Source organism: Benincasa hispida, chromosome 5 (assembly GCF_027475165.1).
Source record: "Benincasa hispida cultivar pf3 chromosome 5, pf3_genome.v1.1, whole genome shotgun sequence".
Taxonomy (NCBI): Eukaryota; Viridiplantae; Streptophyta; class Magnoliopsida; order Cucurbitales; family Cucurbitaceae; genus Benincasa; species Benincasa hispida.
The window spans coordinates 10,355,440-10,427,528 of record NC_143482.1 but is presented as its reverse complement, the minus strand read 5'-3'; the positions used below and the strand labels follow the sequence as shown (position 1 = coordinate 10,427,528).

Below are 72,089 nucleotides of genomic sequence, written 5' to 3'. Positions count from 1 at the left end.
TACTCTTCACACTACAGATATATTTTTGTGTGCATTAGATATAACCAGTCAACAGATATATCCAATGAACACAAAAATATATCTGTAGTGCGAAGAGGGCAGCTGTCAGTATTTAGTAGAGTGACCAACAGCTAATAGATGTTAAGTAATTTAATTAAAGGAGTTTAATTAATTATTCAAGTACCATTGGAGCTTCAATCTACAGGTCCATAAGGTTACATCTGTAGCTCAATCGAGATTAATTGAGAATAAAGTTATTTTTGGATTAATTTGAATTGTTCAAATTAATTTAGAGAATTAATTATATGATAAATTAATTTCATTTAATTATATATGATATAGTTAATATAATATATTTGATACATATAATATAAAGTTTATTTTGAGAGGAAATAAATGTTTGAATATGATTCAAATATTAATTATAAGAATTGGATTCATATAATCAAATTTAATAAGAATTTGATTCACAATAACTTAACGAGAGAATTTTTAATCTATAAGTTATATTATATTTGATATAATATAAACTATAGGTTATTCGTTTTATTAAATATAACATATAGTATGATATATGTATATATTATATAATAAAATGGTTATTATATAATTATATATAGATCAAATTAAAATTATTTTTTAATTTAATTATATTATATTATTTGAATTTAATTGATGAAGGGGTTTCTTAACTCTCTCCCCTCATTTCTTTCTGAAATAGACGTGGGAAGTTAAGAAACTTGGAGGATCTTCTTCTTGGTTGGTTTTTTGTATTGTGAGAGTGATTTTACAGAACTTCTTCCCTATAAATATTTGTTCTCTCAGAAAAACTCTCCCTCTTCGAAATTAATTTCAGAGCCCATACACTCATGTAATTCTCAAACCCTAAGAAGAATACAGAGGTATTTCCTGTGATAGTATCCAAAGTGTTGATTCATTGGTTCTTTATTCGTGATCATCAAAGGGTTCGTGATTGTGATCATTCATGATTGTTTATGGAGAGGAGAACGTGAAGAATTATTGTCTTCAAGAGGTTAGTTGTTTCCAAACCTTAATATCTGCTCTGTTTAGCATGCTGTAAAATTTGTTTTAGAATGCATACATAGGGTTCTGTATTTTCATGATTAAGCGATATTTAAAATTAGGACCAATCTCTGCTTTCACATTGCACCTCACAATTCTTCAATCTATTATGTCAAAACCCAAATTAAAAAATAGCATTCATCACATGAAACTGTATAGAAATTCATCCACCAAAATCAAATTTTTGTTTCACTAAATCAAAAGTAAAGGAAATTCCACTAGTACCAATTGAAGGGACTGATTCCCAGTGTGGAAGCGTTTTAACACTTTTGTCTTTGAATTGGAATGGAGAAAATATAGAATTGATTTTACAGTCAAGTAAAGGCTAAGCATTCAATTAAGGGAATTTAGGAAATGTATCTTTAACGACCAATTTCTTCACGAATCTCTATGAATTTCTTATGCACGAAGTATTAAGAACTTGAGTAGAAAGATACTACCAACAGAGCTTCTCCGTTGTGTCTCTAGAAGAATCACAGATGATGGGATCCAAAATGGTAGGGAACTAAAGAAACTCTTGAGAGAAGATTTTCTCTAAGAGATTGAAAGAGAGCAGCGAGATGATAACCACACGAGAGTGACTTTTCTGTGTTACTATGTTTCTATATGTCACATAAACTAAACGTGAGTGAGAACAAGCCCCTCACACCCCACTCTTCACTCCCCTAAATAATTATAGAGGAGTTAATAATTTAGTTAATAAATATATACTAAATCATACTTAATATATAATAAGTAATTAAATAAATATTAATTAATTAATTAACTATTAGTTAATCAATATAAATATCACATATTTATTTAACCATGCATTTAAATTATATAAAAATGCATATTTCTCTCTTATCCGATAGTTTTAATATGAATTCAATTCATATTAAATTTTACTATATAGTTTTAATATGAATCTAATTCATATTAATTTAATATTCGAATCTTAATCAAATATTACTTTCTCATATATATAGTTTTAGTTATAAATCATATTTATAACTGACTATATTCTAAATGTATAATTATACATTATACTTTATATTAATCCTTATTAATATAAAATTATCTAAAATAATTCGAGCAATCCAAATTATTTCAAAATTAATTGATTCTTATTTTACCCTTAGTGAGCTAGTAAAGGGGCCTAATGGACTTCAATGATTTGGGATTAAATTAATCAAACTCTTTAATTAATACAATCAACATTCATTAACTGTGAATCATTCCTTAAAGACTCACAGTTGCACTCTTCGCATTGTAGATATATTTTTGTGTTCATGGATATAACCAGTCATCAATAAGTTGATCTTTCACGAATTGCTCGTAATTACAGTTAGGACAAAATTACCATTTTACCCCAATAATTACGTCTTTCTCCTTAAGTTCTACAGATCCTCTAATGAACAACCTACTTATGGTCCTACCATAAACAAATCCCCTGGAGTTTGCACTTAAGAGAGCAATTCATCTACTTTCTCTGAAAATAGGAAAGAGTGAATTTCATCTTTTAGAGTTTTATTCCAGCTTTCTACTTGGGCAAATCCCCAAAATGGTAGACTTATTAAGTCGGCGACTCTGGTTACTCTCACCCATACAAATCAAAGAATTGCTCTCATAGACAAGAGCCCATAACTCACTTAGGATTGAGATCGAGTTGCCTATGGTAATCCTATGAAATGTTAGTCTCTTCGAATAACGGTGTTATAAAGAGAGATTAATCGTTTCTTACTCCAGTTTTATACGAACTCTTTGTACAAGATACCCCAACTCACATATCTCCATATGAACGATTTGGATCAAATCGTCTGTAACACTTACAAAGTGAACCATATCCGCAGTGTTAGCAGGATAAGGTACCTAACCTTATCCATATACTGTAAACCTTTTAGGTTATTACTTAAACAGGTTCCACTTGTATGTCTACCACATACTGTTCAAGCTACATAAAATAATCTTGAATCTTAGTTTATTGGATTGAGTTAATGTGTTCTAATGTTGGATAAAATACTACTTATTTTATTAAATGAATAATTTATATTTACAATTTACAAACTAGAAGATCTACAAGATTTAGGACACTAAATCTAAAAATCTCGTACTTACCCTAAAGCTAGTGAGGTGTATAGTACATACAAGATAAAGTACAATACAATAAACTAAGACATACTCTATATCCCACCCACTTCACATTTTCCTTCTAATTTTGTTTCTTTTAAAAGGGTTTCCACCGTCCTTAATTTTTTTCTTTAATCATTCTCCATCTCCAAATAAGCCCAATAAGAGATGTTACACATTGGGTTAATTGAAAAAGGAAATGGGCCTTGATTTTGTTTCATAAAACCACCTCTAAATTAGTCCAATGAAATTCTTATAATAAATGCCTCCCACATCACATAATAAAAAAGGGTTGCTTGTAGATTAATTAAAAAAAGAGAAGGAATCTGCCTTGAAAAAGGTTGTTGGCTATGAATTTCACAAATAAATAAGACCAAATAAATCCAATGTGAGCCCTGCATATGTGGGGTTTTCTATTCAACTATGAATTGTTATTTTGGAATCCTCACAAACTTAACAACAACTTCAAACTACTCAGATCTAGATAGTAGAACTCTTGAATACTTACTCTCAACTTAACTCAAGTTAGAAAAAAAATGATAGAACTGTTCAAATTGAAATGAGATACTCTAAATTAAGAAACAACTTGTCATTTATAGGTTAGCAATTTAGCAACTCTCCAAAATTTGTCAAATTTAACTCTATTGGGTTATTATTTTTTATTGTTTACTGTGATAATCAAATAGTTATCTCTAGTGCTTCCAACTTGACATTTTATGAATATGCGAAGCATATCAAAATTGATTCACTCCAAAAATTTTGGGCTTTAATGTCGGTTGAAAAAAGTGAAATTGGATGTATAATGTAGGTTTTGTTTTTTTAAAAAAAGCGGATTTTTAATGTCGGTTTTAAACCGACATTGTAGGGGTACCTTTAATGTCTATTTTAAACCGACATTAAAGATCCGCTTAATTTTTTCCTCTTTACTCTCACCATATTTTTTATTTTCCCCCCATTTTTTTTTTCATTTTCCCTCTTCACTCTCCCCCTATTTCCTTTTTCCTCTCATTCTCATACTTCCCTCTTCAGATCCTCTTCTTTCTCACTTCTCTCTTCCAAACCCTTGTCATTCGTTCGTCGATCGTGTGGGTGAAGAGTCTGTCGTGGTGTAGATCTGGCTTCCGTGCAGGTCTGTTCGTCATGCAACCCGCGCCGCCGCGACCAGTCACCCGGATCTGCTGCTCGTTCTGTCGAAGTGCCACAGCCAGCCTAGATCTGATCGTGGGTGAAGCTCGTTTTGTCAAAGCACTACAGCCTGGTCTATTTCTCCCTTTTCAGTTATTTTTCTGTGTCTTATACTCACAGTTTGATAAATATGCACCCAAACTTGATACACTAATCATGTGTCTCCAGATCTGAAGTTCATATTCCCATGTGGTATGTGCTGTCGTTTGTCGTTTGATTTTCCCTCGCTGCGTGTCTCAGGATCTACCGCCGTTCGTCTTTGTCCACCGTGTTGCCGTCCAGATCAGTATGCTCTTCTTCTTTTTCCTCTCTTAAACTCACATCAATTTTTGTTCTTATATTTACGCCTCTCAATTGTTTGTGTAAATGTCTCAATGAAAACTAGTTGCGGTTTCACTCCAATATGTCTCTCTGCTCCTAGATTTGGGGCTTTTTATGTGTGTATAGCCTTTGAAATTCGATTTGATTAATGGTTTTGTTATATATGATACATTTTTTGAAGTATTGGCAAGAGGTGTTACCAAGAGTTGCTTTTTCGTTGGGTATGCGTGAGTAAGAGCAGTGAAAGTGAAATGTTGAGCGTAAGGCGCTGGATAGATGATCATGTAGCAAATGAGCAGCGCTACACGATGAGGTAAACGATCGTCTAGTAAATGAGCGGAGGTACACGATGAGGTAGGCGATCATGTAGGAAGATACTGGACAATCGGTAGCAATGCAGGGAGCTAAATGATGAGGTAGGCGATTGTGTAGGCGGGCAATGGACGATCGTGTAGCAATGCGGGAAGCTAAACGATGAGGTAGACGATTGTATAGCAGATGCGTGGAGCTAACCGATGCGCTAGACGATTGTGTAGATATGCGCACATTAAAGCGATAGACTACGATAGCGTTGAACATTAAAACGATGCGCGGGTGCTAGCAATAGACTACACGATGGTGCTACGCGATGGGTGTGAGCGCTAAACGATAGTCGTGCTGCACTAGACGATGAGCAAACACGCTACACGATAGGCGGAATGCTAAGCGATAGGCGATGATGTTAAGCGATAGGCAGATGAGTTAGACGATAAGGCATCAGCGCTAAACGGTGGAGGTAAACGATGGGCGCGGTAGCTAAACGATAGCCTATGCGCGAGATCGTTGAGAGCGAGATCGTTTACTAAACGATTGAGCTACACAATGGGCCACTGGAGCTAAGTGATAGATGCGGGAACTAAACGATTGATTGGCTTGAGAACATATGCATTGTACTAATTAAATACTCTAAAAGAATATTTGACTCATAATTTTAATAAGTTTTAGTTGATGAGTCCAACTTCATCGTTATGCTGCCGAAAATTTTGCATCGTCGTATCTCATATCTAGGTAACCAAGTTTCTCTTCTTCAAGATCTTGAGAAAGAAGATTCTCTCATTTATTCAACTATTGTGTTTTCTTGTTTTGCAGGTGCAGCAAAAGAGTAAAGATTTGGTATCGCAACCTCTTTATGCTTTTCTTGGGGAATTCTAGTAAAGAATTTTGCCTTGAATGTACCATTTATACACATTCCCAATAAACACGATTAGTTGAATATGAATTTTGATCATATTTTCGCTTTCAATCATTTGTCTTAAACCTTTTTTGTTTGTGATCCTTTGAACAACAGTGGTAAGAGAAAGACGCCTATAACCAGACACTGCTGAAGCTGGGAGGGTCTATTTAAGCAGAATTATGAAGGGTACCAAGTGGAGAGGGATAGTAAACTCATAATGTTTATAAAATCATAATGTTTGTATTACTTGTAATTTGTGTTTTCAAGGGCTGAACTATTGTACGACCTTTTAATTATAATTTTATAGAAGAATTTGTGGATTAAATGTAATAGATTTGCAATATATAAATTTCGAATAGGTCACAAAAGATGATTTTGATAATAATTTAACTCCAAAGCCAAGATAAAATATATTTTTCATCCAAAACAACTCCATATGGTTAAAATGATTAAAAATAAGCTAAAAAAAAATGAGCAATGTTCAATGATGCCTTCCCAAGTTTTTTATCCGTCAATTTTTAGAACCTAGGGACTATTCTCCCACCCATAAAGTAGAGAAAAAAAACGGAAGATAATATTACCATTAATGAAGATCGTTTAGTTCAATTTCTTGGCCTAAGAAATTTGGACTAAACAATTATTAAAACACCACAAGGTTTGAGAATCAACAAATTAGTTAAGAATGAGTAATAAACAAATTACCAAAACTCATAAGGGCTACATAGCAAAATTAAAAATTTGTTAGATACAAATAACTTTTATTGGTGTAAAAAAAAGAGTAAGAACTTACTTTTAAGAAACTTTGTTGCGTTGGAGAGTGTTTTCAACCGTTGAATAAGAGAGTCAAAAGTTAAAGAAACTCATAAACACTTATGAAAAGAAATAAACTCAAAAAAATAATGAAACTTATAAACACTTCACTTGAAAAGAAATAAACTCAACAAGGTAATGAAACTCATAAACACTTCACTTTCAAGAGAAAAACTAATAGCTGCTCAATTCATTTAGCAAAATGAATAAATCTAAACAATAAAAATAAAAAATTATAAACACAAACAAGCCAATGAAAAACCATAAACAACCTAATTCATTTGACCAAAATATAAGAGAAAAGATTGCAATAAAACAAGAGAATTAAAGCAATAAGTATCCATGATATAACTAATAAGGAAAAAGAAAAGTAATTTAGCCAAAAGAGACAACTGAAAGACAACTGGAAACCAATTTGAACCTAAACATAACATGATTATATCAGTAGAGTTACATCAAGGCATTTCAACATGTCATACATAATTAAAATCAATAGAATAAGAGCATCCAGGTATGTCTAGCCATATCAGAACATATCATTAGTTTTTAATAACATGATTTATAGTTATGCATAATAGTAATAATTCAAGGATCATGCTAACACGCAAGAAAATAGACCCCAATAAGTAGAATTCAACTTATCTAAATGTTTTAAAAGTGCTTCTTAAAAAATTAAGAGCTCCTGAAATACTAACATTCAAGTTCCAAGGTTAGAACTTAGTTCGAAACCTTATTTGAAACTCCAATAGTGTTCAAAATGAATAATCTTACCTACAACGATCTTGATCCCCAATCCAAACACTTTATAACAAGTCTAAACTACCAATAGAGAAAACCTACGAGTTTTAAACTAAATCACAGCACCTCAATTGAAGTCGAAAGAGTCTAAATATAGCCATAACGCTTAAACTCACTAAAACAGACTTGGGTCCTTGGAGTGTTCAAATGGTTTCGTAACTATCCTGAATTTACAAATATAGGATTTCAAGCGATCAAGACAAGTCCAACAATCTTAAATTAGTTCGAAACAAAGTTTAGAGCATTCTCACTCACTAAAGCTTAACAAATTGAATACAATCCTCATTGGTGGTTGTCCAAATATACTAAATCTTACATATATAAAGCCGTCAAGAAGATAAAATTATTATAGAGACATTTTACTTAAAACTATATGTAAGTTAAGTACATGAGAACAAAATAACAAAACTCATGAAAATAAACTCATTAAAAAACAAACTTATGTATCATAGAAACTAAACTTATCAAAGTGAAGTGAAAATTAGTAATTGTAACCAAATAGAAAAGACAATAGTAATCAAATAACTAAGAGAAAACACAATAGTAGTCGAACATATTGAGCAAAGTATATAAACGTAAACAATATAGCTTATAGGTTTACAAACATAAACAACTAAACAAATCTATCAAATCTAGCAACTCAACTCAACAATGTAAAGAAACTCAATGACAAAAACAAATTCAATAAAAGTCATAAATAAATAACTTATTGACCCAAACAGTTAAAGTTATCAAATCAATGAGAAAAGATTGATAGCAACCAAATATATTGTTATTTCACTAATCAAAGCAACTAATGCATTCAAAGTAGGTAGATAGAAAAATAAGTGACCAAACTCTAACTTTTAACTTTCAAAATCATAGAGATTAAACTTATCATTCTCCCATCTATAGAGACCAAATTTATAATTTAACCAATAAAAATTTACCATAATAGAAACTTTAGGTTGCACATTTAATTTTCTAGTTTATATTAAAAGAAACATACACAAGCAAATATTGAAGAACAAAACCACTACAAAATATATTTCCCAATAAACAAAAAGAACTAAGTTAAAAAAAGCTCAAGATAGCTTGTGATCAAGATGCAATAAAAAATATCAATAAACTATAAATAGAAAAATAAGTGTTCCTAATTCAAAGCCAAGAAACTAAAATTAACTACTTTATCACAATCTTTGTTCGTATTCATCCAATTGGTTGCTTAGTACATGGGAAGAACAAAACAAAAGAAGTAAAAAAAAATATATGTTCAAATTTCTTAACAAGTAAAAAGAAACGCTAGAAAATAGAAATCAGCGAAATTCCTAGATAAATATGAATTGATAGTTGAATGGTTGCCATAGAAACGCTTGAAACTAAAACAAAAGATTGGAAACTATATCACAAAAACCACAACATGGGAAACAAGAACAAAATTAAATTTATCTAACAACCAAATGCAATCGAGAAAGAGATAGAGAAGATACATGTAACGATTGGGTAGGAGGAGACTAGAAACCCTATTGAAAAAGAGTCGTTGAGTAGCAGCTTCAAGGATTCGGAACCCGATGTAGAATCGAGGGATCACCTTTGTGTCAATTAATTCTTTTTTGGAAAGTAACATAAAAACAGAGAAATAAATAGAACAAGGGTAAACATAAGTCCAAGCATGTTGTCTAAAACGTATAGAAAGAAAAGGAAAGATGAGAAACTTACCCTTGATGAAAAAACACTTCTTCACGTTCTCCTCTCCCGAAGATGGCAAACTCTTCTCCTCTTTACAAAAACAACATACAGGATTTCTCTTGGATACCACCACCAAAGTCTTCCTTGGCTATTCTCTAGGTAAGAATCAAGACGGAGTTGTAGCCTCGTCTATTGAATGTTGGTGAGGGAATTGGAAGGAAGTTTTCTTGAGAGAGATCTATGAGAGGAAGAAGAATTGCAGAGATTTCACACCACTGCAAATTTCCCTTCTGTACTCAATTCTTCTTCTGTGTTATGGTTATCTCAGAGAATGAGGGGAGTTATTCTCAAAACTTCCTTAGGAAGTTATTCTACATTTAATTATATTAAAATTAATATAATTAAATCAAACTTTATATTATATCTCATATAATATAACCTATAGTTTATATTATATCATATATAATATAATTTAACTTTATATCCTCTCACATGACCTATAATTTTAATATGAATTATATTCATATTAATTTTATCCTATAGTTTCATATGAATCTCATTTATATAATTAATATTTGAATCATATTTGAATATTTGTCTCTCTCATTGAACTTTATATTATAATGTATCCATATACATTATATTAAGGGACAATTGCAACTTTAAAAAAAAAAAAATTGAAATTTGAGTATTTGTCCCTAGGTTTTACTTTTTTGCAAACATGTCAAAAAACTTCTGCCTGAAAATTTGATTGCTACCTGATTTCTATGTGATTGTTATGTGATTGTCACACCTACAGTTACAAAAAGTTGAAGTCATGCCTTTGGTTTTTAAAAATTTATTTTCCATACAAAGCAATTTCTCTTATATTAATTGCATCTCATACAATTATTTTCTTTAATTAATTTGAATAATTTAAATTAATCTAAAATTAATTGGTTCTTATTTAATTCTTATTGAGCTAGCAAGGGGACCTTATAGACCTACATATTAGAAGCTTCAATGATACGAGATTACTTAATTAAACTCTTTAATTAAATTAATCAACATTCATTAACTAGCGGTCACTCCACTAAAGACCAATAGTTGCATTATTCACACTGCAGATATGTTTTTGTGTCCATGGATATAATCAATCAATAGTAAATTGACCCTTCACAAATTGTTCGTAATTACAATTGGGTCAAATTCGTTAACCCCTATAGTTACATCTAACTTCTTTAATACCATTGACCCCCTAATAAACAATTAGTTATAGTCCAACTATAAACTAGACCCCTCTTTGGCCAGTGAAAGGGTGAAGTGCTTTATTGTTCAAGACTTGGAATCAGCCTGTTAGAAATTAATTCATCTACTTACCCTAACAATGGGAATGAATGAATTTCATCTTGTGTAGCTGTGTTCCCAGCCCTCTACTTAGACGAATCCCCAAAATGGTAGGTATTTTGAGTTGAATCTGACCACTCTCACCCATACAGATCAAAGGACCGTTCTCATAGGTAGGACTTCACAACTCACTCAGGATTAAGGTCAAGTTACATATGGTCATCCTAATGTAAGTCTCTGCAAGTGATGATGTTATAAAGAGAGACTAATCATTTCATGGTTCGGTCTTATACAATCTCTTTGTATAAGATATCTCTACTCACATATCTCCACATGAATGATCAGGATTGGATCATTTGTAACACTTTACAACAATTGTAACAATGAAAAAGTGGGTCATATCCGTAATTTCATCGGGATAAGGTACTCAACCTTATCCATTGATAACTTATAGAAATACAAGTTATTATAGTCTTTACTAAGAATAAGGAGGGTAGATAAGAAGAATATGCGTCAATCTTTCTAAGAATTCATGATAAATATTAAACTTGCACTAAAGTACCTCAAAAGATCGCATATCATGAGTTATGTTGCACCAAAGTGTCTATTTTGCAGTTAACCATAGGAATTACCGCATGTGTTGATTCCAATAAGCAAATAGTTGATCGCGTGTTTAGGGATCTCTAAGTCGATACCAACGATCTTTTGGCAACCATCCAGAATGTTGATTATGATTGATGTGCTGACATCTACACCTACCGTGTCAGATGATAACAATTTATAAAGCGGGAATTTCAATAATTCCAGCGTGTAGCTCTATAAATAAAGCTTCTAACAATTCCAGCGCACGACACTATAAATAAAGCCTTGACATCGAAGAGAGAGATCAAGAGATCCAAATATCAAAACAAACATACATACACACACAGAGAGACTCTCTGAGATCTGAGAAAGAGAATGTCCATCCTCCAAACTTCATCCGGATTCATCAAAGCTTCGTTGAAGTAGAGTCTGAGAAGGCCTCTCCATTCACACAACCACTCTATCCCAAGTAGCTTTGGCATCCAACTCTTGGAAGTAAGAAATTGCTGACAACTGTTCCCTCTGACTTCTCTACTACTTTTGTTGTTATATTACATTATGTTTAAGAGATTATTAACTTTGTAGACAATGACTCTATTTTTATCTAAATATCATCATGGTTGTCTTCATCATCTTCTCTAACTCTACTTTCATTTTCTCTTTTAACATGAGTAACTAATTTTCATGGGGTAAGGAGGGAGGTTAATGTCATGAACTAAGCTTATTCTGTAGAAGTTATTCTATTTTCTTAATATATGATTATTTAAATGCTTGTCTATGATCACTCACTGAGTCAACTAGCTATAACTAACTACCCGAGATGGTAAGTGGTTGGGGATCTCATTAAGAAAAGCAAGAAGTATTTCTAGTGATAGAACGTTACGCTCAAGGCAACAAAATGCACGCATCATAGAAATATGATCAGTGTGGCTAGCCACTGAGATGTGTGCGATCAACAGAAGTGCGAGCCAGGATTAACTTTTAAGTTGAAGCTTAGGGATGTAGCCTTGATCTCCCCAAACCCTTCTCCATATAATTGTCACACATTAAGGCTGTTATGTTACTTAAGCTTTCTCTAAATCAATCTCAAAGTAATCTCTACTAGTTTAGCTATTTACATCGCATAGCTTAGTAATTGCATGATCTCAAGATCACTCTAGTAACATTATTTTGGCCGCATTTGGACATTTATCTTGCATTCATAGTTCAAATCTTCGTGTTCGACTTTGGGTCAACCCAAGAAACTTGTTATCTTGTTATACTTGACAAGAGAATAAGAAAACTTGTGGCTAGTGCATGAATGACTACAGCTGATCGCATAACCTAACAACGCTTAATCCTAGTGTAGTGCCTGTTATGTGGAGGGTTTGGTATGTTGTTAGAAGATGAGAAAAGAAAATAAACAAGTGTTAAGTGTCGCCACCCACCACCGTGAAAAAAAAAGTGTAGTGCATGATTGACGCATAGAAAAAATTTTCAACATCCATCTACTATAGACCATTCAGGTTATTACTTAAACATAATTCACTTGTATGTCACCACATACATGTTTACGCTATATTAAATAACCTAAGATCTTAGTTTATTAGATTCGAGTTAATGAAAACTAAATGTCAAATAAAATAACACTTTATTTTATTAAATAAATAATTCATGTATACAAATTTTACAAACTATGAACCCACGAGATTTAGGACATCAACCCCAACACAGCTAACATTGATGAATGAATTCAGTAATACAAATCACCGCATAGTCTTATAAATCTTGTATTTAGATTTTAGAGGCTTCTACAAATGATTTGTGACCCTTCCGTTTAAAGTCCTAATATAAATCAACAACTGATCCTATTTAAACTTTTTCTAATATCCCACCCTGGCATCAAACCAAAACAGAAAATATTTGATGCAACAACTGTAAATGAAGTATAGAAGCAAGGAAAGAACCTTAATCCCCAAAATCATGAATGTTGGATGACATTTTCACAAGAAAACCAATATGTTTAACTTTATTCTACATGAGTGGCAAAATATAATCCAAAATATACCACAGAGATTATAAGATGCCTAATCATATTTTCACAAGAATACCAACTTTTTTAATGTTGATTCTACATGAGTGGCTAAATATAATACAAAATATACCAAAGAGATTGTAAGAATACTGATAGCTCTCTAAAAGAGCTATTTTTTCCAACTTAATTCGTGCTTGTTCCTTGGTTTTATCGTTTAAATTGTTGTTTTTGTAGGTCGTGAGCAAATAGAAGGTAGATCGGGCCATCAGATTCAAAAAGAGGCTTAAATGCATCCAACTAAGCTCCGAAAGCATCAACCGATCAACGAGGCAAAGAACTGAAGTTAGAGCCCATCGAACGTTGCTACACTGCCTCGGTGCTGTCCTCGATGTTCAAATGCAGAAACAAGGTTAAATGGTATGTAGCTGCACCCGCTCCACGCTCTTGCGCTACATTTGAAGACAGTAACTGTCCATTTAGAAGCACCATTGCGCTACCCTAAAGTGTCGCGGCACTCCGAACTTTGACAGAACAACACCCTTTGCGTGTGTGCACTGCGCTTTGGCTAGGCACTCTAATTGAGCGTTACGCTATGGCTATGGCGCCGCGATACTCTCCCTAGTGCCAGACACTCTCCCAACTTTTATATATATTGCTCAAATTTTTAGGTGAAGGGAGAGTTCGGTTTCACCATATTTTCCAACCACCCTAAGCTCTGCCTTTATTCTTCAAGAATTTCTCCTCCTCTCTTAGTTATTTTTATTTCTTGCTTATCTTCAGATTGTAATCAGGAATTCCACATGTCAATGCGCGACTAAGGTAACCCTTTGACCTAAGAATAGGATTTGTTTACTTTCTTTGAGGTTTTGAATGTATTGTTGAACAATTATTTGTGGATTCAACTGAATTTTGCATTATTTTACATCGATTAATGATGAACGAGTTAACGTCTCTTATATTGTTAATCTTGTTTGCTATAGTTCATATGCCTTGTATAGAATGAGCTTAGTGGCACCTTTGGCTAGAGATTTTCCACTTGAGCCTAGACTTGTAGTTTGAGTATCTCAAATCATTGAAATTCATTAGATAATCGAATGCGTAAACTTAGCTATCTAGTTTTCTGTTTGTCTCGATAAAATTTCCTATATTCTTAATGCGAATCGTAGTAGTTTCTAAAGGGTCTAATTTCCAAAGTAACTAATGCGGTTTAGTTGGATTAATGAAATTCATCAACCATGGCTAGATGCATCTAGGGTTAACAGGAATTTTATTGAGTATCCACAAGTAATGGTTTAAATGCTTAGTACCAATGATAAAAAAGTAATTAATTCTCAAATATCCTTAAGTTGAATTTTCCATATTAAATTTCAAAAGTCTACTTGCCCTCTTTTAAATTCTCGCACCTTTACATTTTTTCTTTTAGGATTTGCAAAATTAATCACAACCCCTCCCCGTTACCAAAATTTACAAATTGGCTAGGTTCATCCTTAATTCCCCGAGGGGAAAACCTGCTCTCGCTATATGCAAGCTCGTAAGAGTGGTTAATTTTATTTTCTTTAGGTCTCGGTAAGCTTACGAACAAATTGGCATCGTTGACAGGAAATCTCACAACTAGCTTTAGTCAATTTTTTGAATTCAATTAGTGTGTATGAGTTTGTGTTGTTTTATGACTCGCTCCTCTGGGAGCTATGCATTTGATTTTATTGCAGATATTGACCAGAAAGAGTGTAGAATTCGAAAAGGGAAAAGATTAGAAGCCGAAACCGTTGAGGAAGAGGAGATTCTCGATCCTCAAGAATATCATAAAAGCAAAAGAGGATCCATAAGCCGATATGGGTGAAGCAAAGAACTGGCTGAGCCTGATTTGATACAACATCCGTTGTATATCATCATTCTTAAGATGACCATTCCATTTGAGTTGAAGCATGGATTGGTCCATCTGTTGCCACAATTTAGGGATACTTTTAGAGACGACTCCCCACAAGCACATTAAGGATTTTCACTTGGTGATAGGAGTACCATAGATGTTGTCGCAAGTAGAGCCTTAGCTGACAAGACTCCTACAGAGGCTCGTGAACTAATCTTCACCATGGCAGAAAATTCTCAAAACTTTGGCACCATAGCAACCGATGTGGATTCCTCAAGCTCTAGGGAAATTAATGGATTAAGATTTCAAATTTCTGATTTAACTTTTCTTCCAAAGCAGGTTACTACTAGAGGCACTCAAAAAGTAAAAGCTTGTGGAGCTTGCAGTGTGTCAGAGCATTCATCTAAAGTATGCCCAGAGGCTCACCAGGTGGTTAACACCATGAGAGGATACCAAAGGAAGTACGACCCCAATAGTAACATGTATAATCTGGGGTGGAAGGATCACCCCAATTCTAAATGGGGCTATCAATGAAGCAATCAACAACCATCTTCATCTTCAAGTATGTCATTTGAAAGTATAGTTAAATCCCTTGCTGATAATTCTCTTAAATTCCAACAAAAGATCCATCAGCTGCAGAAGGATTCTATTTAGTTTCAGCATGAAACTAGGATGAGGTTGAGTAACCTTGGCACTCAAATCACCCAGTTTACGACTACAGTCAATAGGTTAGAAAGCAATGTTGGGGTTGATGCTCTAAAGTCTCGTGTTCTGTAGTTTGTAAACAGTTTGTACGAATACTTGTGTTGTATAATATATGATATTTACTTCACATCGTGATTTTACTCAGTTGTATGTTTTATTTGCTTTACCACAAACTAATAAACATAAAATCCTTGGTTATCACTAAAGCATGTATGTGGTGACATACAAGTGGATCATGTCTTTAGTGATAAACAAAATGGTCTGTAGTATATGGATATAGGAGGGAAATCTTATCCTAGTAACGCTATGGATGTGGCCCGCATTTGTGGAATGGTGAAAAGTGTTGTGACTTGTAATAGATGGTCTGATCCTGATCATTCGTGTAGGGGACATGCGCGTGGGGGCGTCCTATACAAAGAGTTTGTATAAGACCTGAGCATGAAGTGTTAACGTCTCGTTATATAACACCGTTCATGACAGAGACTTCATTTCACTAGGATGACCATAGGTAACATGACCTCAATCCTGAGTGAGTTGGGAACTCTTGCCATTTAGGGCGGTCCTGTGATTTATATGGGTGCTAGTGGCCAGGTCACCGATTCAAACCTACCATTTTAGGGATTCGTCTGATTTGGGAGCTGGGAACTCAGCTACACAAGATAAAATTCACTTCTTCCCCGAGACAGGGGCAAGTAGATAGATAGCTCCCTTAAGGGTTGATTCCAAGGCTTGAATGATGTGGCGCCACACACCTCTCTTGGCCCGAGAGGTGTTCACACATAGTTGAACTATGTTGTATTATTTATTAGAAGAATCAGTGGTACTTAAGGAGTGAGATGTAACTATAGGGGCAAAACGGTAAATTGGCCCAGCTGTACTTACGAGTATCTATGAAGGGTCATCGTACTCATGATTGGTTATATCCCATGGATACAGAAATATATCTGTGGTAAGAAGAGTTCAGCTAGTGGAATGTCTAGTTATTAATGGATGGTGGATCTCGTGACTAAAGAGTTTAGTCAGCTATTCACTTACCATTGGAGCTTCGAGCCACGGGTCCATAAAGTCCCCTAGGTAGCTTGAATAAAGTCGAGAATCAGTGTTTGGGTCATTTTGAAATGTTCAAATTGACAAGAGAGAATTCGATTATATATGATATAATTGAACTAATTAATTATATATGATATAATTGTCTAAATGTATGAGATACATTATTTTTGGAAGAAATTAGATATAAATATGATTTATATCAAGTGGAGGAGAAATTACTATAGTAGATATGTGATATCAAACTATAGGGTAAGAATATAATATGATTATATTCATTTATTATTAAATTGGTTAATTATGAGATAATTGGCCGAAATATTCTCCTCAATCGTGCGTTAGTGGGAGAAGTCGTACTCGGTTATGGTAACCGAAGAATAAAATGAAAATTTGCTTCATTTGGCAGTGTAAAAAAGTATCAATCGCTTAGCTGAAAGCCTATACGATAGAGTCTCATTGTCTAAACATCGCACACCTTGAGTCTAAACGATCGCACACCTTTCTCTAAACGATCATTTAGCTTTTCTAAATGATCACCTAGCGTGCCGCATTTTCTAAACGATCGTTTACCTATTACTAAACGATCATTTACCTATTACTAGATGATTGCTTAGTAAAACCTACACGGTCGTGTAGCTTTGTCTAAAAGATAAGCACCTCAGCTATACGATAGCTTTCTCTCCCACTTGCTTATCGTCTACACGATCAACCTTTCCTCCAACCTCTACCAAATTCACCAAAGACCACACTTTGGATTCTCACTTCGAGAATACTAAGGGCTCCAACTGGTGGTGTCATCCCTGTTTCTTACTTGTTCGTGCTTGTTCTTATTGTTGTCGTTTATGTAGACGATCGTGTTGTCGTAGCCGACTGATTTGCTCGGTGATAGAGTTCGTAGAGGTTCTTCCGCTGCGTTGAGTTTGAGTTTGAAGAGAGTCTTCAATTGGTATGTGAACTCAATCCTTTGTATTTTATTTATCAAAGCATGTCGTTAATTAGTGTAATTTACATAACTATCTGTTAGAATGTATGTGTTGTATTTCGGTCACTATGATATCGAAAAGATCTAACTGCGCTCATGGATGCTGTTCATTAAGAGTTCCTTCAATTGGTATCACAGCCAGGTTATGATATTCCAATTTCATTATTGCAACGAATTGCATATACATTCTTGGTGGGTACATATCTACTCTATTTAATTGTTAAATTGTTGTGGATGTACGGATTAATGGATTTTTTTGGGATGTTGCCTCGGGTTGATTTAATTCTTTTACATTTTTTGGTTGATTGTAAAGGCCCCTGCATTTTTGGGCATTATTAATAGTTATCGAGTCTGTAATCCAAAGTCAGTTTGAGTCTTGAGTCATTCTGAAGAAGATCGAAGCAAGAGTTGTAGTTCTTCGAGGAAGGAGACGATCAAGGGTTGATCGGGTCGTGTAGATGATTAGGTAAGCGATCGTTGAGTATCGGGTCGTGTAGACGGTGGGATGCTCGTGTATTGTTTAACATGCATGCGCACTAAACGATCGTTTAGCTCAGCAAGCTTCATCGTTTAGTAACTGACTAAACAATCGCTTAACAACGCACGGTAAATCATTTACCTTTCGTCGTGTTAAGCGATCGCCTAGACAATCAGGCTTTGCAAAGTTGTTGTCGTCTAAGTAATCGTTTAGCTTTTGTGCCTATTGTCTAGTGTGCACTGAGCGATCGTTTACCTTCGGCGTTTACTAAACGATGCACTTCTCCGCGGTTCAAGACCCTATTCGCCTGTGAACCCATTTTCTCGATAGAAAATGTAATAGATAGGGTTATTTAGGTTATGCATTGGTCATGCATCATCTCTTTATTGTAAATGTTATAATTTAGAAAAGCATGATTTAATTATGTAAGAGCATACTCATGCATCATATAATATAAGAGTTATATTTATGCATGCATAAAAAGCATTGACATACATCATCTTTATATTATAATTGTTATAGTATAAGGGTGAATGGAAAGCATGTTTTTCTTGATTATTACACATATATATAAAGTTATATATAGTAATGATTGGACATTGCATGAAGCATGACACATAGGTTTCTTTATAACCGTTATAAACACCTAGTTGTGCGCAATGGTTTTTTAGTTGTTTCTTTATAAAGGTTAAAGAGAAATTAGAACTAAAAGCAATAAGAAAGATATGCATGTTCACTTAGGTTTAATTCATGGTTTTAAAATGTTTAAAACTTGGATCACATAAACCTAAGATCATGGTTCTAATATGATTAGCAACCCTAAGGCTTTAATTTTTTTTAATCAATTTATTAGGATTAAATTGACTAATAAAAGGTTAAAATGTAACAAATCTATCTATAAGAAACCTTTTGTTTAAGGCGGGTTCTGTCTACGCTGGGGTATATAAGTTTACGGAAACGTAACACCCTTACCTGGGAACTTACCTGGAAAGGTGAATTAGATAGATTTGATGCGTGCATGCAAGTTAAGAATAGTCAATTAAAGTGTTTAAATGTGACTATTTGAACTAGTTCATAATTCATAGACAAAAGTTGTTTATGAGCATAAACTAAAAAGACGACTTAGACTAAAATCAGTAACCAGATTGTCTAGGTTAATGAACCCCTAGGTAGAACATTCAGTGGGAGGTACTTGGGGCATGAGATGCTTCACTTAACGTTTCTCCTAAAGAGTCCACACCATGAGATCTACCCTCGGCCTTGAGGCACCTTTGGCGTGTCCCCCTAATGAATGGTGTTTTGGTAGGTCAATATCAAGGTGGATGGAGAGAGTGTTCCTAGTAAGTGGGAGCGGGAAGTGCGACAACATATCCCTCGGTCTCCCTCGTTGGATTGAATAAAGTTACTACGCATCGTCTCGAGGCACCCTGAGAGTGTCCCCCTAAAGGATGGCAGTATTGCGCATTTCTTTATTTGATCTCCTGTAAGGGGATAAGGTAACTTAGTCTCTTGTCCTAATCTGCTTTTTTCCTACATGGGCTCATTAGGGCAGGACTCTGGCACCGAAAGCGAGGGGTTACACTTACGCGAAATTGTTAAAGGTTAACAGTTCTAGGCCGAATGAATGGTGGCTGTTAGGTTCAGTTCCAAGAGTTGGTTCTGCCTAATAGTTGAGAATGTCTCATCCCAGCAAAGAGGCATCTAATCACCCCACCGGTGGCGTTTGTCCTGCCTCATTAAGGCATCATTGCAAAATAGAAGTCTTTTACTTAGGGTACTTGAAACTGTTTTGCAATACTAATTGGTTGAAATGTGGTTTAGCAAAGTCTAATAAAGTTTTGTTCATTTTTCAGCAACAAGTTTTCAAAATGGCAACAGCCACGATAGCTTTGCTTAGCGCCGAAAAATTAACTGGTGACAATTTTTCGATATGGAAACACATAATCACGATGATTCTGATCATCAAAGATCTCATATTCGCTCTTACGGAGGTCTGTTTTATTCTTTGACATCTTCGTTTAAGGCAGATCAATCTCAATAGGATTGGGAGATTGGTGAATAATGGACTTCTAAGTCAGTTAGAAGAAAATTCTTTACTGGTGTGCGAGTCTTACCTTGAGGTAAGATGACTAATCGACCTTTTATTGGAAAAGGTTATAGAGCCAAAGAGCCTTGAGTTAGTACATTCTGACCTTTGTGGTCCTATGAATGTGCAAGCTCGAGGTGGCTATGAGTATTTTTTTCAGTTTTACTGATGATTACTCTAGGTATGGGTATGTTTATCTTATGCAACGGAAGTCTGAATCCTTTGAAAAGTTCAAAGAGTTCAAGGTTGAAGTTGAAAACGCATTAGATGGATGGATTAAAACACTTCGATCGGTTCGAGGTGGAAAGTTTTTGGACTTGGGATTTCAAGACTATTTGATAGACCATGGAATCGTTTCCCAACTCTCAGCACTGATTACACCTCAGCAAAATAGTGCAGCAAAGAGGAGAAATAAAACCTTGTTGGACATGGTTCGTTCGATGATGAGTTACGCTTCCTTATCGGACTCATTTTAGGGTTTCGCAATGGAGATAGTGATATACATATTCAGCTGTGTTCCCTCCAAGAGTGTTGCGAGAACACCTCTAGAGTTGTGGAACGAGCATAAAGCTAGTTTTACGTCACTTTCGCATTTGGGGTTGCCCTGTACATGTGTTTGAGGAAAATCCTAAGAAGCTGGAACCACGGTCGAGGTTATGCCTTTTTGTAGGCTACCTCAAAGGTACACGAAGGGTTTGTTTTTATAATCCATCGAAAAATAGGTTGTTTATTTCCATGAATGCTACCTTCCTAGAGGAGGATCATATAAGGGAGCACAGTCCATGAAGTAAAGTCGTGTTGCGTGAACTTTCCAATGAAACTACTGAAACTTCAACAAGAGTTATTGAAGAGCCTGCTACATCGACAAGAGTTGTTGATGGGAGTTCATCTAGTAGGTAGGTTCCACCTCAAGAGTTGAGGAAACCTCGACCTAGTGGGAGGGTTGCGAACCCGCTCGTTTGCTATCTAGGTTTCCCGAAAATCCTTGTTATGGTAGCAGATGGCGACGTTAAAGATCTGTTGTCTTATCAGAAGGCAATGGAGGATGTTGATCGGGATGAATAGGTCAAGGCCATGGATCTCGAGATGGAGTCGATGTATTTCAACTCAGTATGGGATCTTGTTGATCAGCCTGATGGGGTAAGACCTATGGGTTGTAAATAGATCTACAAGCGCAAACGGGGTGCTAATGGAAAGGTACAGACCTTCATGGCTCGACTTATGGCAAAGGGTTATACCCAGGTAAAGGGAGTCGACTATGAGGAGACTTTCTCACCTGTTGCCATGTTCAAGTCGATCCGCATCGTCCTATCCATTGCAGCTTATTATAAAAATGAGATCTGGCAAATAGACGTCAAGACGGCCTTTCTGAATGGGGAGACCATTTACATGGTGCAACCCGAGGGATTCATAGCCCAAGGTCAAGAGCAAAGGGTTTGCAAGTTGAATCGGTCCATTTATGGGCTGAAACAGACATCTCGGTCTTGGAACATATGATTTGATACTGCGATCAAGTCGTATGGCTTTGACCAAAACGTTGATGAACTTTGTGTCTACAAGAAGATCATCAACGTCTAGTAGTCTTCTTAGTGTTGTATGTAGATGATATACTACTCATTGAGAATGATGTAGGTCTACTTACTGCAGTTAAGAACTAGTTAGCGACCCAATTCCAAATGAAAGATCTGGGAGAGGCTCAGTTTGTTCTAGGTATACAGATCTTTTAAGATCATAAGAACAAAGTGTTAGCACTGTCTTAGGCATCGTACATTGACAAGATATTGCTCAAGTACTCGATGCAGGACTCTAAGAGAGGCCTACTACTGTTCAGGCATGAAGTCACTTTGTCTAAGGACATGTGTCCTAAGACGCCTCAAGAGGTTGAGGAGATGCGACGGGTCCCATATGCGTCCATCGTTGGCAGTTTGATGTACGCAATGTTCTATACTCGTCCAGACATCTGCTACACTGTGAGAATAATTAGTAGGTATCAGTCTAACCTAGGCTAAGGTCACTGAACCGTAGTGAAAAACATCCTCAAATATCTTCAGAGAACGAGGGATTACATGCTCGTATATGGATCTAGGGATATGATCCTTACTAGATACATGGATTCTGACTTTCAGACTGATAAGGACTCTAAAAAGTCCACGTCAGGGTCACTCTTTACTCTTAACAGAGGAGCTGTAGTGTGGCGAAGCACTAAACAAGGGTGCATCACCAACTCCACTATGGAGGAAAAGTACGTAGCGGCTTGCGTAGCTACTAACGAAGCCATCTAGTTCATGAAGTTCTTGAAAAAATTGGAAGTCGTTCCAGATATGTCTAGGCCCATTACCCTCTATTGTGATAATAGTGGGGCAGTGACGAACTCCAAGGTGTCGAGGAGTCACAGGCGCCGCAAACACATAGAGCAGAAGTATCATCTGAATCGTGAGATAGTGCATCGAGGGGACGTGATCGTCACGAAGATCACTTCGGAGCACAATGTTGCTAAACCATTTACAAAGGCTCTCACGGCAACAGTGTTTGAGAGTCACCTACGAAGCATGGGTCTATAGGATTGCTCGCGACTAGACTAGGGCAAGTGGGAGATTTTTTTTGTACTGCGCTTTTATGCCCAAGTTTATTGTTTTGTACTAGTTTTATGTACACTCCACTTCGCTTTAGGATAAGTGGGAGATTGTTGGGGTTGATGTCCTAAAGTCTCGTGTCCTTTAGTTCATAAACAGTTTGTACGAAAGCTTGTGTTGTATAATATATGATATTTACTTCACATCTTAATTTTGCTCAGTTGTATGTTTTATTTGCTTTACCACAAACTAATAAACATAAAATCCCTGGTTATCTGTTTGTAACTTAAGCATGTATGTGGTGACATACAAGTGGATCATGTCTTGAGTGATAACCAAAATGGTCTGTAGTATATGGATATAGAAGGGAAACCTTATCCTAGTAATGCTACGGATACGGCCCGCTTTGTGGAACAGTCACAAGTGTTGTGACTTGTCACAGATGGTCTAATCTTGATCATTTATGTAGAGGACATGCGAGCAGGCACGTCCTATACAAAGAGTTTGTATAAGACCTGAGCACGAAGTGTTAACATCTCGTTATATAACACCGTTTATGACAAAGACTTCACTTCACTAGGATGACCATAAGTAAGATGACCTCAATCCTGAGTGAGTTGGGAACTGTTGCCATTTAGGGCAGTCCTTTGATTTGTATGGGTGCGAGTGGCCAGGTCGCCGATTCAAACCTACCATTTTGGGGATTCGTCTGATTTGGGAGCTGGAAACTCAGCTACAGAAGATGGAATTCACTCCTTCCCCAAAGTAGGGGCAAGTAGATAGATAGCTCCCTTAAGGGCTAATTCCAAGGCTTGAACGATGTGGCGCCACACACCTCTCTTGGCCCGAGAGGTGTTCACACATAGCTGGACTATGTTGTATTGTTCATTAGAGAAATCAGTGGTACTTAAGGAGTGAGATGTAACTACATGGGCAAAACGGTAAATGTGCCCAACTGTACTTACGAGCATCTGTGAAGGGCCATCGTACTCATGATTGGTTATATCCGATGGATATATAAATATATATATGTGGTAAGAAGAGTTCAGTTATTGGTCTTTAGTTGAATGCCTGGCAGTTAACAGATGGTGGATCTCGTGACTAAAGAGTTTAATCAGTTATTCATGTACAGTTGGAGCTTTGAGCCATGGGTCCATAAGGTCCTCTAAATAGCTTGGATAAAGTCGATAATCAGTGTTTGGATCAGTTTGAAATTTTCAAATTGACAAGAGGGAATTCGATTATATATGATATAATTGAACTGGTTAATTATATATAATATAATTGGCTAAATGTATGAGATACATTATTTTTGGAAGAAATTAGATATAAATATGATTTATATCAACTGGAGGAGAAATTACTATAGTAGATATGTGATATCAAACTATAGAGTAAGAACATAATATGATTATTTTTATTTATTATTAAATTTATGAGATAATTGGCCGAAATATTCTCCTCAATCGTGCGTTAGTGGGAGAAGCCGTATTCAGTTATGGTAACCGAAGAATAAAATGAAAATTTGTTTCATTTGGCAAAGGTTCAAAAAAATCGCAATCGGTGTGAAAAAGTATTGGTCGCCTAGCTGAGAGCCTATATGATAGAGTCTCATCGTCTAAACGATCGCACGCCTTTCCCTAAACGATCGCTTAGCTTTTCTAAATGATCGTCTAGCATTCCGCGTTTTCTAAATGATTGTTTACCTATTACTAGATGATCACTTAGTAAAACCTACACGATCGTGTAGCTTTGTCGAAACGATAAGCATCCCAGCTATATGATAGCTTTCTTCCCACTTTCTTGTCGTCTACACGATCAGCCTTTCCTTCGACCTCTAGCAAATTCACCAAAGACCACACTTTGGATTTTCACTTCGAGAATACCAAAGACTCCAACTGGTGGCATCGTTCCCACTTCTTACTTATTCGTGCTCGTTCGTGTTGCTGCCATTCGTATAGACGATCGTGCTGCCGTAGCCGACTGATTTGCTGGGCGATAGAGTTTGTAGAGTTTCTTTCGCTGCGTTGAGTTTAAGTTTGAAGAGAGTCTTCAACTGGTATGTGAACTCAATCCTTTGTATTTTATTTATCAAAGCATGTCGTTATTAGTGTAATTTGCATAACTATCTATTAGAATGTATGTGTTGTATTTTGGCCACTATGAAATCAGAAAGATCTAAACATGCTCATGGATGCTCTTAGTTAAGAGTTCCTTCAAACAATTCCTTAGGTAAGCTTCTAGGTCAACCTGACCATCGCAACATCAGTTCCATTACTTTGAGAACTGGTATAAAGCTTCCATCTGTAGCTCCATCACCAACTGCTCCTCTTGTTACTCCTCCTGTGGATACCCATGATGAGGTAGAGAAAGTAAAGAAAACCAGAAGGAAGCACTTAAGCCTCCAAACACTCAGGTAAGTACTGGTTCTCCATCTTCCTCTAATCCAATTGTGCCTAAAGCTCATTTTCCATACAGGCTAGCTAAGCCTAAGAAGCGTGTAATGGATGATGAAATTCTCAAGACCTTCAAAAGAGTGCAAGTGAACATCCCACTCCTTGTCGTGGTGAGGCAAATTCCAGGTACGCAAAATTCCTTAAAGAATTGTGTACCAAAAAGAAAAGAAAAAGAATAGGATTGGGTTGTGTCTTGGTCATCAAAGAAATAAAATGTTGTCGCGAGATCAAGTACTGAATCTGTGTATAGAGCGCTTGCCCATGTCTCAGCTAAACTGATCTGGATTAATAAGCTATTATAAAATTGATTTTGTGCCAATTACCCCCCTGTGTTATGGTGTGACAATGTTAGTGCCAATGCCCTTGCTGTTAACCTTGTGTTCCATGCCCGAACCAAGCATATTGAGATAGATATACACTTTGTGTGCGATCAAGTTCTGGCCGGCAAGCTAGATATTCAATATGTACCATCCACAGATCAGATTGATGACTGTAAGTAAACCACTTACTCACATGCAATTCTTTGTTATGAGGTCCAAACTCGGGGTAGTCGACCTACCCTCTCGTTTGATGGGGGATATTAGGAGAGAAGCCGAAGTCCAATGAAATACCAAGACAATAAAAGAAAAAGAGAAAAGAAAAGATCAGCCATGTTATACCCAATCCAGAAAGGAATAATTTCTGGTACCTATTGGTTGTATAAAATCTTCTATAGCCCAATACCTTATTGACATCTGTAAATCCAGCTATTCTTTATTATTCCATTTTTTTCCCTGCTCTAGGGTTTTGTCGTATATAAATTGCTAAGGTCATATGAGCCATGATATAAGGAAAATACAATACAGAAAATTCCCTCAGCTCACTGTCCGATTGCCTCCCTGTTTCTCTTTTCTTATTTTGAAGTTATATGAGTTCTTAAAGCATACTAAACAATGAGTTAGCCATTCATGAGTTTTATACTTCAATATCTCTAAAGTATATTTATGTATATTTCTTAGTTGAGCAAGAAGCTCCTATGTTTCCAAATCCATTTAAATGCATGAATAACGTTAAAGGAAAGTTTATGAACCATGAGTTATGCAATGTGTAAATATGATTTGAAAGGCATAAACATTCATAATGATAATGAGTTTTATGTTGATAACCATTTGAAATGCTATGTTTTATGATGAATATTATTTCAGAGTTCTTATGAGAAATATGTTTTAGTACCTTAGCTATGAAATCTGATACTTCAGGTTGTGAAGGTATTAGGGTTCCCATTACTGAAGGAGACGAAGATAGGGTTGATTCCACCCTCATGCTGAAGGAGATGAAGGTAACTTGGGGAAATCTCTATATACAAGTAAGATTATTATCGAGGCTGCTGGTGATGTAGAATTCCACCCCAGCTAAGGTTTTCAACGTTGGGATGTTGAGCAAAAGAAGCTCCACCCAACTAAGGTTTAGAAGGGTATAAAGATTTTATATGATAGTTTCATAAAATACTTTCAAGGTTTTTAGAGTTGTAATTACTATAAGTTGATATTTTATTATTTTATGAGCTTAATTAAAAGCCTGTTTTAAACTCTAAGACTATGAGGATGTTTTCAATTGATATTTGAATTACGAATCTTCCAATTTAGCATATTATGTTCTAAGTATGGAGGCCTATGATTTAAAAGAACTATGGTTTTCACTAAATAAGTTGAGAGTATGATGTTTTATTTTCTATACGTTTCAAGAGAGTTTTCTAAGTTAAAATTGGAAGAACATGCTAATGATTTAGAGAATTGTTTGGAAAAATGGATTTCCATAGTAAAAGCTTATGTTTTTAATTATGCCACTCATTGGGCTCCGCAACTCATGTTTTCCAATGTTTTTTTTTTCTCCCTGAGTAACAGAAGAGTTCCAAGATTCTAGGATTGCAAGTTTCTTGAAAAGGAAGGTCTAGTCTACCACCGTTGTGAAGAGTTTATTATTCATATGTTAATCCAGAAGTTGTCGGTAATTAAGTAGTTTCTACAGAGTTAGAGTTGGGGTTTGGTCTGTAATAAGATGTCTTCTGAATGATGATGTTGTAATTAGAGTATCATTTTGATGAGTTAAGTTGTATTCTGTGACTAAATTACTAATGAACAGGTTCACAGAGTTAAGGCTTCAATAATACAAGCTCATAAGATGCGATGTTTTACAGGTTCAGTTGGTAGAAGATGTCATAAGAGGGTTGGCATCTACTATCCCACATCTCCTCTTAGGTTAAAAAGGTAATCTGAAAGGGGATGTGACATTTGGTGTGGTCGAATTGTGCAACATTTATTGTTTTGATTGTATCTTTGCTCATTATAATCCCCTATGCAAAATTTTTATTGAAGAGTACAAGATCAAAAAGATAACTTATGTCTTAGGGGGAGCCTAAAGCATTATTTCTGAGAAGGGATTCTCAGTCTTAGAGAAAGTTTAAGACTTCATTACTTGAGAATGAGTTCTCCATCTTAGGGTGTACCTAAGCTACATCATTGAAGGGAATTCATTGAGAAAAGGGAAGATAATATCTTTGGAGAGGGAGTCTTGTAGATTGTCGGAAGTTGAAGTGTTCAACATTAATATTAGCATACTTAGGGGGAGCCCAAGTGTCCTCGAGAGGGAGTCTCCATCTAGGGGGAGCCTAGGTGATCAGTGAGTTAGGCTCTTTGTGTGTCAATAAATGATGTTAGTTTACAAATAAATACTATGTCGTAATCGCTTAACTCTTTAATATTAATAAATTATCTTTCTTGGGCTTTCTGCCTCCAAGGTGGTTATTGCCGAACTGAAGTTACCATTCTCTTTGTGTAATCTTTTACTTCTCTGTTCAATATTATTTTGTTGTTACAGAATGAGCCAAATCACTCAGTTTAACATCTATTGTTTCAGTGGCGAGTCATCTTATTTTGTTCTTCTTCTTCCTATAAAAAGAATAGAAAGTCAAGAGATAATGTATAAGAAGAAAAACATAATCTATCTAGCCATGGAAGATCATTTACCGATTATTTCAACTTTTGTAATGGATAAAGATACATTTCTGCTTTTGAAGTTTAATTCTCGTGAGCTCGACATATAAAATAAATTAGTGACTTTAAGTTTATTGATTTAAAGTTGTTTAATTCTTTTTGGACAATATTTTAGAATGGTGTATATGTAGCTACTCCATCCAAAAGCTTAGGCTAGGCTCGCAAGAAACATGATATATTTGAATTTTGGGTCTTAGACAGCCTAACCCAAATCATCTCATTGAAGGCCCAAAGGGATATCAAAGTTGTAGGAAGTTTCATGTTTGTGTGGGAAAGAACAATAATAATAAAATAAATAAATAAATAGCTTTCTGTGACAACCGTTCATTTTTCAAAATTAAGTTTATAAAAACTATTTTCACATTTTGATTCATTTGTTTTATTATCTAGCTACTTGTCAGAAGTGTTTTTAAAGTTTTGAAATCTAAAAAAATAGTCTTAAAAAATTGTTTTTGTTTTTGTTTTTGAAATTTTACTAAGAATTCAAATGTTTAACTATGAAAGATAAAATTACAATAATACAAGCACCATTACAAAAGAATAAGTAGTTATCAAGGAAGTCTTCATCACTATTCATTTATTTATAGCATGTATTTTGATTAGTTATAATATGATAAACCAATGGCTTAATCTAGCTATCTTTAGTAACTTAGTTTATTAATAATCAATTGAGTAAAATTTCTAATTCTAGCTTCTTCTTCTTTTTTTCTTTTTCTTTTTTTTTTTTCTTTTTTTTTGTTAATTCTATGATGTGATAAATTAAATAGTATTAATTACTATCTAATCATTGTATACCATAAATTCACAAATTTATTGCTAATAAAGCAAGTATATTCAACTAATATGTATATAGTATGTGTTAACGATTAAAATATTTTATTTTTTCAAATTATTCTTTTCCCATTTACTAAAAGAAGGTTTTTTTTTTTAATTTAATCATATGTGTTGAGTAGAGGATTCGAGTATTTTAACCTCTTAATCAATGATACATTATATTTTAAAATGATATTCATATATTATATTGAAAATTTAAAATTCCACTTTAATATATTATTGAACCTCATCATAATTTCTTATAATTCATCACTTTTGGAAGGAAAAAAAAAAAAGCAATTATTAAAAAAAAAATTCAAGAGAGATATAATGGTGAGACAATATTGCAAGTTGTCAGTACTAAACATGTTGGAAATATCTTGCAAAGTTCATAGCATAAAAGATCCATCAAATATCAATAATCAACTTTTAGAAAAGCCAAATAAATGAAACATTAACTTCATTCACCCTAAGCTGCAAAAGTTGATGTAACCAAGATAAAACTAACATTTAAACCATGTTTATTTCAGGGCTTCACAATTAATTTTTATGAAAAATATAAAAATATTTAGATCCATTCATAAAAGAAGACAATCTAACGTATCCACTATATTTTTAAATATGTCCTGTTTAAAAATCTAAAGATGGATTGAAGTAATAATGTGATTTCCGCCGTCTGAGTCTTAATCAATTTTAATCCACATACTATAGACTAAAAAAAGCAAACTAATATTAGATCTAATTAAAATATAACGTCCAACATCAAACTAAAATTGAATAATGAATTCAAGGTACATCAAACATCAAATTAATAGTAATTTGAATATTATATTTATTATTTAGCCCACATCAAACTAATAGTAATAATTCATTTAAAGATTTATTGAAATTATAAAAAATTAAAATGAGACATTTCAAAATACATAAACTAAAATTGAATAATTGAATAATGAATTCAAAGATACAATTGATGAAAGTTATATGTTAATCTTAAAGATTTAAACTTTTTTGAAGTATATACTTTTTAATGGGGTGGTTATTAAAAGAAAGCAAACCAAAATAATTGACAAAAAAAGTCGAACGAAAATTCAATTTTTACGAAAGCAATGATTCAGTTCGGTTTAATATTATAAGAAAATTGAAATTTTTGATTGGATTTGATTTCGGGTTTGAAAGTCATATAATATAATATTATAAATATTATTTCTACTCATAAATTTTATCTATTATTTCTATCCCTAAATTTCAATGTTTTGTTATTTACTTTTTACCCATGTCAACTACAAGAAAATACACCTTTTCCGACGGCAAAAATCAATGAGAAAACTTTTTAAAAAAAAAACATTGGGAAAGGCTATCACGATGCTAAACTGAACTTTGGCAATGTCATCGAGAAAAATCCATCAGTAGAGGACTATCCTTATGCAAAAAAAGATTATTGTCGAGAAAAAAATCACGACGGATGGATTTTAAAGATCCTTTGCCAATGCCTCCCCCAGCGTCAACAAAGGGTATTCAAATGATTTTTTTAACATTGGCGACACATTCTTTTTTTGGGTGAAACTGTTGAGAGAAGTAACCTCTCTCGATGTCAAGTTAGTATGGCATCAGGAAAGGGTACTTATTTTGCCCAATGTCATATAATCTGGCATTGATTGAGCGCTTTTTTCCCTAAATAATTATAAATCATTTTTTTTTTTTTTTTGCCCAAACTTGATACCTGATTAAAACTTAATAAAATTTAGTCAAACAAACAAAAATCAACAACTAATATATTTATTTAATTAATTTTCTTATATAATTATAGTAATGTAAACAAAAAAATATAGGCAACAACTTAAACATCAACAACTTTATACACTTAATTTAAAATTACATAGTATTCATATATAACAAAACAAAATACAATCGACCATGTTTTCAAGAACCAAACTTAAATTTAAAAGTTGAAAAAAGTAATCTTAAAAAGATTATTTTTAAATTATGATTATGAATTCAAGTATTCATTTAATACCAGTGAAAATTATAATTAAAAATTTAGGACGTAAATAAAAAAATAAAATCTTTATCAAATACTTAATTTAAATTTTGATAGTTTCATGGTGTAAAAATAGTTTATGTGAGCTGCATGAATCTTGAAAAATAATCCAATATGTTATCCAAATAAAACTAACCAAAAATATCGATTATGGATGGCAATCTAAATTTAATTTGCTAATAAAAATGAAACAAAGAATTTTAGCTATATTATATACATAAATACATTCATTCTTTACAAAAAAAAAAAAAAAAAAAAAAAAAAAAAAAAAAAAAAAAACGTACCATTTAAAATATTATAATATATAAAGTCAAAAAGCGTGTTTTAATATTAATGCAACTCTGTATTTCAACATGTTTGACTAACTCAAAAGTCAGACATGATACATGATATTTTTTCTTTAAAATAATATATAATTTAAAGAGTCTTTATATTTTAATAAAAATATTATCTTCTGGGCATTTCTGGAAGTTTCAAACTTTTTTTTATTAAAATAATTTTTACTTTTTTTAATGGTTTAATTTTAGTTTTTAATTTATTTTTGATATATTTTCAATAAATCTTAAATTTAACTTTATTTTTAAATTAAATTTAGTTAAATAATAATAATAATAATGTTCTTACAATAAAAGACACCATGCTTTCCACAATTTATAAAAGAAATGGTAATAGATTTTTTTTTTTTTTGGGGAAAACTAAACAATAAATCAACCAAACTTTACTAAAAATTTAAAGTACAAACACTCAAATTAGACATTTGATTGGAAATACATACTAAAATTTTTTATGCTAAATTATGGAGACAAAAATTATAGTTTAACCAAAATTTTAATGTTCACAGACTAAATTAAGGGAACAATCAAAGTTTACGTATTAAATTTAGTTTTTTTTCTCCTTAAATGCATTATGGTGTGGGGTGAGCTAAGCTCACCTTGACATAGAATTTTTTTAATGTTAAATAAGTATAAATACCATTCTTATTAATTATTAGTCGTAGGTACCTTATTTTAAAAATGATGTGAGGTTGAATAACATTACTATCTTATATATGCATATATATGCATAAAAGGAAAATAAAAAAAATCTTTTTATCCTTAGGTTTCAAAATATTATACATTTAGTCATTACTTGAGTTGGTTTCAATTTACTCAAAGGTTTCAAAATATTATAATTTTACCTTTAAAATTTGATTTTTGTTTTAAATTGGTTCTTAAGTTTCAAGATTTACACTTTTATCCTCGATTTTTTTTAATACCCACTTTAGTTTCTGACATAATTATAAATTGAAATTTTAAAATTGATTAAGATAGTGATTAAAAATAGTGAAACTTAATTAAAATTCTTATAATTTTTTAAAATTAATTTATGGACATTAACACCAAAGATTGAAAGCCGGTGTTTAAAAAAAAAAGGTTAAAAGAGTAAATCTTGAAACCTAAATACTAAATTGAAACAAAACTCAAATTTTAAGGGTAAAAATACAATATTTTGAAACATAGGGTTAAGCGTGCATTTTAGATTGTTTTTGGGAGAGATAGAAGTGATTATAAAATAAATCTTAACCTCTTTTTTTTTTTTTTTTTTCGTTTCCTAAAACAGATTTGAATTATATATATATTAAAATTACTTTTAAAAACACAATAATTTCGAGCCTATTTTAAAATAAGCATCCTATTAGCTTTTAGATTCTCCTAAAATCAGATAGAGATTTTAATGAATACTTAATTTTCAATCTTATATTTTAAAAACAAGATTTATTTTATATATCTATATATTTCTTACCTATACAAATCTATTTTCTAATTTTTTTAGAGTTGAATGCAATAATATACTATATTTGATTTTTTTTAATAAAACTATTTTTTCTTAATATTTAAAAATTAATCTATAATAAGTATATAATAATAAAAATGATAAAAGAAAAGTAATTAGATTAAATTAAACGGTGGAAAAAGTCTAATATTGAAAAAGAAAGGGAAGGCTAAGTGGGTGCAATAAATAAGCACAATTTATAGGTGACAATCTATGGTCTATTAAAAGCCAATCCAACCACCCTTAAATTAAATTCCTCAACTCTCAACTGTTTCTTTTTTCATATTTATTTTTGTGTTCATCTACTTCTACACATTTTTATTTTTAGACCAAATATATTTTTAAGCTTTTCAACCCTTTATTATCCATACGTATGCATACACGTGGATGAGTACTTTATTTTACTTTCAAATATTTTTTTTATAAAATATATATAGGATCTAGTTTCCTTTTAGTTTGTAAGTTTTAAAATATTACACGTTTAGTCTTTCAGTTTTGAATTTGGTCTCTAGATTTCATAGTGTGTGTTACAATTTTACAATTGAGGTTTGAGTTTTAATTCAATTTGACCCATAAGTTTTCCCTTTTTAACTTTGATTTTGTTTTAATTTGAAAGAAGTATAGTTAATTAAGTTTCACTATTGTTAACATTATTAAATTTAAATTTAAAATTTCACTTCATAGTTATTTTAAATTAATTACTAGACATTAACGTTAAAGATTAAAAATGAGTATTTATTGAAAAATTGAGGTTACAAGTGTAAATCTTGAGATTTAAGGACTAAATTGAAACAAAACTCAAATTTCATTAGTAAAATGTTACCGTTGGACTAAATTAATATCAAACTCAAAACTTAAATATTAAAATCTCGTTTGGTAACCATTTTGTTTTTGTTTTTAAAAATTAAGCATATGAATATTACTTTCACCTCCAAATTTCTTTATTTATTATCTACTTTTCACCAATGGTTTACAAAACCAAGAAAAGCAGCTTTCAAAAAGTTGTTTTTGTTTTTGGAATTTGGTTAATAATTCAAAAATTATATTTAAAAATACAAATCATGGTAAGAAATTTGGATGAAATAGGCTTAATTTTAAAAAACAAAATGACTACCAAACAAGGCATAAATATGTAATATTGAAATATAGGGACCAAATGGAAATTAAGTTTAGTCTATGAACTTTAAATTTCTGTATGTTTAGAAATTTAAAAAGATGTCCAGTAATACATTTTAGACGTAAATTAAATTAAATGTCAAATATAATATTTAATATTTAACATTCTCGAATGTGTAAAGATCTATTAGATGCAAAATTTGCCTTTAAGATTCTACTTAATATAAAAATTAAGAGTTCAATAACCTATTGTGCATTTTTTAAAGTTATAAATCTACTTGTCAACACAAATCTAGAAGTTGATGAGTTAAACTCATAACCTTATATAAATTTGTGAGATTAGCACTGGTTTTTAAACTTTTAATTTTTAGTGTTGAATAGGTATATGATGTTTCAAATTCATGTTTAGTAGGTCATTTTGACCTAATTCAATATTTTTTAAAATTTTATAGACTTATCATACACGGATTTGAAAGTTTAGGGTCTTATAACACATAAAACTTAATTTTTAATCTTATAAAACTTAGCAATTTTTTAATTTTCTTTCGAATATATCAACAAATTTTATTAGACACAAAATTTAATGTTTAAAGATTTATTAGATTTTTTAAAGTTTGGTGGCCACTAGATACAGACTAAAAGTTTGAGGCCTATTAAATATTTAATTGAAGAACTAAATTTGTGATTTATTTTTTTTGTTTGAAATTCTTTTTAGTTCAGACAATAGTAAAACTTCAAATTATAGGTAACAGATTTTTTTTTAGTTCAACAAACGTGAGGGGAAAGAAGTTTGCACAATTGACATCAAGAAAGGTTAATAAATGTTTAATCTACTGCTGGATAAATAATTATGCTTTAATCTTTTTCTTTTTAAGTACTGTGCTTTAATGTTACGTAGGGCAATTGTTTGGTTAAGGTTGAATATATGGATAGAAAAATAGAAAAATTTGGTAAATTATTTTCATAAAATAGTAAAAATTTAATGTTATTTGATAGAGGTTGATAAAAGTCCATCGATGTCTATTAGTAATAGAAACAGATAGAAATCTAAACCACTACGTTTTTTTTTTTTCTTTTTCTTTCTTTCTATCAATTGTTTGATATTTTTTTTATCTCTGAATTTTGTTCAAATCTTTATAATACCTATTTTAAATTTATTGATATTTTTACTTTTCTTTACACATGTCATGCAAAATCCTCTTATTATATATCATGGTATTGATTTTTTTTTATGTAAGATTCTATAGATTCTAAATATATTTATATATTATAATTGTAAGATTCTTTAAATTAATGAAAAGAAATGGAATGAAAATTATGATGAGATTATAACCATAAATTTTATTTTTTAGTTTGTCAATATATAGGTGAAAATTCTAACCTCTAATCTTTTGATCTCGAGAGTTCGAATTTTATACCAGTTGAACTATGGTCATGTTCGTTTCATTTACTAACGGGAAATTTAAACTAGAATTACAGAGAAAAAGAATGATGACAACACTTTGCTTTATAAATTATAACTTCAAAAGTATTAAATTTTTACTCATTAATTAAAGAACGATACAAACAATTTAGAGTATTGTATTTTCTATATTACAATTTAAATAGTATGAAAAGAAAATTCAACTTTAATGTACATGATTATGACATAGATATTTTGGCAACATTTTCATAAACTTTGAAAGCATAGTCTCATCATATTTTAAAAAAGAAAAGAAAGCAAAAGAGCTTAATTTCATGGAAATATAACATGACACTAAGAAAATTGTTTTAAATGTCAAAACTGTTAAAAATATTTTTAAATATAGTAAAATGTTATCGTTAATCAATGACAAATAATGATAGACAGTCTATCAATATTATTAGTGTTTATCATTAATAGACAGAGATATTTTACTATATTCGTAAATATGTTGATTCATTTTACTATATTTGGAAGTACTTTTCTTTTTTAAACAATGGTGAAAAAGTAATAGTAATACAAAGAAATTTATCGATAGAAGTAGTATTTATAAGTTTTTTTTTTTTTTTAAGAAAAGAACAAATAGTTATAAAAAAAACCTACAAAATTTCTTGAAGTATATTTTGATTTTTTTTTGGAATATTCTCTTCCATCTTAAAATTGGACCTATGCTATTTAATTATTTATAAAGAAATTAATTTTAGATGAGTGATTTGATATATTAGCCATAAACTTCTAATTAAAATGAGTTGTGAAGTTGAAAAGACGGTACATTTAATATTGAGGTTTGTTTTTGACAAAAAGATCAGTCACCTATGGGATGACATTCTTCTTATAACAAGCCAAAGATATATTAAATCAAGTCTTAATTTGTAATTATGATGTATCTACCATCACTATTAACTGGATAGCTTTTCTTTAATTCTTGAGTCTAGTCTTATCTTTTGTACGTATTGACTATTTTTTATTGAATGCATTTGTTATTGACGTCGGGATATGATAAGGATGCTAAGGAGGTATCGACCTAGCTAAGATATCCCAATGCACCTACTTCATCTCTTTTTTCATTAGTATCTTGTTAAAAAAGAAAGCTGCCTATTTCAAATTTTAAAAACAATCAAGGATGACTCTCATTCATTTATCAAAATGCATTTAGAGTAAATGAATCAAATTAGTATTAAACCTATAAAGTAAAGAGATAATTGCACACTCATCTAACTTTTTAAGGATAATATTTGATGAAATTGAAAGTATAATGTGGAAATTCACGTATGTTATCAAGTTTAGAGATAAATTATAATATATATATTTTTTATATTTATAAAAATCAAACTAAATAATATATAAATTGCATACAAAGTTGACCCATTGACTCAAATAGAACAAGAAAGTCAAGTGGACGAGTAAAGGCATTAAAATCTCAATCTCTAAAATCAGAAAGGAGAGTATAAAAAGTGGGTTCTATTCTAATAAGTCAAAAGGAGAACCCTGTTTTTTTTTTTTTTTTTTTTCTTTTATTATTATTATTATTACATACAGCAAATTATTATTGTCCCTCCATACTTCTTTAATTAATTTTCACTTTCTGTTTCATAATTTTCCCTTTTTGTTTTCATCAATTATGATTTTGGATGGTATATATATATATATATATATATCCCAACCACACACAATTCTTTAATGGATAGTTTAAAAAATATCGTGGAAATGTCAATTTATATCTTTGAATTTTGGGTTCTATCAACTTAAACTTTAAACTTTGAAGATTATATCAATTTAAATCATGAACTTTGGGAGATGTATTAATTTAAATTTCAAACTAATAATTGTATCAATTTAAACTTTAAACCTTCATAAGCATATCATTTTAAACCCCGAGCCTTCATAAATATATCAACTTAAATCTTGAATTTTCATTAGTGTATCCAAATAAAATATTATGGAGAATTGAAATTGATTCAATTATGAAAGTTCAAGGTTTAAATTCATACACTTATAAAAGTTTAGTGTTTAAATTGATATAATTGTTAGTTTGGTGTTTAAATTGATACAGTCTTCAAAGTTTAGGGTTTAAATTGATATTATTATTAGTTTAGGATTTAAATTGATATAATTCTCAAAGTTTAAGGGTATAAATTGATATTTGTAAAAAAAAATATATTAGTAACTACATACTTTCAATAAAGGTAGTTGTTAAAAAATAATGTTTTAAAAATAAATAATTGTATAAAATATAATTTTTTGAAAGTAATTGCAAATATTTAGGTATGTTTGGTAATAATTTAGAGGGTAGATTTTAGTTTTTGAAAATTAAGTCTATAAATGTACATTCCACCTCTAAAACTTGATTTATCTACTTTTTATCAATGTTTTAAAAAATTCAGCCAAATTTTGAAAATTAAAAAATATATATAGTTTTTAAAAAGTTGTTTTTGTTTTTGGAATTTGATTAAGAATTCAACTCTCTTGAGAAAGATACAAACCACTATAAGAAATTGAGAGGAAGTATGTTTAACTTTTAGAAATACAAAATAAAAAACTAAGTCTCGTATGGTAACTATTTCATTTTTTTGTTTTTGTTCTTGAAAATTAAGTTTATTTCCTTCCTATTTCTTACAATGATTTGCATACATCTTAAATACAATAGTTAAATTCTTATTCAAATTTCGAAACCAAAAATAAATTTTTAAAAACTACTTTTTTTAGTTTTCAAAATTTGTCTTGGTTTTTTAAACTACTAGTAAAAAATAGATAATAAAATAAGAAATTTGGAGGTAGAAGTAGTGTCTCTAGGCTTAATTTTTAAAAAATAAAAAAATAAAAAACCAAATAGCTACTGAACCGGATCTAAAATAATTACCAACCAGAGCCTTATTGATCTAAAGTTTATTAACAATGTATTGAATAGTTGTAAGTGTGGCAATCATGTATTAAATTACTTATTAATTTAGATGTTAATCAATTATAAATATAGTAATCAATGAATCTGCTATCTAACTAAATAGTAATCGGTATGATCTCCATTATTTGAAATCAAAGATTTGAACCCATCTGTACGCCTTTTTTTTTAATATTATAATTATAATAGTTAATGAATTTATTTTTTTGTTAACTGACATTTTGATAGTACTTTTCTCTAGTATGTTATTTTTTCTTTTTTGGTAATAGGATGTTATGTTTAAAATCATACCCAAAGAAAGGTTTAAAAATTAAAAAAGGAAGTGTATGTGGAACCCTAATTTAACCAATTAACATGGGGCTATGCATGGCCATTATTTTAAATTATCAGCCCTAAATGTAATAAATTAAGAAAAATCTAGAAACAATAATATTAATAGTAATAAATAAAGCATTAAAAAAATCAATCCACATCTAGGTTTGAATTATTTAATCTCTATAAAGAGAACACTAATGAATGATTTCTAGCACAATTTGATAAATATTTTATTTTGAAAATTAACCTTATAAATATTGCTTCATCTAATTGATTTTTGTCATTTATTTATCTATTTTTATTAAATATTTTCTAAATTTGAATCAGATATTGAAAACTAAAAAGAAAAAAAAGTTTTTTAGAACTAAATAGCTAAACAAAGCCTATAAAAGTTTGACACAATAATATAGTAAAGGAAAACGCAAAACTTTTTAGTCCCTGATTAAGTTTGGAGTACGATTTCTATTTGATTTCTAGATTTTAAAATTGTTAAATTTTTATCAGCCTTAATTTCGAGTTTGTTTACATTTGGTGATTCAATTTAAAAATGTTACATTTTTACTCTTGAATTTTGAGTTTATTTTGTATTTGACTCTTAAATTTATAGAATTTACACTTTTACTCTAAGTAACATAGGATCGTTTTTGGTCCTTGGTGTGTTAACTTTCAGTTATGTAATATAAAATAATTATATGATGTTAGATTTTCAATTAATTTTAATAATTATTTAATTAATTTGAAATGTGGAATAAAAAATTTACACTAAAGGACTAAAAGTGCATATTAGTAAAAACTAAGTGTAAAAGTGTAAAATATCGAAATATATGAACCAAAGATAGGGAATCAATGGTAAAATTTAAGAGTGAAAATATAATCATGTTTTTTAGCGGTTTACGATTGAATGAATTCATTCGACTTAAACACAATGTTATTTTTTCTTTTAGATTCAAATTCTATTGTAGTCTCTGAACTTTGAATCTTGTTCTATTTTGGTAACTAAACTTTTAAAATTTTAGCCCCTAAACTTTTAAAAAGTATTTATTTTTCTCTAGGCTATTAAGATTTATTGACTCTATAAAGATAAAATTGCATCTAGCATGAGTTGAGAAAGATGAGAGTGAAATAAAATGTCAACAACCAACGTGCCAAAATAGCGAATGAAAATCTTGAACTCAAAATAACTTTTGAGACTTCCTATATAGGATCGCTTTACCACCTAAATCAAAATTGAAACCCTAGATTTTTTAACGTCACTAACTTATATGAAAACCTAGTCATCTAAAAGTACAAGCAATCTTACCATTATGTTTAAGATTTAATAGAATCTTAATAACAGGGACCCAAAAAACTTTTTAAAAGTCCAAAGATTAGAATCTACGTTTTTTAAAATTTAGAAACCAAAATAGAATTTAAACAAGTTTTTATAAAACGGTTGGGTCTTTTCATCTTAGCAGCTAACATTTATAACAAGAACCTGCCCATCACAAGACATTGATGCTTTTTCTCACACACAACATTATTATTAAAAAAAGAAAAAAGAAAGTTTTTTTTTTTTTTTATTTGGTTGCATTTAACATAACCATCTAACTCCCCTCTCCCTATCCACCTCCAACCTCTTATAATACAAATCTTTTATTTAATCAAACTCTTCCTCTTCACTTTCCATTTCCTTCTTTTTCTTTCAAATTTACAAATTTCATAAGGAAAAAAGATGAGAAACCATGGGTCTACAGTTTCATATGATTATGAAGAAGAAAATGAAGATGAACAAAGTATGAAGAAAAGGAAGGATGATGAAGAAGAAGATCAAGAAGAAGATCATGGGAAGAAGAAGAAGAAGAAGAAGAAGAAGAAGAAATTAGAACAAAAAAACAAAGTTGCTTTTTATAAACTCTTTGCTTTTGCTGATTTTTATGATTACATTTTAATGAGTGTTGGTTCTATTGGAGCTTGTATCCATGGTGCTTCTGTTCCTGTCTTCTTCATTTTCTTTGGAAAACTCATTAATATCATTGGCATGGCTTATCTTTTCCCTGAAGCTGCTGCTCCCAAAGTTGCTAAGGTACTTTTCTTCTTTTAGGGTTTCGTTTTGTTCTCAAATTTATGTTTCGTTTCTCACCCTAAACGTATAAATTCTAAGTTAATTTGTTAAAGTTTCGTTTGATAACTATTTACTTTTTGGTTGTTAAAAATTAAGTCTATAAACACTTATTCTATCTCTAAATTTATTGCATTGTTATCTATTTTTAACAATGTTTTGAAAAACCTAGCAAAATTTTCAATATTTTATTTTTAAAAAATAGCTTTTAAAAACTTATTTTGTTTTTTAAATTTAGTTAAGAATTCAACGCTTTTACTTAAAGATGCAAATCATCGTAAAAAATTGAGAAAAAATAAGTTTATTTTTATTTTTTAAAAAAATCAAACATTAAAAATCAAATGATTATCAAATGAGAACTAAGAAAAAAAATCTATAAACTAGGTTCTATTTGGTAGGTTTTTATAAATTAAACTTATAAAAATTACTTCCACCCATACGTTTATTTATTTTATTATCTACTTTCACTAATATTTTTAAAAAACTGAGATGAATTTTGAAAACTAAAAGAAAAAAAAATGTAATTTCCAAAAAACTTATCTGTTGTTTTAGAATTATAAAAGTAAGAACATAGTATGAAATTCATTTAAAAATAGGAAATTTAAAACAAAATTGTTCTATTATTTTTCTATTAGTTTTTAAATTTGGATTGAATTATTTTTAACAAACTACTACTAGATGTTGGGATCATTAGGCCCACCCAGAAATCTCAATTAGATTAACACATTTTTACCGTTCTCATCATGCTCCGAAACCAAAAATCACTTCGAAAAGTAAAAAAAAAAAAAAAAATTAAATGACAACCAAACATAACTCGGGATAATTAGTTTAACACGTGGTACCATTGAAGTTCAAATTCTCCATCCTACATGATATCAAAAGGATAATTGAAGATCTATTAAAAAAATTGATTTTATTATTATTATTTTTTCTGGCAGTACTCTTTGGATTTTTTATATCTGAGTGTGGCTATACTATTTTCATCATGGGCAGGTATGTTAATTTTTAAAAATTTAATATTTGTGGTTATAATTGAGATTATTGTGTATATTGAGGAATTAATTAATAAATGGGAATTAAATGCAGAGGTGGCTTGTTGGATGCATAGTGGAGAGCGGCAAGCAGCAAAAATGAGAATGGCTTATTTAAGATCAATGTTAAATCAAGACATTAGCCTTTTTGACACTGAAGCTTCAACTGGTGAAGTTATTGCTGCTATTACTAGTGACATTGTTGTTGTTCAAGATGCCATTTCTGAAAAAGTATGATTCTTTTTCCATCTTCAAAACCCTAATTTTCATATTTATTGAACTATTTTGGTTTGGAAAATATCGCACTCAATCGATTTCACGTCATTCTTGAATGATGCTGATGCAACCAACAATCAACGAGAATAGTTAACTTTGTTTTTTTCACTTTTTTTTTGTATTTTTTGTCGCTAATTAAATGGGGTTAAGTTATCAAATAATAATACCATCTAACTTTTTCGTTTGTTTAAAAATACCCATCTTCTTTTTAAAGTTGCAATTTTGATAATTTGTCTTTGACCTTTTATGAATGTTTCAAAACTATTATTGGAGTTGGATGATAATTTTGACCGAAAATGGTGTGATAATGACCTAGAATAGGTGACGATCAAATTTTTTGTTTCAGGTCCTCATCACACTGTTTTAAATATTGATTTCATATGATATTCTAAAGTATTTATAATATTTTAATGGTAATTTTGAAATATTTATTAAAAGTCAAACTATAATATTGTAACTTATCTAAAGTTTAAATATATAATTATAACCAAATAGTTGGGGAAAAGATAATTACACATTCTATTTAATTTTCATGTTTATATTTCGACAAGCTTAGTTTCTTTGAAGTTATAATGATGAAATCCTACACCAACCATTGCTATTTTGAATTTTCCTCACCAGATTTTTTTCTATATTTTGGACCAAATAATAATAACTCCTATTAAAATAAAGAATATAAAAGCAATAAGAAATATATAATTATTGCATGGCATTATTATTATTAAAATAATTTTGGAGAGGGATAAACATTTATACAAATTTAATGCAATTACAGATGGATGGAAAGTGTATTTATATTTGACATAAAAAAGAAAATAGAGTTTTGAATGAATCTGACATTTCCTTTTTATCATGCTTTGATAAAAGACTATGGAGTAAATGCAATGGTTGAGAACATTAAATAAGTCGCCGCTGAGTTTGGTAAGGCTGTTTTAAGTTTTTTATCTCATTCTTTTTTTTTAATATAATAATTGCGAGTATAGAAGAACGAACGAAAATTACATGTTTCAAAATTATCTTTCACGAAGAAATCTTTGAAAATTTTGAATAAAATCCTAGACTAAAATGTGTGGCGTTGACTAGAATGTCCTGGTTATCGAAAATTTTATATTAAGATACCATTGTATCATTTTATATCTTAGTTCTCTAATAGTAAATTCAAAATATTTACGAACGTTAGGTGATATTGCAATTTTAAAAAGAATAGGAGCGTTTAATACTTTTATTTTAAAAATAATCTAAACCTTTTTGTAAAGGATTGTTTTTTATTCCTATTTGACCAAAAAAGTTCAATTTTTTTTTTCCTTTGCCCATTTGCAGATTTAACTTTCTCCCATAAATGAATGATGGGTTTTAACCCTAGTTTTAGTTGTTCATGCATTCAATTTTCTACAATTATTGTTATAATATAACTCACCCATTAATAATGGGCCTTGAGTATTTATTATGTGCTTCCTCCCCAACCCAACCGTCTATTTCTCACAGAGCTAATTTAAATTTTGAGATGCAAAGAAATGAAACTGCTGATTCTTGGACTTGTAAATTACATGATATCATGAGATTACAAAACCAAAACTTATGTATAATGTGTTATTAGAAGCATTATTCTTATATCTTTAGATTTGTAAGGTTTTGTTTTAATTTCTTTACGGTTTTGTTTTAATTTCTTTACTCTCTTCTATCTTGAATTAATGAGTTGCAGTTAAGGTGTTTGATGAAATGCCTGAGAAGTTTGTGGGTTCTGCAGGTAGGGAACTTTTTGCATTATATAAGCAGGTTTATATCAGGGTTTATCATTGGATTTGTGAGGGTATGGCAAATCAGTCTTGTCACATTATCTATTGTTCCTTTGATTGCACTTGCTGGTGGTCTCTATGCTTTTGTCACCATTGGTCTTATTGCGAAAGTAAGAAAATCCTATGTCAAGGCTGGTGAGATTGCTGAAGAGGTTAGCACTTTCTCTGATTTACTCATGTAGACATTGTTTTGGTTAAATATATCTTAACTCATTAACTTAAACTTTTGAATCATCGAAGTTGTTGAAATGTTGCTCAAGTTCATTATGTATAATTTCATTCCTATTTTGTATAATAGTCTAGCGTGGATCTTGGATTGTCGTGTTAATATTTGTCGATACATGATGAGAGTATCTAGAGATTTTTTATAACATTATGGAAATGTTTTATATCTTCTTGGTGCATAATGTGTCAACAACAATCTGAGTCCCTTGCTCAATTGTTTATGCAATGTTCCTTCCCAACTCGTTTTTGGCATATTATTTGGGATGTTTTTAGATGGTCTCCCCTATGACCTAACAACATCTTTGATATTCTTGCCTCCCTCCTGGTGGGTCATCCATTTGGTGGTACTAAAAAGATGGTTTGGTTGGTTATTACACGTGCTTTCTTTTGAAATCTTTGAGGCGAGCGAAATGGTTGTCTTTTTCAAGATTCTTTTTCTTCTTACAAAGCACCTGTTTGCCCATTTTAGCTTATTTTATTTTGTATCCACTTGAAATTCTTTGTTATAATCACCTATTGGTGTGGGGTTTCTCCTATTTCATTTATCAATGAAATATTTCTTATCAGGAAAGCAAATACATTATAGTTGTCTTCAATAAAATAAATGAAACTTAGTTGGGTAAATTGTGACCAACTCTTTTATTTGCTTAAGAGCTCTATATAGTGGTTTACTCTGTTTTTCTCCATCCCTTCCCTTTTGTTTTGCCCTTCAGATTCTAGGAAATGTAAGAACAGTTCAAGCATTTGCTGGGGAAGAAAGAGCAGTAAATTTATACAAAGGAGCTCTCAAGAATACCTACAAGTATGGTAGAAAAGCAGGGCTGGCTAAGGGACTGGGCCTGGGATCAATGCATTGTGTTCTTTTCTTGTCATGGGCTCTGCTAGTTTGGTTTACCAGCATTGTTGTTCACAAGGGCATTGCCAATGGTGGAGACTCCTTCACCACAATGCTTAATGTTGTCATTTCTGGCCTGTAAGTTCAGCTTATCTTAACATTGAATCGTCTGTGACTACGTTTCATTTCCAATTTTGTGCAACACATTATAAAAATAGAACATCCCCACACTTGCATAATTGGGTTGCTTGCTTTAGCTTGAACATTGAAAACCAGTTTTCAAAGTATCCAGGGTCTTTATTTCTTCTGTGCAAAGTCAAAAACTGCCCACTTTGGATTATGTAAATGTGATGGAATTAGGCAAATAAGTAGAAGATAAAGTACAATATATCAAGCTTTTCCACTATATGATCTTCATTTAGCTGATAGTGTTCATCAAGCTGCTAATTAAGGATTGTTAATGGTTGCACTTGTTCAGGTCATTTCATTCTAATACCTTAGTAATTTGAAGATTCGTCATTAATGGTTACATTGCCTCAGGTCACTTGGGCAGGCTGCACCAGATATTTCCGCCTTTGTTCGAGCAAAGGCAGCAGCATATCCTATTTTTCAGATGATAGAGAGGAACACAGTAAGCAAAAGCAGCTCCAAAACTGGCCGGAAACTGAACAAGCTTGAGGGTCATATTCAATTCAAGGATGTTAATTTCAGCTACCCATCTCGTTTGGATGTAATTATATTTAATAAGTTATCTCTTGATATTCCTGCGGGCAAGATTGTAGCTCTTGTGGGAGGAAGTGGATCAGGAAAGAGCACGGTGATATCTTTGATCGAACGATTCTATGAACCCCTTTCTGGAGAGATTCTATTAGATGGTAATAACATCAAGGAACTGGATCTCAAGTGGCTTAGGCAGCAAATTGGTTTGGTCAATCAAGAGCCTGCTCTCTTTGCTACAAGCATTAGGGAGAACATTCTATATGGAAAAGATGATGCTACCCTCGAGGACATAACACGTGCAGCGAAACTTTCTGAGGCTTTATCATTTATAAACAATCTCCCTGAAAGATTTGAAACTCAGGTATGAATATGATTATCTATCTCTGAGAAATAACCATGAGAAATTGAGTTGACAAGGGTTAAAAGCTTTAAAAGAGACATTGATTCCATTAGAAAATAAATTGTCAAGTGTTAAACTCAAAAGAACTGTCTTCTAATAATTACTTAAATAGTTGCTATTAGTTCATCTGATATCTATGGCAACTGCTGAATCATTAGAGCGTCTTCGATAGGATTATAAGCATAGTAGAAAATAATGACTCTAGGGGTAAAGGGAAATATTCTTACCAATGTTGATATTAAATATTTTGTTCTAGGTTGGTGAGAGAGGGGTCCAATTATCAGGGGGACAAAAACAAAGGATTGCAATATCTCGTGCAGTCGTTAAAAATCCATCAATCTTGTTGTTGGACGAGGCAACAAGTGCACTAGATGCAGAATCTGAAAAGAGTGTTCAAGAGGCACTCGATCGAGTCATGGTTGGTCGAACGACTGTAGTGGTGGCTCATCGTCTATCTACCATAAGGAATGCAGATGTGATTGCTGTCGTTCAAGAGGGGAAGATAGTCGAAACCGGAAGCCATGATGAGCTCATTTCAAAGCCGGACAGTGTCTATGCATCTCTTGTCCAATTCCAAGAAACAGCATCTCTACAACGCCATCCCTCGATTGGACAGTTGGGTCGACACCCTAGGTATTTCATTCACTTTAGCTTACATGAACCAATGAGTTTCTCAAATGTAGACACTCTAAAATATGCTTACTAGAACAATGATACGTTGATATGCACAAATTACAGTTTCTTTTTTTGCTGATAGAATTAGCCAATAATAATAATATGCATCAAAGCACTCTTAGACGCTACATTATGTAAGCAACATTTTGTTTAAACAACCAATTTACTTCTTGTTTAACTGTTTTCCAATTTGGCCAACTTGTAGTATAAAGTACTCTCGAGAATTATCTCGCACTACAACGAGCTTTGGTGCAAGTTTTCGCTCTGAGAAAGAATCTCTTGGACGGATTGGAGTTGATGGAATGGAAATGGAGAAACCAAGGCATGTTTCAGCAAGAAGACTTTACTCCATGGTTGGACCGGATTGGATGTATGGAATTGTCGGCGTCATTGGAGCATTTGTTACTGGATCCCAGATGCCCCTTTTTGCTCTTGGAGTCTCTCAGGCTCTTGTTGCTTTTTACATGGACTGGAATACAACTCAACATGAGATCAAGAAAATTTCTCTGCTTTTCTGTGGCGGTGCAGTTTTAACTGTCATTTTTCATGCACTTGAGCATCTTTGTTTTGGAATCATGGGAGAGCGACTTACTCTTCGAGTTCGAGAAATGATGTTCCATGGTATCTTGAGATCTAGACACCTACACACCTTTTGTTTTTTCAAGTCATTCATTTTATCTGAGCAACTTCTATTTGATTGCAGCTATTTTGAGAAATGAGATAGGATGGTTCGATGATATGAACAACACAAGTGCTATGCTTTCATCACGTCTAGAAACTGATGCAACTTTGTTACGAACTATCGTTGTCGACCGCTCTACAATTCTTCTGCAGAATCTAGCTTTGGTCGTTGCGTCTTTCATCATTTCTTTCATATTGAATTGGAGAATCACTCTAGTTGTCTTGGCCACTTATCCATTGATCATTAGCGGTCACATTAGCGAGGTATCCTATCAGAACTTCTCTAAATTACTTATTTCTTTCACCAAATTTCGAATATTTCCTCATTAAATTGCTATTTTCCATTGTGTTTTAGAAACTTTTTATGCAAGGCTACGGTGGAAATTTGAGCAAAGCATACTTGAAAGCCAATACACTGGCTGGTGAGGCAGTTGGCAACATTAGAACTGTTGCTGCATTTTGTTCTGAGCAGAAGGTCCTTGATCTATATGCTAGGGAGCTTGTTGAGCCCTCGAGACGTTCACTTAAACGTGGACAGATTGCTGGAATATTCTATGGTGTCTCCCAGTTCTTCATCTTTTCATCTTATGGTCTGGCCTTATGGTATGTGGTTTAAGAACCTATTTTAGACTACTTGTCATATATATTAGAAGAGCACGTAGAATCAACCCGAATTGAGTTTACGGATGCTTTGACTATCTTAAGCATGTGCTATTATGCAGGTATGGTTCGGTCTTGATGGGACAGGGGCTTGCTAGCTTCAAATCTGTTATGAAAGCATTCATGGTTTTGATAGTAACTGCCTTGGCAATGGGTGAAACTTTGGCACTGGCCCCTGACCTTTTAAAGGGAAACCAGATGGTGGCATCAGTGTTTGAGGTGATGGACCGACAGACGGAGGTGTCGAGTGATGTCGGTGAAGAGCTAAATGTGGTGGAGGGTACCATTGAGCTGAGAAGTGTTGAGTTCAGCTATCCATCAAGACCAGATGTTTTGATCTTCAAAGATTTCAACCTTAAAGTGAGAGCAGGCAAGAGTATAGCCTTAGTTGGGCAAAGCGGTTCAGGGAAAAGCTCGGTTCTAGCTCTTATACTGCGATTTTATGATCCAATTGCTGGAAAGGTGATGATTGATGGTAAGTTTTCTCAATGAACTGCTTGCTTCTGAGAGCCTTCGATTTCAGTTTTAGTAACTGCAGTACCATGTTCAACACTTGTACATGTAAAATTTTAGATCATCTTTTCAAGTTTTGATCAATAGAGCTTTTATATCTTGCAGGAAAAGATATTAAAAAACTGAAGATCAAATCTCTCAGAAAGCACATTGGCCTTGTCCAACAAGAACCGGCTCTTTTTGCCACGTCAATTTATGAGAACATTCTTTACGGGAAAGAAGGAGCTTCAGAAGCCGAAGTATTTGAAGCAGCGAAACTCGCCAATGCTCATAACTTCATCAGTGCTCTTCCTGAAGGCTACTCAACAAAAGTTGGTGAAAGAGGGATCCAACTTTCGGGTGGCCAACGACAAAGGATAGCCATTGCAAGAGCAGTCCTCAAGAACCCGGAAATACTACTACTCGATGAAGCCACGAGCGCTCTTGATGTTGAATCGGAACGTGTGGTTCAGCAAGCCTTAGACAGATTGATGATGAACAGAACAACTGTGGTGGTTGCACATAGGCTTTCCACCATTAAAAATTGTGACCAAATCTCAGTGATCCAAGATGGTAAGATAGTGGAACAAGGGACTCATTCAAGCCTTTCTGAGAACAAAAATGGAGCTTATTACAAGTTAATCAACATCCAACAACAGCAACAAAGACAGTGATCATATGTTACATAGGACAACCAAATCATATGTTACATAGGACAACCAACTCTTGTTAAAACATTTTCTATTGGGTGCTTAATATTCACTTTTATTTTACACCCTCATATTTATTTATTTATTGAACATTTATGTCCACTTTATGTACATTGAAGTGCTTGTTAATCTCTGATAATAAAGGATAATACATAATAGAGAATGGCTTCAAACACCTTATACATATTATTGCCAATCACTTTTTGTTTTACCTTCTATAATCAAATTGGGCAGTTGCTTTTTACATCTATTACTCCATATTAGGGAAATGCAGACTTAAAATATAATTTAACAGCCTACATTTTTATTTGTTAGCTAGGCTGGAATTTTGAACATCCGACATCAAGAATATGATTAGATGTCATAAGAACTAAGCTATGTTCCTAATTTCATGTTGACATTATGTTTGATTAAGGTTATACTACTTTTCGAAGATAATTGGGTTCATGACTTTCTTTCTTTAACAAATCGATACGCTCGATACTCCCTCTCAAGTACGCGTATGAGTGTCAAGAATACCTAACTTACTCATGGCAGAGTGCAACAGATAGGAAAAGGCAAGGCCTTGGTGGAAAAATTAGTAAGTTGGGATTGTGATTGCACGAGCAACAACTTAAGATATCCATTGTGAATTTTACTACAAACAAAGTGACTATGACTATCAATTTCGATATGCTTTCGTATGTTCATGAAATGTCAGGGTGGAAGCACTAGAAATATTTGCTTGATTATCACAGTAAACAATTACCGGAAGTAACACTTTTATGTTAAAATCACTGAGTACGAACTGCCTATGTTAGCCCATTTTTAATAGTTGCTAAGGCTCAGATCGAGACTGTAAGTCTTTTCTTTGATTTATTAGAAACAAGGGAATCACCCAAAAATACACAAAAGTCCATGATTGATCTTCTAGTGTCAAGACATGCATCCCAATCAACAGTCTCATAAATTAATACTTTTATTAAAGAGATGAGATGATGGTCTTTGGTACAAAACTCAGATATCCAATGTATCAGCCGTAGATCGTTGCAAAAACTAGTAGAGAGAAGAAAAGATTTCAACCTATGCTTGGGGAACTTTTTTGAGCCCAAAGAGTGCTTCATGAAGTTTGCATACCTTAGGAGCCGAGCTTGAGTTAGAGAAGCCCAAAGAGTTCCATGAAGAAAAGCATTACTAATATCAAGTACATGAATAACCCGGTTATGAGCCAAAGCCAAGGTAAGAAGTAATCAGATCGTAGTAGGTTTAATTATTGGACTAGATGTTTCAAAATAATCCATTCCAACACTTTGATGAAACCCTTTAATTATTGTTTTTTCTTGATTTCGAATCTAATAATCTTTCATTTTCGATAGCTATATTAATAATATACTATAATTTCAAGAATGAATGGATAAAAAATAGTAAAAAACAATTCGTTTTGAACAATAGATGTCTTTCACATCCAACTATAGCAATGAATCAATTATAATCTTTTAATGTCAGTTCCAAAAAAGTGCACTTCTCTATCGAAAAAATGGATTCAGAAAAATATTTGGAAAAGCAAAGCTCGTCAGGCAACATTGAAAACTTTTTAACTAGCAAAGTCTCTTTCAATGGGGAATTCACAAAGTCTTTTGGGGACAAATCAAATGAATAATTAAAGATTGGAATAATCTGGATCAATTTGACTAAAAAAACAATCTAGTAGAAGTTCGTTTATAATTTTTTATAATATAATTTAAATAATATTTTTTTATCAAAGAAATTAGTGGAATTTCCTAATGTTTTGAGCGGATGAATATGAAATTGCTTTTTCTTTTTTAGGATATGTAAAAAAAATATATTTTGTTTACTCAATTAAAAAATAGAAAATGGTACTTTTTTGTTCAAAGAATAAAAATAAATATACAGGTTGATCTTTCGCTTTCATATCTTTGTTTTATGATTTTTGGGATGGGGAAAATAGGAATCCCCATCCCCCACTATACCAAAAAAAAATTTGTTGATTTTTTTATTTTATTATATATATTATATATAAATATAAAAGATCAAAAAATAAACTGAAACTCTTTATTAAAAATTTAATGAGAAATTGAAATGATGACATTAGTTGGTTAGGTTAAAACCTTCTTTTTTAATTCTATGAACCCTTAATTTCTTTTCTCGAAATCATTATTACTATTATAGAATATATCCCGCCAAATACATAATTAAATTGGTTTGAAAAATCTTATAAAATAAAACTATTGTTAAATCAAGAAAATTTATACCTTAAATTCTTATTGAAATAAATGAAATCAGATAAATTTTTCATTGAAAATGCTCAAATCCCCTATTGTTTTCTTTAATTAAATTTAGAAATTGAAAGATAAAGAGTTTTTTATCCACGATAAATATTTTGTGAAAAATATTACATTGAATTGAAAATTGATTCTATTTTTTCAATCTCGATAATTGAATAATAATAGGTCATTATGATTTTGAGAAAGTTGCTATGGTGAAATTGGTAGACACGCTCCTCTTAGGAAGTAGTGATAGAGCATCTCGATTCGAGTCCAAATGGTGGCATACCATTTTTTATTATAAAAAAAGTTCTATAATATAATTAATCCAAGTCCAAGATATTAATTCAAATAATTGAATTGAGGAATATTTAATTTTTTTTAATGATATTTTCAACTTTAGAGCATATATTGACTCATATATCTTTTTCTATCATTTCAATTGTCGTTACAATTCAGTTAATAACCTTATTAATCGATGAAACCATAGGACTCTATGTTTCATTAGAAAAGGGCATGATAGCTACTTTTTTCTGTAGAACTGGATGATTAGTTAATCGTTGGATTTATTTGAGGCATTTACCTTTAAGTGATTTATAACAATCATTACTATTTCTTTCAAGGGTTTCTCCATTATTCATCTATTTATGTATTTTAAAAAATATAAAAACCATTTAAATGTAAGCACAATAACCGCACCAAGTACTATTTTTATCCAAGGTTTTGCTACTTCGGGTTTTTTAACTGAAATGCATAAATCCTCACTATTAGTTCCCGCTTTCCAATCTCATTGGTTAATGATGCACGTAAGCATGATGGTATTGAGTTATGCAGCTCTTTTATGTGGATCATTATTTTCAGTAGCTCTTATAGTGATTACATTTCAAAAAGCTAAAATTTTTTTGATAAAAACAATCATTTCTTAAATGCATTATTTTCCTTTTATGAGGTTCAATACATAAATAAAGGGAAAAATTTTGTAAGAAACACTTCTTTTTTTTTTTTTTTTTTTTATTCGAAGAAGTATTATAAGTCTCAACTGATTCAACAATTAGATCATTGGAGTTATCGTATTATTAGTCTAGGGTTTATCTTTTTAAACATAGGTATTCTTTTAGGGGTATGGGCTAATGAAACATGGGGGTCGTATTGAAATTGGGACCCAAAGGAAACTTGCGCATTTATTACTTGGACCATATTTGCAATTTATTCACATACGCGAACAAATAAAAATTTTGAAGGTGTAAATTCTGCAATTGTTGCCTTTATGGGTTATAATATGGATATGCTATTTTGGGGTCAATCTATTAGGGATAGGGCTACATAGTTGTGGTTCATTTACATTAAAAGCTAATTGAATGAGTTCAAGAAAGGGCCTGATGAACACAAATATGGAAGAGTATAGATAAGAAAACGAACCACTTCATTACTTGATTCAAATGGTTCTCACAAAAGCCAAATATATGGAGAAGTCCAATTCATTTTTTTTATTTAACTTAAGAAAAAACACTTTTTTTTTTTTTTTTTGTGCAACGAACTATTTAAAAAATAATATTTATTATTATAGTATTGTTGTTTCATTCTTTTTAATGAAAACTATCTAAAAAATAATTAGATAAAATAGCTTCGACCTAGTCATTTGATAGTGAGAAAATAAAATATGGATAAATACCAATACCTATAAGGATAGATATCGTAACAAACAACTCTCATGGGCCCGAATAAAAAAAATAAGAATTTTGAGCATTAAAAAACTTGTGTCCATAGAACATCTGGCATAACATAGATAATAAATAAATGAGAGTTAATATCATTCCAATTGCCATTATCAAAGTAATTAGTATTTTTGTCAATAAAAGTTATTTTTGGTTGGTAATTATTCCAAAGAAGACTATTAATTCTGCAACAAAACCTTTCATACCGGGCAATGCAAGGGAGGCCATCGACAAAATACTGAAATTCATAAAGATTTTTGGAACTGGGATAGCTAGTCCTTCCATTTCATCGAGATAAACCAGACGTATTCTATCATAACTTATTCCCGTCAAGAAAAAAAAGCGTAGTGCTACATGAGAGATTATTTGTAAAATAGCCTCATTCAATCCCATATCGCTTATAGATTCGATGCCTATAATTATGAAACCTATATAAGAGATGGAGGGTTTTTTTTTTTTTTTTTTTTTTTTTTAAATTGTGTTCACTCGAAAATATTGAAGCTACATAGATTATTTGAATTATGCCTACTATGATCAACCAAGGTGAAAAGATACAATAGGCATGGGGTAATAATTCCATATTAATCTGAATCAATCCATTTCTCCCATTTTTAATAAGATTCTAACTAGAAGCATACAAGTATTATAATGTGCCTCTCCGTGGGTATCTGGTAACCATGTACTTAAAGATATAATTGGTGATTTGACAACAAAAGCAATAAGAAATTCGATGTAGAATAGTATTTCCAGTGCTATAAGAACAATTGATTAACTGATGTTTCAAAATTTAAAGTTGTTTCATTAGAACTATATAAACAAATACCCAGAAGTCCCATTAACAAAAAAATGGAACTTCCCATAGTATAAAAAATAAACTTTGTAGCTGAATACAATCGTTTCTTTCCACCCCACATTGATAGAAGTAAATAAACGGGAATTAATTCTAACTCCCACATGATATAAAATAGTAAGAGGTCTCAAACAGAAAATGATCCTATTTGACCGCCATACATTGCTAACATTAGAAATTGGAATAATTGGGAATCTCGAGTAATTTAGTAGCTAAAGTGGTGATAAACCCCGTCAGTAAAATGGGTCCTATGGAAAGTCTATCGATTCCCAATCTCCAGTAAAAATCCAAAAAAGGGATCCATTTATAGTCCTCCATCAGTTGGATTAATTGATCATCTAATGCGAAATGATAATAAAATGCATAGGTTGTTAGAAGCAATTCGAGTACATAGACACATATAGTATACCATCTCATTACTTTATTTCCTCTATGAGTGAAAAAGAAAAGTAATAAACCTGCAAATATTGGAAAAATTACAACTCTTATTAACCAGTACTTGACCAAACTTTTCTTCTCCTCTTCTCTTCTAGTCCAACATATACTCCACTCCTAATTCAACCACATGCTCTCAACACTTAGAAATTTTTCTAAGTACTACTACTTCCTCCAAAGCATTGTTCAGACACTTAGCCAAAATTTTACCCTCCAAATTTTCAACATGTGTTCCAACTAAGTATTCTTAACTCCAACGATTATTTAGTGATCTTTAAACCTAAGTGGAGGGAAAAGAAATCAAGGGCTTACAAATCACTTCCTCCTTAAAAGAATTTCATCCCTGAAATTCCTCCAGACCCACAATTGGACTTTAAGTTCTATAATTCCCTCCTCTCTCCTATTGATTCAAGCTTCGATGATAGCTGGATCTGTAATTTCTTTGGAGGTAGTAGCACCTAGAGCTTCCAACTACTCTACTTGTACCTTTTTTCGAGTCCAATGATGCTTCTCCTAGCCTTTTGGCTAGTCATTGAACCAAATTATCAACGAATTATTTTTCTATCCCAGCCTCTAATTGAGAATAACTTAACTCGTTCTTACCTTCCTCGGAGGATCTGCCGATAGCATTGTGAGTTCCAGCTTTGGGTTGCCTACTAGGTCTACCACTTCTGCTGTTTCTCTAGTCTAACTTTGAATAATTCCCAAGTTTTACTCAAACCCATGGACTCTAATTTTACTGTACAACCCTCAGGTTTCTCTAAACCCAAACCTTTAGGTTTCCTGAACCTATATTAATTCTATCATCAAGTTCCGCAGAACCTTATCTCTAACACTAACTTGTCACACTTTTTCCTAAGCTTACCTCTTTCTCTCGGAAGAAGGCGTAAGGACGACATATACCACCCTTTTGTGATACCTATTGCCTACTTGAACTTGTTTTGCTTACTAATCTCAAAGTCAGGTAAATACAACAATGAAAGTCAGGTAAATACAACAACGACTTTTTCGCTTAATTATTTTATTACAAACTAGTTTAATGTTTATACAACTCCGTATCTAACTTAGAAACTTTAACTCCTAAGCTACAAAATTCACAACAACAAACTTAAGTCCAAAAGTGTAGTTATAGTGTGGCAGATCTTGACCTTAGCAACATCCTAAAACTCCCCTCTTTCACTACGTAGGAAGAAAAACATAAAAGAAAAGAATGAGCTAAAAGCCCAGTGGGTAGTTAGCAACTATAGGGTCTCTTTCAACCCTTAAGAGCAAATGGCTTAATAACAGCATATCAATAGAACGAGGTTACTATTCCAAACCTTAGACTTGGACGTACCCGTTTTCTGCTATCCCTACACACACGGTAGAAAATTAAACATACATATTTCCTATGTGCACATAGCTTTACCTCGTGTGGGCTCAGAAACTAGACCCGTTGGTCATTTGACCATCCTACGTGAGGGTCTTCCCATAGACTCAGGAACTAGGCTATACGACCCTCTGACCATTCCATGAGTTTTCGCCACAAACTCAAGAATTAGGCCTTTATGACCCCCTAACCATCCCATGCGATTTTGCCACAGGCTCAAGAACTAGGCCTTATGACCCCCTGACCATCCCGTGCGGTGTATTCTTTATCACCATACAAATTACACATATATATGTATGGAAATTCACACTTACATTTTATCAGGAAGACCATAGGTGACTTGACCTTAATCCTGAGTGAGTTGTGAACTCCTGCTTATGAGGGCGGTTCTTTGATCTGCATGGGTGAGAGTGGCTAGATTCGCCGACTCAATATGCCTACCATTTTTGGGATTCATCTTATTAGGGAGCTGGAAACACAGCTACACAAGAAGGAATTCACTCATTCCATTTTTTAGGGTAAATAGATAAATTACTCCCTTAAGGGTTGATTCTAGGTCTTGAGCAATGTGGCGCCACACTCTCTCTTGGCTCAAGAGAGGTTTAGTTATAGTTAGACTATGACTAATTATTCATTAGAGGGATCAGTAGTACTTAAAGAGCTAGATGTAACTACAAGTGTAAAGCGATAATTATGACCTAGCTGTACTTAAGAACAAATTGTAAAGGGTCAATGCACTATTGATTGATTATATCCAATGGACACAGAAATATATCTATAGTGCGAAGAGTGCAACTGTCGGTTTTTAGTGGAATGGTCGGCAGTCAATGAAGATTGATTAATTTAATTAAAAAGTTTAATTAATTAATCAAGTATCATTAGAGCTTCAATCGATAGGTCCATAAGATCCACTTGTTAACTCAATAAGGATTAATTAGAATCAAATTAATTATGGATTAATTTGAATTGTTCAAATTAATTAAAGGGAATGAATAGCATAAGATACAATTAATATAATGTATATGATACATTATAATATAAAAAAATTTAATGAGAGAAATAAATATTTAAATATTATTCAAATATTAATTATATTAATATGATTCATATAAAAACTATAGGTTAAAATTAATATGAATATGATTCATATTAATACTATAGGTTATATAAGAGAATAAGAAACTATAGGTTGTATTATATGTAACATAATATAAACTATAGATTATATGTTATATGTGATATAACATATGGTCTAATATGATACATATGAAATTAGTTAATATATATTATTATTAAAAATTCAATTTTTAATTTTGAAAATTAAAGAAAAGGGTTTGAAATGCGGAAGGGTTTCAAGTATATATGAAAATTAAAAATTCAAGCAAAATGTGGAAACAAACAGAATCATTAAGCACTCTAATTACACTTAATTTGAGTTCAAAGTATGCAAAAACAGTTTTTCAAGTAAAAAGGGTTTCTAGCATGTACACCTTTGTAGATTCCCTCTCTTGATCCTTATTGTACCCCACGAATTTGAACTTCAAATCCTTAGTAGACCACCAGGAAAGTATTCTCTACTATTCTAAGCCTTGGAATTTCATGGTGGAACTCTTAATTGAGATGGATTTTGAGCGGGAAGGAGAGGGTTTGAGAGAGTATCAAGAACTTTAGAATTTTCAGAAATTCAGCATGCAAGCCCCCTTCAATTTTGAAAATTGAAGTATATCTTCAGCTCTAACATGCAAGTACTTTCTTAATATTGCTGGTTGACACCTCAAAGAGCAATATCAATGTGGCTAGGTGTTGAATTAGGGTAAAACCCATTAACAAGATCAATATCTTGAAAATTTCCACTGATAATTTAAAACTATTTTAAATTCTCAATTTTCAAAACTTAATTTAATTTAATCGTAACTTAAATTAAATTAAACTAAAATTCAATTTCCAAAATTTAATTTTTCTTAATTTTGAAATAACTTAACTTAAATAATTAATTAAACAAATTTAATTAATCAATTAATTAATAATTTAATAGAAAATATTAAATTAATAAAATACCTAGTTCAAAATATGAATCCCTATTCATGTAATCAATATTTAAATATTTTGAATTCTCCAATTACGTTTAATTTCAACAAAATTAAACGTTAATTATATCGAATATAATTGTACAAACCCTAAATTGAAATGGAGCACTTTAATATTCAAACCCTAAATTGAAATTTACACACTTCAAATTGAAATCCTAAATTGAGTTTGAACACTTCAAATTCACTCAATATTCTAATCCAATGTGTAATGTTTTACGAGCTAGTAGAGGGACCTTATGAACTTACAGATCATGAGCTCCAACGATCTAAGATTAATCGATTATACTCTTTAATCCAAATTAATCAATATTCATTAACTACTGAGACACACCACTATAGCTCGATAGTTGCACTCTCCTCACTGTAGATATATTTCTGTCCACTTGATTTAACCATAATCAATAAGTCTGACCCTTCACAAGTTGTTGTAATAACGGCTGAGTTTAAAGTTGGTTTACCCTTGAAATTACATCTTCCCCCTGAAGGAACTCTTATACAAGAGTACCTATGAGCGGAAACGGATCTTTCCAATTCATTGTGACAGAATTTCCACATATACAATTCACGCATACAAATATGTATTAACAACACTAAATTACTGGCATGTTTAAAGGATAAATGACAAGAGAATGAGTAAACATACCAGTTGAAGACTTTCTTCTCGGCAAGACTCGCTCTCTCTACGAACAAACTTCTTTCGCTCTCGCTAGACCAGCAAGCAATCGTTCAGCACCGCTCCGGTCGTCTACCATGAACGGCTTCGCACGAACAACAGGAAATAGGGATGACACCACCACTCGGAGTCATTCAGTATTCTCGAAGTGAGAATCCAAAGTGTGGGCTTTGTTTGGATTTGGTAGAGGTGAGGAGGAAAGGCTATCGTGTACAAAGATCAAGCAAGTGGGAGAAGGGAACTACTATCATATAGTCAAGGTGATTGATCATTTAGGTGAGGTACACGATCGTGTAGGAAAACCTAAGCGATCGTCTATACGATCATCTAGAAAGGCTCGGGTGCTAAGTAATCGTTTAGTAAATGGTAAGCGATCGTTTAGAGAAGCGCATACGGGGGTGAGCATCATTTAACAAACATAAGTTTATTGTATATGCTCTCAATTACTAAGCGATGGAATGCCAATCACACCATGAGCAATTATGCGTATCTCTTTCAAAATGAAAACCATTTTCATTTTATTCTTCAGTTACAAAAACCGAATTGAACTTCCCACTATCTTTTGGTCACGGAGAAAACATCGGGCAATTATCCCATAGCTGTCCAATTAATAAATTAATAAATATAATCATATTGTATTCATAATCTATAGTTTCATATCATATATCAACCATACTGTTTTCTCCTCTACTTGATATAAATCATATTTATATCCAATTTCCTCCAAATTAATGTATCTCATACATTTAGTCAATCATATCATATGTAATTAGCCAGTTCAATTATATCATATATAATCGAACTCCCTCTTGTCAATTTGAACATTTCAAACTGACCCAAAAACCTATTCTCAACTTGTATCCAAGCTACCAAGGAGACCTTATGGACCTATGGCTTGAAGCTCCAACGGTACGTGAATAGCTGACTGAACTCTTTAGCCACGAGATCCACCATCTGTTAACTGCCAGGCATTCCATTAAAGATCCACAGCTGAACTCTTCTTACCACAGATATATTTATGTATCCATCGGATATAACCAATCATTAGTACGATAACCCTTCACAGATGGTCTTCAGTACAGCTGGACCAATTACCGTTTTGCCCCTGTAGTTACATCTTACTCCTTAAGTACCACTGATTCCTCTAATGAACAATACAACATAGTTCTATTGTGTGTGAACACATCTCGAGCCATGAGAAGGTACGTGGCGCCACATCGTTCAAGCCTTGGGATCAACCCTTAGCTATCTATCTACTTTTCTCTACTTCGGGGAAGGAGTGAATTTCATCTTGTGTAGCTGAGTTTCCAGCTCCCAAATCAGACGAATCCCAAAAGTGTAGGTTTGAGTTCGGCGACCTGGCCACTTGTACCCATGCAAATCAAAGAACCGCCATCAATAGCAGAAGTTCCCAACTCACTCGGTATTGAGGTCATGTTACCCATGGTCATCCTAGTGAAGTGAAGTCTCTGTCATGAATGGTATTATATAACGAGACGTTAACACCTCGTGGTCAGGTCTTATATAAACTCTTTGTATAAGACACCCCCGCTTGCATGTCCCCTACACGAATGATCAGAATCAGATCATCTGTGACAAGTCACAACACTTGTAACCATTCCACAAAGTGGGCCACATCCGTAACATTACTAGGATAAGTAAGGGTGTTCAAAAAATCTGTAACCCGACCAATCCGGACTACCCAACCCAAATCGCAAGGGTTGGATTGGGTTAGATTTTATTTTGGGTTGGGTTGGGTTAAAAATGTTAAAAAATATTAAATTAGGGTTGGGTCTGGGGTTACCCCATTTCAGGGTCGGGTCAACCCAATCCAATCCGAATATATATATATAAATAAATAATAGTTAAAAAAAAGTCAAATTAAAAAAAAAAACAGAACTGGTGACCCAACCCGGCCCAACTCGAAAATTTTAGGTTTGGTCGGGTTGGGTTGACCCTCCAAAAAAGAACTAATAGGGTTCATTATTAGCCAACCCGAATTTTTGGGTTGGTCCACAAAAATCTTTCAACCTGACCCAACCCGGACTATGTACACCGCTAAGGATAAGGTTTCCCTCCTATATCCATATACTACAGACCATTTTGGTTATCATTTAAGACATGATCCACTTGTATGTCACCACATACATGCTTAAGTTACATAAAGACAACCAGAGATTTTAATTTATTGGTTTGTAGTAAAGTAAATAAAACATCCAATGTGTGCAAAGTTAAGAAGTGAAGTAAATATCATATATTATACATTACAAGTATTCGTACAAACTGTTTACAAACTACAAGACACCAGACTTTAGGGCATCATCCCTAAAAATCTCCCACTTGTCCTAAAGTGAGTGGGGTGTACAAAAACTAATATAACACAATAAACTAGGGCACTAAGGCCAAGTACAATAAAATATCCCACTTGCCCTAGTCCAGCCGCGGGCGGTGATAACGGGCAGAAATGCACGTTATCATAGTACTAAGTTCTTAAACAATGTTGGATTGCTTGATGAAATATGTTAAATTGCGTCCATTAAGCATAAACTCTATAATATTGCAGTCGCATGCGTCTAATGCATTCGAGCAGTTGATCTTTACATTTTTGTGCAAAATATGCGTTAACGCAATGCAGAGAGTGCGATCATAAGAATACATTGGTTGAGCGCAACTTCACCGCAAGACTTTGCGTTGATTGTGCTTGCAAACATTCGCCTAAGAAGAATCACCGCAACTTGGTCAATGCAACATGGTGGGCGCATCTGGGTGAAAGGATAATTAAGAGCGATGGGACAAAAAGCTGATGACAGTCGGATCCAAATTAAGTTGACAGTCGATAACGATCACGAAGTACATTCAGCTTTATCGGTGATAATTATTCGGCGAGTCAATCAGGAATTATTGTTGTCTTATCTGTACAACCAGGAGAGAAAAGCCGTCTTTCACCATTTATGCCCTATAAATACCAACTGCATTCTTCAGAAAAGGGGTTGATAAGTTAACAAGTTCACCAGTTGCTTCTGTTCATAGTTTTCTTTTCCATTTTATGGCGGAGCAAGAGAAAAGTGGTGGTGCTAGAGATCGCCCAGGGCATCTCGAGAGAGAACCTTGGGGCATAAGAGCAGAAAGCGGGCCTACTCTCGCGAGAGCGAGAATATCTTTAGAGCATGAGTAGAAATAGTGTAAACGCCTGGTAGCAAGAAATTACTATCAGGCTCTTTACTATACTTGCATTGTTATTTTGTATTTCATCTCATATCTATTCAATGGAAGTTCTATTTCTACATCTGCTCACTCTCTTAATACGCATGAGTAGCTAAACTAGTTGAATGGGTTGAGCAAAACTAAGCTAACATGACCTAGGAAGTTCATTGTTTGCGATTGTCTTGTTTTATGCTGTGTAAAGTAACGTTTAGAGTTACTGAGAGAGAATCTAAAGAAGGAACCTAATGTCTCGAGAGAGCTAGGTTAGAATATGGACTCGAAAGAGCAAGATTAGGCTTGCATAAACAAGAGATAGGGACTTAGAGATAAGCTCTATTTTTCAACTTGCATCGCATGCATCCTAGGAATGGGAATGATATTATGTGGTCGCATATTTGTGTAAATGTCATGTTGTCATCGCATAAATAGAGATAGAGGTTTATGTGTAAACCTTGTACACTTATCGCATTTATCGCATGCGTTCTCGCCTTAGAAGCCGTAGCATTCACGTCGAGAGTTGGTTTACTATTGTATTCATGTTGCATGATTGCAAAGAATGAACGCATTCTAGGGAGTGTTAACCGAAACTTTTCTCAACCTGTTCACTGCATATTCATCGTATTTCTCGTTTACCAACTCTTTTCAAACTCTGCGCATTCATTATTTATTTTCATCAACGCAAACAACAAACCCAATGATTTATTTATTTAACTGGTTACTGCAAGTCTTCATAAAAATCATCAACGCAACTATTTTTACAAGTCCCTGTGTTCGACCCTGAACTTACCAAGAAACTTAGAGGAATTTACATTTGAATTCCGCTGGGGAAACTTGAGTGCATAATGCAATTCCATTAACACATATCATCCATATTTCCACTTAATAAAATTAACGCATCAAGTTTTTGGCGCCGTTGTTGGGGACTTCGGTAAAATAGTTGTTAACGCTAATTTTTGTGATTTCTTTGCAGAACTCTCAATCTCTGGCGAACTACGACCCGGAGATTGAGAGAACATTTCGAAGGAGAGTACGAGACCACCAACAGCAACCACAATCCGATAAAGAAGAGATGACGGAGCAACCTGGAGATGGAGCATCAAATGATAATAATGGTCTGCTTGACAAAACTTACGAGGAGGCGAAGAATATTCTAGACCGCATCTTTAAGAACCATGAAAACTAGAGGGAGAGTGACCAGAGATTGGGACTCAAAGATTCCGATGGAAATAACAGTGCCATTATTTCATTACAAAACCAAATAACTGCAATGATGAATTTGATTCAAGGAATGGCGATCATCAGCCCAACACCGCAAGGTGGGCAAATTAACGCAATAAGTCAAAACACCGCAAGGTATGTGACTTGCAGTGATGGGCATGCGAGATTGCCCGCAAAATCCACAGTCTGTATATTTTGTAAAGAATAATCCCTTTTCAAACACTTACAACCCCGGGTGGAGAAACCACCCCAATTTCGTTTGGAAGAATCAACAACAAAATCTTCAATCTGTGGCACAAAAAGAAGGGCCACTAGGATTTTTCTAATGCAACAACGGTCAGCAGAGCAACCAAGCAAGCACCTCACAACAACCAACACAATCTTCTTCTCTAGAGAGCCTACTAAAGCAATATATAGAGAAAAATGAGAAAGTGCTTCAAAGTCAGGCTACGTTCATCCGCAACCTTGAATTGCAAATGGGCCAGATTATGAATGAGCTGAAAAGTAAACCGTAAGGGGCGTTGCCAAGTTCTACCGAGCTTCCACACAACCCAGGGGGATCAGGTAAGGAGCAATCTTAGGTTGTGATATTGCGCAGTGGAAAGACTGTAGAGGGAGAAAAGAAGGATCAAAGTAGAACAATTTATATCGCACCCGAGCCTGAAATTACAGTAACGCAAGAAGAAGAAAAAGAAAATAAAGCAGTAGAACCTGAGGTTGCGTCAACCTCAAAGTCAAATGAAACAGGAACCGTGAAAGTTCAATTATCACCTTTCCCTCAGAGGCTAAGAAAGAAGAAAAACGAAGAGGTACAGTACCAACGCTTCTTATCTATGTTAAAGCAATTACATGTTAACATTCCTTTCAATGAAGCGATTGAGGAAATGTCTGCCTATGCCAAGTTTCTGAAGGACATTATAACTAAGAAAAGAGGCACTGGAAAATTTGCCACAATGTCATTAACGTAAAGTTCCAAATCTATTATTCCATCGAAGATGAGCGATCCTGGGAGCTTGGGGGCCAACATAAATTTGATGCTGCTATCAATTTTTAAACAATTAAATGTGGGGCAACTCGTGCCCACATCAATGACTCTTCAATTGGCTAACAGATCTCTAGTTCATCCAAAAGGTAAGGTGAAGGATGTGCTGATCATGATTGATAAATTTATTTTGCCAGCTGACTTCATCTTCTAGACTATGAGGCCGACAAAGATGTGCCCATCATTTTAGGACGACCTTTCCTATCAATGTGTCGTGCTCAAATTGATGTGCACAAGGGAGAAATCACTTTGAGCATTAATGGACAGAAGCTCAAATTTAATATAATTCGTGCCATGAAATTTCCAGATGAGAAAGACCTATAAGATTCTGACGATGAACTGAATTTGATTGAAGAAGAAAATTCTGATGAAGAGTGTAAAGAAGAGGATGCCAACGAATCCGTAGCTGCCTGCAATGCGATCTTAGCAAAAACAAACAAAGAAGAAGAAATGATCGCAACGCAAAAAGATGAGCCAAAAGAAGAAAGAAAAACAACACAACCTTCCCTCGTGAAACCATCAACACTTGAACTGAAGACCTTACCAACACATTTGAAGTACGCATTTCTGGGGCAGAATGAGAAGCTGGTAGTGATAATTTCCTCTGCGCTGAACGAAGATCAAGAGATTGCGTTGATGAGCATTCTCAAGAAACATGTGCGAGCAATTGGCTGGACGCTTGCTAACATCAAAGGAATTAGCTCCGCGTATTGCATGCACCACATTTGTCTTGAGGACGACCACAAAGAAATTATTGAACATCAACGCAGACTCAACCCTGCAATGAAGGAGGTCGTTAAGAAGGAGATTATCAAATGGCTGGATGCGGGCATTATCTATCCCATTGCAGATAGCACGTGGGTCAGCCCCGTGCAATGTGTGCCGAAGAAGGGCAGAATGATGATAGTCCCAAATGAGAACAATGAATTAATACCACAAAGAACCATCACTGGATAGCGCATATGTATGGACTACCGCAAATTGAATGCAGCCACAAAGATCACTTCCCTCTGCCATTCATTGATCAAATGCTAGACAGACTAGTAGGGAATGGTTTTTACTGCTTCTTGGATGGATATGCCGAGTACAATCAAATCATGATAGCTCTTGAAGACCAAGACAAGACCATATTCACCTGCCCATATGAGACATTCACTTTTCGCCACATGCCGTTTGGCCCCTGCAATGCGTCGAGCACATTCTAGAGGTGCATGATGGCGATCTTTTCAGATTTTCTCGAGAACTGAGTGGAAATATTTATGGATGACTTCTCCGTTTATGGGAACAATTATGAAGTCTGCCTGGCCAATTTGGAGAAAATTTTGAAAAGATATGAAGAGACGAACCTGATGCTCAACTAGGAAAAATGTCACTTCATAGTGAAAGAGGGTATAGTGTTGAGACATGGTCTCCCAAGAAGGGTTGGAGGTGGACAAAGCAAAGATTGAAGAAATTGAAAAACTCCCACCTCCAACCAGCGTGAAGGCTGTGCAAAGCTTCTTGGGACATGCTGGACTCTATAGACGATTTGTTAAGGACTTTTCTAAGATAGCACGACCACTGAGTACGTTGTTAGAGGTGGACAGGAATTTTGAGTTTGACAACAATTGCCTCAATGCATTCAGAGTATTAAAAGATGCACTGATTACCGCGCCCGTACTAATTACGCCGGATTGGATAACGACATTTAATATCATGTGCGATGTAAGCTTGTACGCGATGGGGGCCGCATTAACGTATCAGAAGAAAACCATTTTGCACCCCATCGCATATGTGAGTAAAACTTTAAACCTTGCTCAAATAAATTATACCACCACTGAAAAAGAACTTCTGGCTGTGACTTTTGCGTTGGAGAAATTTAGAGCATATCTGTTGGGAACAAAGGTACTCATTCACACTGATCACTTAAAAATCAAATATTTAATGACAAAGAAGGATACAAAGTCGAGGTTGATCAGATGGGTTCTCCTTCTTCAAGAATTTAATATCGAGATAATTGATCGAAAGGGGACAGAGAATCAAGTTGCGGATCACTTGTCCAGATTGGAAAATCTCGAGGTTGACCGCAATGAATCTGAGGTGAGTGTTGTGTTTCTAGGTGAGCAGCTGTTCCACCTAAAAGAATTGTCCTAGTATGCGGACTTCATTAATTATTTGATTTGTGAACAATTCCCTGAAGATTACACCTACCATCAATAGAAGAAGCTCAAGAATGAATGCAGACACTATTATTGGGATGAGCCGAATCTGTATAAAAGAGGTGTAGACCAAATCATTCGATTATGCGTACCAGATGCTACTCAACAATGCATATTATCACAGTGCGACGATTCACCATATGGAGGGCACTTTGGAGGGCAACATACTGTATCCAAAGTTTTGCAAAGTGGATTCTTTTGGCCTTCATTGTTTAAGGATGCTGTCGACTATGCAATGAATTGTGATCGATGTCAACGCACAGGCAACATTTCATGGAAAAATGCAATACCAATGAACACTATCTTAGAGCTGGAACTATTTGACGTATGTGGGATTGATTTCATGGGACCATTCCCTCCTTCGAACGGTAAGTACTATATTTTATTAGTCTTCGACTATGTCTCTAAGTGGGTAGAGGCAACAACATGTGCCACAAGTGATGCGGCGGTAGTCTCCCAGTTCCTGAAGAAAAATATTTTCACTCGTTTTGGCACTCCCCGTGCCATCATAAGTGATGAAGGATCACACTTTGTCAATTACAATATCAAGAAGCTGCTGCACAAGTACAATATCCTCCACAAATTGGCCACCACATACCACTTGAAAACGAATGGCCTAGCTGAAGTGTCCAATTGAGAAATTAAATTGATACTTGAAAAGGTAGTAAAGCCTTCACGAAAAGACAAGGCAACAAAGCTTGACGAGGCTGGGGCATACCAGACCGCATTCAAAACACCTATAGGTATGTACCCCTATGTGCTGGTACTTAGTAAGGCATGTCACTTGCCTTTGCAGCTGGAATATAAGGCACTATGGGTGGTAAAGAATCTTAATTTTGATTTGAAGAAGGCAGGGGAAGCGCGGAAAATGCAACTGGTCGAGCTAGAAGAATGGAGGAACAACGCATATGAAAATGTGAAGATTTATAAAGAGCGCACCAAGCGTTAGCATGATCAACGCATATGTGGTAAAAACCTCCAAGTCGGGCAAAAAGTCTTGCTTTTCAATTCATGACTCTTCCCGAGAAAGCTAAAGTCACGTTGGTCCAGACCGTTCATAATTCGACAAGTACTTTCGCATGGCACGGTGGAATTATCAAATGACGATGGAACTAACATATTCAAAGTCAATGGGCAGCGAGTAAAGGCATACCATGGAGAAGATTGGCATCGCCAAGTCGACTCCGTGGAACTAAGAGACCTTGATTGAAGAAGGAAGTAGGTGGTCCCTGCGTTATCAAATGGTCGCAACTTATCAGGGATGCAAGTTTTGGGAAACCTCAAGTCTTCAACTCTTTTCTCCACTACTCGAAATTTTCACTATCTTTTCAATTCTGATTTATCCTTACTTTACTATCACTATTGTTATTTCTACAAAAAAAAAAAAAAAAAAAAAATTGCAATAATGATTTTTATTTTGTTTAAAATAATTTGACCCTCTCTTTGTTTTTCTTAAAACGATCGAGGCGTTGGATTGCGGAAATGTTACGCGAAGCAGCACTTATCTTATTCCATCACCGCAACCCAAATAAGAGTGATCGCCGCAAAGATGGATTCGTCAATACAATGCGGGTGACAACACAAAATTTGGGGGTGTAATCTTCCTTATCTTTATTTCCAATTTTGCGCTATCATATTGTATTTTAGTTTTCAAAGTTTTATCATCGCAACCTCTTTAATCACAGCAATCATTTGACATAGATAAATTTAGTGAGTCACCGCATTCTGTTTCTTATCCAAGTATGATTTCAATGATGATAAATATGCTTCTATTTCTTTCGTATACACTAGAGTCAACTTAGTTTTAAAATAGTCACCTCATGAAATATTTCTCGAAGTTAGGGGTTTGCTAGCTTTCTTTCAAACTTGCTTTACAATGCATTCTATGACCATCACATGACTTATTTTAATCTTGAGGCAATGAGGACATTGCCGCATTTTAAATTTGAGGGTGAGGTATTTATTTTCGACCTTGCTATCTTCTATAAAAAAAATGAGAATAACGACTCCACTGTCAATGCAATGGGAAACCCATGATTGATAAGAGTTAAGTTGTGAAAGGCACTTACCCGTAGTTGGATGCCCGCATGATACACGTGGGGGCAAGCCAAAACGAAAGTAAGTCACCAGGATCAATGCATAAATCAATGACCGCAACTCCACTACTAAATCGGTATGAGTTTAGTCTGAGAAAGAGTGCATTGCTCGTAGTTGGATGTCCGCATGACACACATGGGGGCAACCCAAAACGAAGGCAAGGCACTCGAATCAGTGCAAGGTCAGAAAAAAATAGCAATAAAGAAATTTTTTGTGCAAGGATAAATCATTTGACACCCCGGAGGAAAATTTTCTTTTTGAAATAAATCATGCGATGTTTCAGAATTTAGTAAAGTCCTTTTGAAAGTTAAGCTTGCAATTCCTAGAAATATTTTAGGAAGAGACTTGAATAAGACTTAAGGAAATTCTGGCATATAGGATTTGAACAAAGTATCCTTGAGAAATCTAGGGAAGGAAAACTTTGCGGTTAACTTGCTAAAGGAATCTTTAGCTTATGCTTGAGGACAAGCATTGTTTAAATTTGGGGGTGTGATAACGGAAAGAAATGCACGTTATCATAGTAGTAAGTTCTTAAACAATGTTGGATTGCATTGATGAAATATGTTAAATTGCGTCCATTAAACATAAACTCTATAATATTGCGGTCATATGCGTCCAATGCATTAGAGTAGTTGATCTTTACATTTTTGTGTAGAATATGCGTTAACGCAATGTAAAGAGTGCGATCATAGGAATACATTGGTCGAACGAAACTTCATCGCAAGACTTTGCGTTGATCGTGCTCGCAAACATTCGCCCAAGAAGAATCACCACAACATGGTGGGCGCATCCAGGTGAAAGGATAATTAAGAGTGATGGGATAGAAAGCTGATGACAGTCGAATCCAAATTAAGTTGACAGTCGATAATGGTCACGAAGTACATTCAGCTTTATCGGATATAATTATTTGGTGCGTCAATCAGGAATTAAAGTTGTCCTATTTGTACAACCAGGAGAGAGAAGCCGCCTTTCACCATAGATGCCCTATAAATACCAAGTGCATTCTTCAGAAAAGGGGTTGATAAGTTAACAAGTTCACTAGTTGCTTCTGTTTATAGTTTTCTTTTCCATTTTATGGCAAAGCAAGAGAAGAGTGGTGGCGTCGGAGATTGCCTAGGGCAGCTCGAGAGAGAACCTTGGGGCATAAGAGCAGAGAGCGGGTCGACTCTCACGAGAGCGAGAATATCTTTAGAGCACGAGTAGAAACAGTGTAAACGCCTGGCAGCAAGAAATTGCTACCAGGCTCTTCACTATACTTGCATTGTTATTTTGTACTTCATCTCATATCTATTCAATGGAAGTTCTATGTCTACATCTGCTCACTCTCTTAATACACATGAGTAGCTAAACTAGTTGAATGGGTTGAGAAGAACTAAGCTAATATAACCTAAGAAGTTCATTGCTTACGATTATCTTGTTTTATGCTGTGCAAAATACCCTTTACAGTTACTCGAGAGAGAATCTAAAGAAGGAACCTAATGTCTTGAGAGAGCTAGGTTAGAATATGGACTTGAAAGAGCAAGATTAGGCTTGCATAAACAAGATATAGGGACTTAGAGATAAGCTCTATTTGTCAACTTGCATCGCATGCATCCTAGGAATGGGAATGATATTATATGGTCGCATATTTGTGTGAATGTCATGTTGTCATCACATAAATGGAGATAGAGGTTTATGTGTAAACCCCGTAGACTTTTCCCATTTAGCCGAAACTTTTCTCAACCCGCTCACCGCATATTCATCGTATTTCCTGTTTACCAACTCTTTTCAAACTCTACGTATTCGTTATTTATTTTCATCAACACAAACAACAAACCCAACAATTTATTTATTTAACTGGTTACCGCAAGTCTTCATAAAAATCACCAACGCAACTATTTTCACAAGTCCCTGTGTTCGACTCTGGACTTACCAGGAAACTCAAAGGAATTTACACTTGAATTCTACTGGGGAAACTTGAGTGCACAACACAATTCCATCAACGCATACCATCCATATTTCCACTTAATAAAATGAACACATCAGACGGTCCCATAGATCCATGCTCTAAAGGTGACCCTCAATCAATGTAGCCGTGAGAGCCTTCGTAAACAAATCAGCAACGTTGTGCTCTGAAGCGATCTTCGTGACAATCACGTCCCCTTGATTCACTATCCGCGGATCAGGTAATACTTCCGCTCTATGTGTTTGCCACGCCTGTGTCTTCTAGGCTTCTTGGAGTTCGCCACAGCACCACTATTGTCACAATAGAGGGTGATTGGCCTAGACATATCTGGGAAAACTTCCAGTTCTGTCAATAACTTATTAAGCCAGACAACCTCTTTAGCAGCTTCGCAAGCCGCTACGTACTTTTGCTATGTTTGCCATGCCGGTTGAGTTTGTAACCCGAGTTTTATAAGTTTTAACTATTAAAATAGGTGGTCAACCTACGTGAGCATGCAGCTGTTATTTATGGATTTTAAATGTCTAACCCAATTTTATAACTTTTCAAACTTTAGACATGCTAAACATCCATCATACATAAAGGCATTCAATATTTAATATAACACTTATATTAAATACTAGAAACCCTAATATGCATACTATATATTATAACTAATTATAACATACTTTCAATGCATGTAACATGCTTCTTATGGTGGGATTTTAAATCTAAATGGCATACTGTATGCACATCCAAGATTTATTTAATTATAACGTATATCAAATACATAAATAATTAAACATAGACTGATATAGTTTTAGTTTTGGCATAAACAAGCAAACAGAAGCCTAACTATTACAAACAGCTTCAAAAGCATCTTTGAACCACTCGAACCGCTCCAAACCGAACCTAAGCATCTTGAACCAGACTGGATAAGTCTGAACCAGACCAACAAAGTCTGAACCAGACTAGCCAAAAACACTTTGAGGCTGAACCAAATTGAACCATGAGAAAACCGATCGAACCAGCTACTCTCGGTCCAACCTCAAAATCTTACTAAGGCCGATCGTGTAGCGCTAAAAGCAGTTGTCTAACTCCATCGCCTTGTGTTGTGAAGAGGTACATGATCACTTAGTGTTTTCCGCAGCTAAAAGATCTCTTAGCTCTATCATATAGAACTACACGATCGCTTAACACCATCACCTAGTGCTTCATGTCATCCTTTAGTGTCCGCTGCAGCTAAACGATCGCTTAGTTCTATCGTATAGAACTACACAATCGCTTAACACGATCGCCTAGCGCTTCATGTCATCATTTAGTGTCTGCCTCAGCTAAACGATCACTTAGCTCTATCGTATAGAACATCATCACGTCGTTCAGCAACGTAGCTAAGCGATAGTTTAGTTCCATTGTATAGAAACTTCAACGCATCGCTTAGCAACACATCTACACGATCGCTCAGCGCCGCATCTAGACGATCTCTTAGCTCTATCGCATAGCAGTTCATCACTTCGCTTAGCGCGTGTCGCAGCTACACGATCGTGTAGTGCCATCGTATAGCAAATCCAACGTATCGTTTAGTTCCCACACAAAAGCTAAATGATCGCATAGTGCTATCATA

At 33.4% G+C, this 72,089-nt stretch overlaps 1 protein-coding gene across 2 annotated transcripts; it reads left to right on the top strand.

Moving 5' to 3' along the window:
- Positions 1–40,280: 40,280 nt before the first annotated feature.
- On the top strand, positions 40,281–49,573 carry LOC120078797 (ABC transporter B family member 2-like). Of its 2 annotated transcripts, XM_039033115.2 has the most exons (12): positions 40,281–40,852; positions 41,827–41,881; positions 41,975–42,150; positions 43,943–44,143; positions 44,930–45,189; positions 45,592–46,132; positions 46,428–46,804; positions 47,052–47,467; positions 47,550–47,791; positions 47,883–48,130; positions 48,250–48,662; positions 48,806–49,573. In XM_039033115.2, the coding sequence occupies exons 1-12, from the start codon at positions 40,502–40,504 to the stop codon at positions 49,351–49,353; spliced, it is 3,828 nt and encodes a 1,275-aa protein (XP_038889043.1). In that variant the 5' UTR covers positions 40,281–40,501; the 3' UTR covers positions 49,354–49,573. The 2 variants fall into 2 exon arrangements, with proteins under 2 accessions (XP_038889043.1, XP_038889044.1); XM_039033116.2 differs by lacking the exons at positions 40,281–40,852; positions 41,827–41,881; positions 41,975–42,150 and adding an exon at positions 43,026–43,116.
- Positions 49,574–72,089: the final 22,516 nt, after the last annotated feature.

Excerpts from the sequence above, each read along its gene's own strand:
- LOC120078797 (XM_039033115.2), top strand. The coding sequence starts at position 40,502 with ATGAGAAACCATGGGTCTACAGTTTCATATGATTATGAAGAAGAAAAT. Across the intron at positions 42,151-43,942 it reads AAGATGCCATTTCTGAAAAA|GTAGGGAACTTTTTGCATTA; the intron begins GTATGATTCTTT and ends TGGGTTCTGCAG. Across the intron at positions 48,131-48,249 it reads TCTTATGGTCTGGCCTTATG|GTATGGTTCGGTCTTGATGG; the intron begins GTATGTGGTTTA and ends GCTATTATGCAG.